The sequence below is a fragment of the Vicia villosa genome, linkage group LG4, assembly GCF_029867415.1.
Source record: "Vicia villosa cultivar HV-30 ecotype Madison, WI linkage group LG4, Vvil1.0, whole genome shotgun sequence".
In the NCBI taxonomy this organism is placed as follows: Eukaryota; Viridiplantae; Streptophyta; class Magnoliopsida; order Fabales; family Fabaceae; genus Vicia; species Vicia villosa.
In genome coordinates this window covers 196,961,610-197,033,698 of record NC_081183.1, presented here as the reverse complement: position 1 = coordinate 197,033,698, position 72,089 = coordinate 196,961,610, and the positions used below count along the sequence as shown (strand labels likewise).

General features: G+C 34.1%; 5 protein-coding genes and 1 long non-coding RNA gene across 18 annotated transcripts; 3 read left to right on the top strand and 3 right to left on the bottom strand.

Moving 5' to 3' along the window:
• Positions 1-15,351: 15,351 nt before the first annotated feature.
• LOC131594236 (probable alpha-amylase 2) lies at positions 15,352-18,755 on the bottom strand. Its single transcript, XM_058866315.1, has 12 exons — positions 18,365-18,755; positions 18,251-18,284; positions 18,067-18,134; positions 17,585-17,711; positions 17,262-17,488; positions 17,035-17,180; positions 16,818-16,930; positions 16,578-16,666; positions 16,370-16,492; positions 16,138-16,173; positions 15,915-16,013; positions 15,352-15,833 (listed from the first exon to the last, which is right to left on the bottom strand). The coding sequence occupies exons 1-12, from the start codon at positions 18,380-18,382 to the stop codon at positions 15,642-15,644; spliced, it is 1,272 nt and encodes a 423-aa protein (XP_058722298.1). The 5' UTR covers positions 18,383-18,755; the 3' UTR covers positions 15,352-15,641.
• Positions 18,756-21,719: 2,964 nt separating this feature from the next.
• On the bottom strand, positions 21,720-24,619 carry LOC131594235 (uncharacterized). The gene is made up of 4 exons (XR_009281321.1): positions 23,838-24,619; positions 22,584-23,357; positions 22,332-22,436; positions 21,720-22,141 (listed from the first exon to the last, which is right to left on the bottom strand). It is a non-coding gene; the product is annotated as an uncharacterized LOC131594235 (long non-coding RNA).
• A 7,979-nt stretch (positions 24,620-32,598) lies between these two features.
• Positions 32,599-40,175, top strand: LOC131596702 (serine/threonine-protein kinase STY46-like). 13 transcript variants are annotated; one of them, XM_058869433.1, is made up of 17 exons: positions 32,600-32,913; positions 33,008-33,122; positions 34,351-34,448; positions 34,990-35,044; positions 35,360-35,470; positions 35,756-35,806; positions 35,885-35,920; positions 36,262-36,312; positions 36,736-36,878; positions 36,952-37,059; positions 37,465-37,535; positions 37,702-37,877; positions 38,253-38,351; positions 38,465-38,545; positions 39,184-39,237; positions 39,545-39,679; positions 39,768-40,175. In XM_058869433.1, the coding sequence occupies exons 1-17, from the start codon at positions 32,729-32,731 to the stop codon at positions 39,807-39,809; spliced, it is 1,611 nt and encodes a 536-aa protein (XP_058725416.1). In that variant the 5' UTR covers positions 32,600-32,728; the 3' UTR covers positions 39,810-40,175. The 13 variants fall into 13 exon arrangements, with proteins under 13 accessions (XP_058725418.1, XP_058725417.1, XP_058725416.1 ...); XM_058869431.1 differs by having other exon boundaries at positions 32,601-32,913; positions 36,733-36,878; XM_058869432.1 differs by having other exon boundaries at positions 32,602-32,913; positions 36,733-36,878; positions 38,256-38,351.
• Positions 40,176-40,312: 137 nt separating this feature from the next.
• On the top strand, positions 40,313-41,722 carry LOC131596704 (glutathione S-transferase-like). Its single transcript, XM_058869444.1, has 3 exons — positions 40,313-40,755; positions 40,832-40,880; positions 40,971-41,722. The coding sequence occupies exons 1-3, from the start codon at positions 40,603-40,605 to the stop codon at positions 41,429-41,431; spliced, it is 663 nt and encodes a 220-aa protein (XP_058725427.1). The 5' UTR covers positions 40,313-40,602; the 3' UTR covers positions 41,432-41,722.
• Positions 41,723-47,276: 5,554 nt separating this feature from the next.
• Positions 47,277-48,389, top strand: LOC131596701 (thioredoxin-like protein CDSP32, chloroplastic). The gene has a single exon (XM_058869429.1). The coding sequence runs from the start codon at positions 47,341-47,343 to the stop codon at positions 48,232-48,234; it is 894 nt and encodes a 297-aa protein (XP_058725412.1). The 5' UTR covers positions 47,277-47,340; the 3' UTR covers positions 48,235-48,389.
• A 15,950-nt stretch (positions 48,390-64,339) lies between these two features.
• Positions 64,340-65,640, bottom strand: LOC131596700 (uncharacterized protein At1g76070-like). Its single transcript, XM_058869428.1, has one exon. The coding sequence runs from the start codon at positions 65,426-65,428 to the stop codon at positions 64,673-64,675; it is 756 nt and encodes a 251-aa protein (XP_058725411.1). The 5' UTR covers positions 65,429-65,640; the 3' UTR covers positions 64,340-64,672.
• Positions 65,641-72,089: the final 6,449 nt, after the last annotated feature.

The window sequence follows — 72,089 nt, the reverse complement described above, 5'->3', positions numbered from 1 at the left end:
TTTTAATATTATGCGATAAGTTATGACTTTTTAATCACTCAGTTATATAAATATTATTTCCAAGAAAGTATTTATGAAATTTTTACAATTGAATATCATATCACTTATATAAAATTACAAGGATAAAATTGTAAATTATTATTAAAATCCCTCCCCTCCCCTCCCCTCGTGAACAAAACATATTTTTAAACGAAATCCCTTCCCTCTCCTCCCCTCGTTTGAACCAAACATATATATAATTACAAAAAATCTCTCCCCTCCCCTCCCCTTCCCTTCCCTCCATTAAAATTCCTCCCCTCCCCTCCCCTCCCCTCATTTGAACCAAACAGACCCTACGCAAGAGGTTTTATATATACTTAATATGTGAAATTAATGAATGATTTCTTCAATTTTTAAAGTTAGAATATTAATATATGACTTTTATAGTCGGGTCTTAAAAATGATTTTATTTTACTTTCCCAATCGAGTACAAGGGAGTAGGGGAGATCGATTCTTCCTCCATTATTGGGGAGATAATTTCTTTCTTTATTGTTGAGACTCAAACAAGCTTTTCTTATATACCTCATAAATCACATGTGATAAAATATATGGGTGTGAGTATAGGTTCGGATTTGACGACCTGAGTCTGAGAGCGACCTAGCTAAGAGCGCACATGTCCGATAATTTTGTAATTACCTTTTGGCCGCTTTAGCCATGAGTTGTTGTTTACATGCCTAAAAGGACTATCCCTAGTCCACAGTCACTAAAGCACGAAGTCTGTGAAAAGTTAAGTGATTAACTTAGATGCACAACGATATTTTTGAAGCATATGTCAACGAATCCCTCAAGTTTGGTTTAGGGTGTGTCCCTCAAGCGTTACTTGGGGAAGTATGTACAACATCTAATGCTTATGCATGATGATTCTTGTCTTAAGAAGGCGCAATCAATGTGAATTATTGATTGTATGCATGCAAATACCAAGCCATAGATGTTTCTGCTCTTCAACCGGTGGCACATGCCTATTGTACTAGAATAATTTTATTTGGCCATAAAAGAATACCCATGGTTAAATCGAGTTAAGTGTAGCAAAGCTGGACTCAGCCACTCGATTGAGACCGATTGGGCTTGGCCACCCAATTGGCCTATGTTGCCCAAAGTTAGGCCTTGACACCTAGTCTACTATCAATTATCCATTTCACTTGTTAAACATGGACTATAAGGTTTCCATAATTTGTGGGGGAATAAGTCTTTCGTTACTCCCATGATTCAGATCATGTAATGAGGGAAACCACCTTTAAACTTTCTAGCTCAAACCCAAGGGGTCTCCTATAAATATCTCAATCCCATAATTTATAAAATATACACAAGTTCTTCTTGGATTTTTCCCAAGCTCGAATGCATCTTCCATCCTTCCTCGTCTTAAGTTCAGGTATTTAGTTTTTCTTTTTCCCTTCATTTTTCTTTTTCCAGTAATGGCTATTCTTAGATATTTAAACGAAAGTGATGATGTAGTTAAGCCCTCTACTGATAGGGAGTTTATAAAGATATGGGAGTATTCTATGAAAATTCTAGCAACCTAACATGAGTTGTGAAGAAGATGTTTATCATCTATCTTAACTTAGTTTTCATGAAGACAAAAGCTTCTCAATGAAGGAAGATCAAGAAGAGAAAGATTGAAATCAAGTATCAAGATTGCATAAGCTTTAGAAATCAAAGGATTGAATCATGAAGATTAAGGTATTAATGACAAGTCATTTGAGTATATATGTTAGGTGCTCAAGTATTTTCATCCAAACCATTCATAACAACTTTTGTATCAACCATTGTCAAGTTGCATCTTTAACTTAGCATGAATTCAAGTTTTTTTGGAATGGAAATCAATTGACCTATTGCACCAATGACCAATCGATAGATCAAGTTCTTTGTAAAGCAAAATTTGAAAAACTAACATGTGACAATTGATTGGCATATAATTGATTGACATGTTTTGACAATTGATTGAAATAGTGCAATTTTTAATATTTTTGAACATTAAACTTGTGACAATCAATTGACATGTTGTGACAATCGATTAACACATGAAACTCTTTGAAAAATCAGAATCAATGTCACACCTCTTATTTGCATATGTTCATGAAACTTTTCTAAATCATTGTAGTTAATCATGGATATTTTTAAAGCATTACTACTGATTTCAGGAGGCATCTTATTATGTATTTAAAACAAGAATTTTCAAATTTCAAATCACCTCTTCCCATCTTATTTTTCAAATAATTCATCTACTATTTCTATATGTTCATAATTTTTTGACAAAAACTTTTTGTGCATAAATTTCATACATCAGATAAAAGTTTCTTAAAACGTATTGAGCACTTTATATATATATATATATATATATATATATATATATATATATATATATATATATATATATATATATTCTTGAATTGTTTTCAAGGGAAATAGAAGATCAAAATTGTTAAATCTTGGAACCCAAACCAAGTTGAAAGATTATTCATAGTTGTATTGATGATTTATATTGTTTACCAAGTGTATGGTGACATTGTCTGTAAGAAAAATGGTTATACTTTCTACAAGTGTTTATAAATAGGAAATGGTGTTCTTTTTGTTTGTTGAAAAATATCCTTTGAATTAGTTTGTTTAAAAGTCTACCATAGATTTGGTTTCATATTAGAAGATTATAGGAGAAGTCTTTGTATAAGGCTTGTACATAGATCTAACATAGTAAAATATCTCACACGGTGTGAGTAGACTAGACTACCCTTGTTTGGAAAAGGGAACCGATATATCCTTGTGTCATTTATTCTTTACTGCACTTTATTTTTCCTGCTTTATCATTCATCTGATTATCATATCTTCTAGAAAAATAAAAATAAATACAACATCGTCTAAAAACGATAACAAGTCTTAAAACCTAATTCACCCCCTCTTAGGTTGCATTTTGTACTTACATTTAGCATCAAAGCGGGTTAAGGTAACTTCCTCATCAATCTGGAAATTATGGCTTCCGTTAATACTATTTTTACAAACCTCCAAGTTTCGTCGATGAATATTATGACTTTTGGAAAATGCGCATGCAAGAATACTTAGAAGCACGAGGAGAAGAAATATGGAATGCTATTGAAAATGGTCCATATGTTCCTAAGACGATCATCAATAACGTAGAACAAGAAAAAGTAAAAGGCTCTTGAAACGAAGATCACAAGAAGAAAATGCTATTTGATAAAAAGGAAAAGAATATTCTTCAATCAACCATAGGTATGGATAAATTCTTTCGTATATCTCATTGTAAAATAACAAAAGAGATTTGGGATACTTTAGAAGTGACTCATGAAAGTAAAATTGAAGTAAAAAGATCAAAACTAAACAATATATCACAAGAATATAAAATGTTTAAAATGCAGCCTGGAGAAATAATTCTTGATTTGAAAAAGAGATTCTCTACTTAAGAAATCATTTGATGACTCTTGGAAAAAGTTGACAAATGATGATTTGAATCTCAAAGTCCTTAAATCATTGGCAAGAACATGGCAACTAAAGGTGACGACAATATCGAAAAAGAAAAGTCTCCAAAATGTCTTTGGCCACATTGTTCGATAAACTTCAAGAACATGAGATATGACTTGAAAGACTAGAAAAGCATGAAAATCCAAAAAGAAACTTGTTGTGAAAAACGATACCAATAACAAAGTATAATAGGGAATTAGGGAAGAAAATAAGAACACAAGAATTGGTTATAACTGCTATTATTTCACTTTCTCTTCAAACAAGATTACAAGTTTACAAGAATAACAAATAACCTCTCTCACCCTAAATTAGGATTTGCAGCTTAGCAATGATGAGAGACTAGTATGCTATTTATAATAAAACCTAACATACTAACTAATGGGCTTTTTCAGCAAGGCCCATTACACAAGCCAACTTAATAAACAAGCTAACTTAACAAATTATGGTTTAAACACTAAAACCTAATTTAACATGCTAACAACCCTAGCATCTTCGACATCTGCATGCTAGACCCATCTTCGACTACAGCATGCACACTTCGACACCAGCATGTGAACAATCCTTCGACTTCATGCTTAACTCTGTCGAACTGTCGAACCAAGAAGCTACCCTTCGACAATACCAGAGTTTGATCCAATATCTCACAAATCTCCACCTTGGACCTAACTCTACAACGTCAAGGAACAAACTAGCTTTCTTCATGCAGCTTTATCAACTGCATACAGTGGAAAAACTTGCAACTCGGCAATGTCTTGGTGATCATATCAGCAGCATTGTCTTCAGTCGAAACCTTCAGCACTTGGACTTCTCCACGCTCGATTACTCCTCTGACGAAATGCAGCCTCACATCAATGTGCTTAGTTCGCTCATGATAGGCTGAATTCTTCGACAGGTGTATTGCACTTTGACTATCACATTTAACAGTGATACCTCGACCTTGAAGTTTCAGCTCCTTCGCAAAACCTTCAAGCCACAATGCTTCTTTCACAGCTTCAGTTAGGGCAATATACTCCGCTTCAGTGGTTGATAGAGCAACAACCTTCTGAAGTGTTGCTTTCCAACTAATTGCAGTGCCAAACATAGTGAAAACATATCCAGAAATATATTTTCTAGAATCCATACAACCTGCATAATCAGAGTCGACATATCCTTCTATTACTGCTTTACTATCTTCACCCAAGGCTCCACCATAAATTAGGACTCTATTCAGAGACCCATTTATGTACCTTAAAATCCACTTCAATGCTTGCCAGTGAGCCTTTCCAGGACTCGCCATGTACCTGCTTACAAGACTTACTGCGTAAGCTATGTCGGGTCTAGTACAGACCATAGCATACATCAAAGAGCCGACTATATTAGCATATGGGATGCTATTCATATAGGCTCTTTCGACATCAGTACTGGGACACTGATCAATACTCAGCTTGAATTGAGGGTTTGTTGGAGTCACAACTGGCTTCGAATTCGACATACCATACTTTTCAAGAATCTTCCGTAGATATGCCTCTTGAGATAAGCATATCTTCGACTTCTTTCTATCTCTCCGAATGTCAATTCCAAGAATCCTGGAAGCAGCTCCCAGATCCTTCATATCGAACTCCTTATTGAGTTCAGCCTTCACCCTCATCACATCTTCAACACTGTTACTTGCTATGAGAATATCATCCACATAAAGCAACAAAATAACAAATGAATTACCAGGTCGAAATCTGAAGTAAACGCAGTGGTCGAACTGACTTCTAATGAAACTTATGCGTGCCATGAACTTGTCGAATCTCCTATTCCACTGTCGAGGAGATTGTTTCAGCCCATACAAAGATCTCTTTAACTTGCACACATAATCTTCCTTCCCCTTTTCGACATACCCTTCAGGTTGCCTCATCAGGATCGTTTCATCTAGATCACCATACAAGAACGCAGACTTCACATCCATCTGTTCCAGTTCAAGATCGAACTGTGCCACCATGGCAAGCAACATTCGAATGGACCTATGCTTCACAACAGGAGAAAACACATCATTGAAGTCGACACCTTCTTTCTGAGTGAAACCCCTTGCAACTAACCTTGCCTTGTATCTTTTCGACGTCACTCCTTCAATTCCTTCCTTAACTTTGAAAATCCATTTACAGCTGACTAACCTTGCCCCATCAGGTTTCTTGATCAGTTCCCAAGTATGATTATCATGAAGAGATTTCATCTCATCATCCATGGCCTTCAGCCATTCAGTCTTATTTCGACTCCTCATAACTTCCTTATAGTCTCTAGGTTCTTCGTCTAGAACCTCACTTGCAGAGATTAAGGCATAAGCTATAAGATCTGCATATCCAAGTCTTTGAGGTGGCTTGATGACTCTTCTCGACCTATCTCTCGACAATAGGTAGTCATCGTCAGTTTCCTCAACTTCAGCATCTTCTGCTTCTTCTTCGACTTCATCTGGGATATGCAATTCAGCATCAACATGCTCCACCTCAACAGGAATCTCTACCTGTTCCAGCTCTTCGTCAGATGTTTCTGTACTTCGACCAACATCATCAGTTTTCTTAAAAGCCATTTCAGCTTCATTGAAAACTACATCTCGACTGGTGATACACCTCCTGTGACCTGGTTCTAGGCACCATAGCCTATAAGCTTTGACTCCTTCAGGGTATCCCATGAACATGCATTTCAGAGCTCTAGGTTCGACCTTGTCTTGCCTAATGTGAGCATAGGCTACGCAGCCAAATACTCTCAGTTTGTCGAGATCTGGTGGATGTCCCGACCAAACTTCTTCAGGTGTCTTCATATCTAACGCTGTCGAAGGACATCTGTTTATCAGATATGTTGCTGTCGAAACAGCCTCAGCCCAGAACACCTTTGTTAACCCCGCACTAGTCAACATGCATCTGACTCTCTCCAAAATAGTTCGATTAAACCTTTCAGCCAAACCATTTTGCTGTGGAGTACCTGCAGTAGTTCTATGCCTTGCAATACCAGAGGCAGCACAAAAACTGTCGAATGCCTCATTGCAAAATTCAAGGCCATTGTCGGTTCTCAACCTCTTGACCTTTCTGCCAGTCTGATTTTCAACCAGAGTCTTCCAACTTTTGAAATTCTCAAAAGTTTCATCCTTAGTCTTCTGGATGAATACCCATAATTTTCTGGAATAATCATCTACTATGGATAGAAAATACCTTGCTCCTGAATGTGATGGACACCTTGCAGGCCCCCAAAGATCAGCATGGATGTAATCAAGGGATCCATGTGTTCTTTGTTTGCCTTTGTTGAACTTCACTCTGCAAGATTTTCCAAGTACACAGGGTTCACAAAACTTCAGCTTTTCGATTTTGTCTCCACCAAGCAGATTTTGTTTCCCTAATTCGACCAGACCCCTTTCACTGACATGGCCCAATCTCATGTGCCAGATTTCTGTTTTCGACAAAGGTTTCGTGGATGCAACATTTGTCGAACCACTTACAACTTCAGCCTCAAGGGTATACAAGCCTTGTTTTTTCACGCCTCTCAAGACTTCCTTCGAACCCTTCATGACTCTTAGGATACTTTTCTCTCCTTGGAAAACATATCCTTTCTTGTCGAATTCACCAAGAGAAAGCAGATTTCTCTTCAAATCAGGAACATACCTGACTTCAGTCAACAACCTTATTGACTCATCATGGAGCTTGAATCTCACAGATCCAACACCTGCAATCTTGCAAGCCTTGTTGTTTCCCAGCAATACTGATCCACCATCTTGATCACATAATTCCTCGAACAAGTCTTTGTTTGGAGTCATGTGCAAAGTGCAACCTGAATCCATAATCCACTCCTTCTTAGAGTCACTGCTTGAAACCACAAGAACATCAGATGATTCGAAATCATCTTGAACAATGGCAGCGTTGCCATTATCCTTACCTCCATGATATTTCAAGCGTTCAGGGCACACCTTTCTTGTGTGACCCTCCTTCTTACAATGGTAGCATCGAATGCCAGATGCTTCGCCACTGTAAGTCTTCGATTGGCTTTTGCCTTTCTTCTTGTCGAACTTACCATCCTTTCGTAAGAGTTTTCCTTTAACGGCCAAACCTTCGCCAACAGTCGAAGGTTTATGCTCCTTTCGTTCATTCAAGTCCTTAGAGTACAAGGCTGATTGAACTTCTTCAAACGTCAGGGACTCCCTTCCATACAAGAGAGTTTCTTTGAAGTGAGCATGTGATCGAGGCAAAGAACACAATAGTAACAGCGCTTGATCTTCATCATCGATCTTCACATCAATATTTTCAAGATCAAGAATCAGCTTGTTGAACATATCCAACTGCTCAGCCAATACTTTGTCTTCAATCATCTTGAATGAATACAAAGCTTGCTTCAGGTAGAGTCGATTTACCAGCGATTTGGTCATATACAAACTTTCAAGTTTCACCCATAACCCTGATGCCGTCGTCTCCTTTGATACCTGCCGGAGAACCTTATCACCAAGGCTCAACAAAATTGCGCTGTGTGCTTTCTCGATCATATTCGTCTTCTCCGCTGCCGTCAATTCTGCATTCATGGCTGCCTCTCCCTTCAACGCTTCCAAACAACCCTGCTGAACCAGTAGGGCTTTCATCTTCAAGCGCCATAGACCGAAATCATTCACTCCGGTGAACTTTTCAATCTCATACTTTGTAGAAGGCATCTTCTCCATGCTCACCGCACCAATTTGTTGTGAAAAACGATACCAATAACAAAGTATAATAGGGAATTAGGGAAGAAAATAAGAACACAAGAATTGGTTATAACTGCTATTCTTTCACTTTCTCTTCAAACAAGATTACAAGTTTACAAGAATAACAAATAACCTCTCTCACCCTAAATTAGGATTTGCAGCTTAGCAATGATGAGAGACTAGTATGCTATTTATAATAAAACCTAACATACTAACTAATGGGCTTTTTCAGCAAGGCCCATTACACAAGCCAACTTAATAAACAAGCTAACTTAACAAATTAGGGTTTAAACACTAAAACCTAATTTAACATGCTAACAACCCTAGCATCTTCGACATCTGCATGCTAGACCCATCTTCGACTACAACATGCACACTTCGACACCAGCATGTGAACAATCCTTCGACTTCATGCTTAACTCTGTCGAACTGTCGAACCAAGAAGCTACCCTTCGACAATACCAGAGTTTGATCCAATATCTCACAAAACTCAAAAGTCTTGCCTTAAAAACTAGAGTCAAAGACCATAATAGTAATCAAGAGGAGAAATCTCAATCCACTGGTGATGAAGATGATGCTTTGGTCAAGAAATTTGAAAAGTTCATAAAGAAGAAAAATACAAAAGAAATGATTCAGAAAGAAGCAGAAAGAAGGAATGTTACTTGCTTTGAATGTGGAAAATGAGGACATGTCAAAAATGAATGCCCTACATTTTAAAGAAGAATAAATTTAAGGGTTAAATATGTTTGACGTCCCTATAAATATAGCGAAATTCGATTTTAGTCCCTCTAAAATTTTCCTCCAAACAATGATCCTCTTAACTTTTTCCGTCCTTAAATTTGGTCCCTCCCGTTAGTTTTCACTAACGGAGGCTCACGTGGCACGCCACGTGGAGGATAGCTTGGAAAAAAATTTAAAAACGATTGAGATTGAGGGGGGTTTTAACCTCCTCTAAATAGACCCAGAAAAAAGAAAAAAAATATTGATTGTGAACTTTTGTCGAACACTTTGCGAACAAGGTGCAAACTGAACTATATCATCTTCTTTCTGCTGCATCTATTTAGTTTCTTTTATCTCTCTATTCCTAATCTAGATATTTAATCATACATCGGTAGAACTTGATGCCCTTAAGACAAAGTACACCCAACCCCAAGATCGCCCACCTGATACCCTCTAATTCAGAAATTAATGTAGCTAAAGATTCAAACACCTGCAGAAGGAAAATTCTTCAAGCTAGAGCAGATGAAACAAATAAATAACCAATTCAAAGATCATCCTTACAAGTGTGTTTTAAAAAAAATCAAATCTAACCTAATCAAAACAATTAAGAAAATCTTTAATTTGCCTGATTTTCTTACCAAGAGAGATCAATGGGTTGGAACCTTTGAAGGTATTGTTAAAACCAGGAAAGAACCCATGACTGATTGCCCAGATTAGTTCCTCATTCTCTTTGACAAATATATAATACATTGATCGTATATTCATGTATATTAAATAAAATTTCCGAGCATGTTTTGCACTTTGTTGATTCTTTTTATTATTATTTTAATGTAGTGGAACTTCCAGCACCAGTAAAGTTAAGGAAAGGAGAGGATAATGAAGATGCGAAACTGAGTGAATTTGAACAGGAGTTGATCTAACTAGCAGCAGTTCTTAAAGGAGACAATATTTTCACTAGTTATCCAAGTACAATAGGGAAAGACGTGACTGTTATGCAATGAAATAATTACATGGATGAAGTTGTTAAAAGGTTCTTTCAAGCCGATCGTTATGCAATTTCAATTACAACAACAATAACAATTTCAATTTCGATAGCGACAATTGTAATGGAAGGTATTGTTGTGAGACCTCATTGCCTGCAATGCTTGAGTGAGAGATTTAGAGTGATATGCTAATTAATTAGACATTTCAACTACATCCAATGTCTTCCTTTTTATGCTAAAGTATATCATAATGTTTTATCATTCTCAGGAACAATGTCACAGACTTAGTTACTTCTCTAAGAAATCATTGACAAATTTCCTAGGTACATATTTATTACTACAAAAAGTAAAACATTTGTTTTTTAACATAATATTACTGCTGAACTATACATATTTTATAAAGTTTATTGAATATTTGGTTCCATGCCCCATTTATAATTCATTTGACTTCAAGAAAATATATATGAGTTTTAAATTAAAGGCTAACTTCGCTCTTTTGTTTCAGAAATTCCAGGATTTTTTATAAGAATAATTGGGCGAAGAAGTGGGCTATTGTAGTTTGCAGGTATGTACGAATTTCATGAATTTAAGAATAATAATTTTGTTGCTTCTCATCGAACTTGTCATATGTTAAGCTTAGTGCTTGGTAAACACACACTCTATATTTGATTAAGAAAAAGAAATCTACAAGTAACAACTCTCAATTACTTTCATCACCTATTTATAATCACCTAATATATGATGACAAATATGTAGGAATTTCATCAAGTCTTTAGTCTACTAGCATACAACTCTGTGATTGAGAATAATATTGCAATTTTGAACAATGCATCTAAGGTGTTTGATGAAATGCCTATGATAACTTTGTTTTGTTGTAATAAAATGTGTTGGGTTTGTTTATAGGAGGTTTTTAACGCCCGCAATCATAGGAATTTTTCAAATTTTGTACAAAATTTTTTCCACTTGGCATGACACGTTAGCTTCCGATAATGAGAGTTGACAGCAGGGACCAAAATTGTGGATGAAAAAATTTATGAGGACCATTGTTTGAAGAAAAAATTTAGAGGGACTAAAAGTGAATTTTGGTATATTTATAGGGACCAAAAACATATTTTGTAAGTACGAAGTGTGCGCCTAAGAGGGGGGGGGGGTTGAATTAGGACCTTGAAATTTTATCCGGTTTTAGAAACAAGTTGTTCTTATTTTTCTGGTTTGGTGCAAGAGTTTGGAAATGTGTTACTTTCTTTTCTGGTTATGATTTGTGAAATCGGTAAATGCAGAAAAATAAAGAACACAATGATGTATACTGGTTCCCCTCACAGTCTGAGAGTACTTCAGTCCCCTTTCAACATGAAAGAGATTTTACTATTGTTTGTGACTTACACATGACAAACCAAACACCAAGAACAATCCTCTTGGATTTTCACTAAGTGCACTAAGAGAACAATTCTCCCTTAATGACTCACTTGTTTCCAACAATCCTGGACAACAAGATTTCAACGACCAAGAACAATCCTCTTGGATTTTCTAAATTGATTATGAGAACAATCCTCTCACTAATAAAAAATCCTTGCTTCCAACAATCCTGGATAGCAAGTCAATAATAACCAAATATATTTGAGAAGTAATGTTGATGAACATATATCAATCACTAGGATTGATCTTCTCTTCAAACAAGCAATTTATGATGAAAATATAGTGCTCAAGTGTTTATGAGAATGATATGAATTTTCTAGAATGTTATGAACATACATGTAGAAATTCTTTATGAAATATTAAGAACAAAATAACTTGTTTGAAAATTTGAGTGAAAAAAATATGATGTTAAATTGCAATGGAAGAGGTGATTTTTAATTTGAAATTTCATGTATTTATAAGTGCATAACACCTCTATGAAACATAGTAAATTTTGAGACATTTTCATGAAGGTTTGCAATAGTTTAAAATAACAATGATTCATGAAAAAACATAATTTTAAATTCTGTACAGCACTTCTTAAGTCAGTTAAAACGGTCACTTGACTTAACAAGTTTGCAGTGTTTTTCAAATTTCAAATTTAAAAATACTGTTTCAAAACGTTGTAAATTGTGGCGGTTTTTGTGCTGTTACAACGGCTAAAAATGTCATAATTTACCAAAAACTGCATGTTTGAAAAAATTAAAATATTTAAATAATTGTCTAAATATTTGAACCAACCTAATGCAACATCTATTGATTTATTCGAGTCAATATATTATATTTGAAAGTGATTTAATATGGTTCAAATATAATAAAAAATTATATTTAAAAGAGATTTAACATGGTTCAAATATTATTGAAAAAAATATATATTTGAAAGTGATTTTGAATACAAATGACCAATGCATGCAAGTGATTTTTTTGGAGAATAATTTGAGCACTAAAATTATCAATATAGTTGCATGCTTGTACCTCAATAAATCAAGATCAATGCTATTCTTCAAAATATAATTTCTTTGATGCTAGCTTTCACACATTTGATTTGATTAAATGCACTTGAGACTTTTTCCATACTTTTTTCATGATCATTTGATTATTACTTTGTCTTCATAAAAAAAAATAGATGGAGTGTCTTGACTTCACATATTTAACCCTAAATTTAAAATCAAGAAGGACAAAAGGCCAAAGAAAGCATATGTGGCATGGGATGACAATGAGGTAAGTTCATTTTCAAACGAAGAAGCAAACATGGCATTACAGGCTTCACACCATTACGATGATAATGAAAATGAGGTTAGTGCTTCCGAAATTAATGATATACCTTCAAAGCAAGTAACAATGTTGAAAAACTTAATAAGATGAACCAACAAATTACCCTAGGTAGTTTAAAATTAGGTTGACTTGTCGTTTCTTGCTGCCAACATTCATTTGGGTATAGCCAATATCTTCAACAATCCCAATAACATCTGAAATGAAGATGGTGTTAGATACAATAAATGAAATTGTAAAATAGGTATAAATGCATTATATGAGTGTTGTATTGGTAACATATAACCTATTAAAAAGTATTTCTTCCGTTTTCTAGAGAAAATGTTAGCAAAAGGTTTGAAATTTGGTTTTTTTCCAGGAATTTCATGTTTGTTTATATCAGACACGGACGTTTCACCAGTAAATTTGATGATAAACTCATGTTCATTAGTTTTGAACATGAGATCATTTGCTTGAGGGAGAAAGTTTATAAAAGTATATGTTTTATTTATGGATAAAACTGAATCAAAAGTTTTCTTCAATGTTTGAGGTATTACAACATGAATATTAGTCCCCTACAAAAATATTACTTACATTAGTTAAGGCAGGTTTAAGTAAACAATGATCTGGTTCAAAAATATTACAACTATTTCAAAGGCATTAGAAACAGGAAAACCAAGACTTACATTTGCATCAACAAATTTCAGTTCCAAGTGCTCCTTGTTGTTTGTTATAACGATCCATTGGTGGTGAGCTCTAACGGAGGCTTTTCATAGCTCTTTCCGGTCACTAATATCGGAGATCTTCTCAAACGACCTTGCCATTGCACAGTTCCTACGAAAGTGTGTAAGACAAAATCAATACTACATAAGCACATATATAAATAGATTCTGAAACACAAACAACAATATTCAAACTCAATCATAGATAGACAAAAACACAAAGATGCAGACAAACGTCAAAAGAAAAACGACCAGAACAAAAACACAAAAACCAACTCAAACTCATACATAACAATTGAAAATTTCATCGGTTATACCAATAAGCATAGCTTGATAGCCTCAAAATCAATAACCCAGAAAATAAACAAAAACATGCAAAAGGAAGAAGATGGAAAACATTTTTTGTAAGGACATTTACAAACTTCTATGTGTTGTACCACGAAGTTGAGCTTCTTATTATCTACATGAAAATGAAAATAAACAAAAAGAGGATGAAGGGGAAGAACAAATAAGATCGAAAATATGTCAGTCTGAAGGTATAAAACATCACCTTCAAATTGCATAAACATTGGGTGATAAAAAGATAGAGATATTGCAAAATGAGAGGATGGAGCCGAAGAGAGAAAGGAGTTGGATATTTGGGAGATAAAGGACAAATGAAATCTTTTGAGGAATTTTCGAAAGTACAAAATTCACTTTGGTAGAAGAGAAAAAGTTGTAGAATTTGAAAAGCATTGTTTCTTATTAACAAATAAATGCAAACCGATTGGCTTCATAGCAAAAAGTGGAACAAAACATAACAATTTTAGTAACCAATTTGATTCAATATGATAGTTTAGTTAGAAAAAATAAAATTTTGACACAAAATACCTTCAAATCGATGACATGACAAAATTATACATAACGGCATAATTGTATCTTTCAAAAAAAAAACAAATCAATGAATTGACAAAATTATAAATAAAGGCATAATTGTATTTTCCCAAAAAAAAAAAAAACTATCATATATTTCCTTCATGGTAATTCGAGGGGTCAACACGACAAAATATTTTTACTTTGGAGCATTTCTTTTCTGAATAATATACTTTTGTGTGAGACACACCATATACTCACTCAAAATTTTAAGTGATAAGTGTGTGGATTCTCTCATTTTAATGTTGAGTTTCCGCATTTCTAACCAATGTGTGACTTTTTCACACTTGTAATTCTTTTCCATCACAATGGAATAAGAAAAATATTTATCATCTCTATTTAACTAGGATTAAAAGGTGATTTTTTAGCAGTTGTTTCCTGCAGAATCGTGATATTGCTTATACTTAGAGGAAATACTGAACATTCAAGGTTCGGTATTCCTATAACGATGATATTGCTTATACTTAAAGGGAGGTACTGAACATTCAAGGTTCGGTATTCCTATAACGATTGTGCAATGTGTCCCATTAAAATCAAATGTTCTTTTAGCCTTTTTGATAGCAAAAGCAAGCTTAATCGTATTGCTCACAGCACCAATAGTGCATAAAATAATGCATAAACATTGTTTAGAAGCTATTGAACGAACTTTTTCAAACCTTCTTTGCTAATTGATGAACATAATTTGAATTTTGTGTGGAAAAGTTATAAATTTGCCAATCATATAATCAATAACTATATGGGAAGGATTGAATTTATTGATAATGAATAAAGATAGAGAAAATACTAACATGACTACAAATACTGTATATAGAGAAGTTTTTCAAAATTTGTAACTTAAGCAACATTGACAATTTAAATGATTTTACATCATCAAATAATAGGATGATGTAAAATCATTTAAATTGCTTAATTACTTAGATATCATCGATTATAGGAATTTTCTTGCCATCTCCTTGGTATTGATCTTTATAGATCATCAAATTATATATCATGTCATTTAAACCATATCATTTCAGAATTTTTTAGCGCAAAAAAAATAAAAAATGAAATAGGAACCAGAACTATGATTTTAAAATGAATGGATCAATTACATAAAGAAATAACAGTAAAGAGACTAAAATTATAATTTAACCTATTACGATAATTTAATTTCTTTATCATTAATAGTTGATAGTTTATTTGTAATATAAAATAGTACATCAGACCAGTGCGATAAACCCGTGCATCGCACTGGTCAAGAATCTAGTGATAAATTACTATACACCGACTTCCACAAAGCCTGCTGGAAGAGGGGGGAAAAGAAGAGCTGCAGTTCCATCATGTATTAGGAATAAAAGCATATAAGAAGCACATAACTCCCTCCATTTAAGTCCACACCCAGTGGAGAGGAAGGGTCAAGCTACAGGAATACTACTTGTGCCATACAGCATAGTTATGGCCACTGGTAGATAGAGTCCATTCCTTCCCAGATGGGCTCCATGAACCATCTCCAATCTTCATGCAGAGCTTTTCCCCGATGATTGCAGCGTATACATTGTGCTTGGCTTCCAGAATCCTAATAGGTGATCTGCTATGAATACCTTGACGCTTGCGAGTGTCAATCTGCAGTTAAATGTAAGTTGGTTTATTAGATTCTTTTTGTCAAACGAAAATGCATTAGTGTGATACTAGTCTGTTACATACCAACTTCACAATCTGATCATGAACTGATTGGTTCCAGTCATAAAAGTGGTCATAGAAAATTGTAGGTATCCCAGGATGAGTCAATATGTAAGCATATCCCTGCAGTAACCAAATGTTTATTCACATACACGTTCTTGGTATCAAATGTTAGTATGTAACTACTTCCCTCTAGACTCAAAAGCATTATTATTTAAAAAGCCCCTAATGGCCAAAAAATACGTACCTCCATAACATGATCAGAAGGAAAGGGCCAATGAGCCTGCACAGAGAGGACAATGTGTTATTGCCAAAAAAAAAGTAGAAGTAAAATGATATAGAAGGAAATGACATATTTGTATTGGTGTCAGAGTTCTACACCCCCCACTTCAGCATGAGTTTCATGAAACAAGAATGGTAATCCCCAACAGTTCAAGAAGCACAACAGTGTATTATTTTGACAAATAAAAGATCAGCACCTGAGTTGAGCCAGTATCATGATTATCTATAAATGTAGCTGATCTTGAAGGCCACCACCCAATCACTCCAGGCGGCTTTCCTTGAGCATCACACAGTCGCCAATATTCTCTCTTGACAGCTTCCTACAAATAGTAGCAGCATGAGAAAAGGAGTTTGTAGTGAAAAATGTAATTTTGTCGCATGAATTCAATACAAAATGTTTGGTACCTGGAGAATTCCCTTTGTTGTGAAGTCAAATGCAGTTGAGAGCTGTCCAGTGCCATCAATCCAATTAACTATTCGTTGCCTATGGCTATCTGCACAGAGAGAAAAATAAGTGAGCTATAGGCTAAATATTGAAAGTGCAAAATACAAAGGAAATATTGAAAGGCTAAAGTAATCATATATTTTATAACCATTAAGTATTCCTATATTTGATGACTGGGGATATATATTTAAGCACTATACCTTGGTTATAGTCCAAACTAGAACCGTTGTAGTTGCAAGTATCCCAATACTCCCCAACAGAGAACACTGGCTTTGCTCCTTCAATATATTCTTTCACATATTTTGGTGAATAGCTACAATGACAGAATTGAAAGGTATAAAACTTATAACTCATGAATACCTAAAGTATAAATCCAAAGGAAAATCCTTAATATTCAAAAGGCATAACACATCTTACCCTTTTGCAAAATCAAAACGAAAATCCTGAAAGCCTACTTTATGGCGTAGAAACTGAAGCCATCCTATGATATCCTTTCTCACAAAGTCTTGAGTATGATCGATATTGGGAAACCCGTGGAAAATGGCCCCTGTGTTTTGTTTACCCTGAAATAAACAACATAAAGATACAACAAGATTAGAATCAATGAAAATATATTGGTATTTGGGATGTAGTGTAGATATTACCAGTCCACCAGTAGAAGATGTTACAGCACGTTCATCCCACGGTAATGAAATTCCATCAAAGCGATTGTAGATCCCTCCGCGTCCTCGGGTGGTGCCAACGCGATGATTGATAACTATGTCAGCCATTGCTCTGACTTTGTGTTGCTTCATCTTGTGAAGTAAGGCTTTTAATTGATGCTCAGAACCATATTTAGTATTAAGAGAGTAAAGGTCCTGAGGAGTATAACCTGCGAAACAGAGAAAAGACAAGAATCTATCACACAGTCATCCTGGGAATTGACGAAAAAGATAATTTTATGCCTAATCTTTGAAAAGATGTTAACCTTCAGGCGCGAAGGAATGAGTTGGTGGTGGCAACCATGCTGAAGTGATTCCAGCTTTAGCTATGTCCGGAATTTTGGTTTCTAAAGTTTCCCACCAATTGTATTTGTGAGACTCCCAGTTAAATGCCTACAGAGCAATTGTATTTGCAAGAACATCACATATATGCAAATAGCATCAAAACATACATTAAAATTCTTCAAGAAAAGTGAAAAGGGTAGGTCAGCAGTAACAGCAGTGGCAGTAGTATTTGGATTATAACCGTTAAACAACCTTAGCTTAAAGAGTCTTGTTCTATTACGGAGGTAACATAAAAACGATAAGCCAACAGTAGAGGCATTGGATTGGACCTATTTGGATTGACTCATTTGAGCTTATCTAATAAGCTAAGTTTTGTATAAATTTAAATCCATATTATCTTTTGTTATAAAAATAGTTTATACACAAGCGCTTATTTTAATGAAGAATTTCCTTAAAATATTACCTGAAAAAGAATTTCCTTTCCATCTCGCAAAACTGCGCCCGGCGTTGGGTTTGAAGAAGGATTGATGACTTCAAAAAAAGAAAAAGAAAAAAAAAGTATCAATGATCGGAACAGTACAGAGTAATTGCAGTATGATCTAACTTAAACCTACAACAGTTAAGGTTGATTGGAGAGAAAATCATACCGAGATCAGTTAGTTGATTGGGTTGATCAGTTTCCTGCAACAACAGAAAAATAAGAACGGAAGTATTTGAAAGAAAAAGAGAGAGAGGTGAGAGCAATAGTTGCATAGACGTACACTGGTAGAGTTACCCATGTGTCGAGAGAAAGATTAGAAGTGTTCTAAACTCCAATGTAGTAGAGAGAGAGAGAGAAGTGTATCGAATTGAGTTGTTGAGAATGGAATGGTGTTGGAGGGAATGGTATAAATAGTGAAAAAATAGTATAAAAAAAAAGAAGTGAATTAGAATGAGATAGACATGAGCGACGTAAAAGAGGGAATAGAGAATTGAAATAGATTCAAATTCTTGAGTTAGATTGAAAGTTGAAATTCTGGTTCTTCTAGCGGCATCTCTTGATCGATCGCTGTTAGGTTTGGAATAAAAAAAAGGAGTTGAATAGTAAGGTATCAGTGCCCATTCCGTTCACATTGTGAATCACCACCTCCCATTACTGACTCTTGTTGTTTGCTTGTCAAACTGTTCAACTTCCATCATCTCCAATCCAATTAGTTTCTTTTTGTCTCTTTATAAAAACCATGTCCCTACCTACTGCCATTTGGATCAATCACTTTTCTTACAACAAACCATAGATTAGATTCAAATAATAAAAACAAACCCATAGTCGACTTCTTTTATCCAACAACTCTGGATAATTTTGAGTAATAGATAAAACTCTTGTGGATAATTCATTTAATAATCAATCAAATTTAAATATTTTATTTCATTCTATTTTTTTATTTTGAAAAATATATTTACTAAAATCTAATCTAGGCAGTTTTCACATAAAAAATAAAATATTTAAAATATACTTTATTTTATATGATTTCAAGTTTTTTATGGACTGATTTTTTATTTCAATTATGATCAATTTGAATATAAATTCCTACATATTACTGGCACAAAATGTCGAGAGCCCGTTTGTTGCACAGGATAAAAGACAGAATATGAAATATATATCATATTTTATTTCAATTCAGTGTTTGCTGACACAACATGATATGATAAGTTAATCCTGAAACTTATCATATCATGCCGCCTAAAACTTATCATATCATGCGTCATTAGTTCAAAATATTATTCTGAATATGAGCTGAGTTAGAATTCGACAGGATAGGATAAGAAAATAATTTACTAATTTATCCCTATAAATTATAATTTAAAATAAAAAATTAATTATGACAAAATATAAATAAAAATTAATTTAATATTAAATTAAAAGGCTAAATTACAGTTTTGGTCCCCCTGTTTTAGGTTTTTCACGATTTCGGTCCCCCTATTTTCTTTTTAAACAGTTTTGGTCCCCCATTCCAATCTTGTCCATGAACAGTGCATGAACAGTACATGTCCGTACATGAACAGTACATGTCCGTACATGAACAGTTGCATCAAAATTGGGATGGGGGACCAAAACTGTTTAAAAAGAAAATAGGGGGACCAAAATCGTGGAAAACCCAAAACAGAGGGACCAAAACTGTAATTTAGCCAAATTAAAAATATTAATAAAATAAAAAAGTTAAAATATTTTAAAATAAAATAATTATTAAAATTTTAAGAATATGTATACTAATTTTATTTTTTTTATCATATTAAACTAGTAGAAGACCCGTGCGTCCGCACGGGTAATTCATGTCTTAATGTGAATAATATAGTACAAACGAAAGGAGCACATATACCTTAATGGTTCTTAGGAATATACTTAGAAATGTTAATGTGAAACATCATCCTTGGAAGTGAAATATTACAAATATCACTAACTATAAATATGGACAAATATTTTGTTGAATAAAATAAAAAAGGTATTGTGGTGATAGTGACCCGTAAAAATAATGAGTTTTAGTAATAAAATTCACAGGAGTTAGTAAAATTTACATCGGGTCTAGTACCTAAGGATTTGTTACAAAATTTATAAATTTATAAATACATAATTGATAAAAACTTAAAACTTAAAACTCTAGTACCTTTTATTGAGTTAAAGGTTAAAAAGGTATTGTGGTAATAGTGACCCATGAAAGTAATGAGTTTCAGTAAAAGATAGTGAGTGTCAGTGAAAAGAGTGAGTTTCAATAAAATATCTACGAAGAAATTAATATCATCACCTAGAACAATAATGCATGCATCAATTAATATTCCGTGCATCCGCAAAAACCAAATAATTAAAATTATATAGATAATTATTTGTCTATAATATATTTATAAAAATCAATTTGTTAGTAAATTTGAAATAAAAAATACTTCAAATATTTAAAATTACTAACTACTCCATCTTGTTAAGTATTTTATTAACCAAATTATGTGATATATTTTTATAAATAGAATATACAATTCAGAAAATTTGTATAGTAGAATACAATATAGTTGGTAACTGCAATATAGTGAGTAATTAGAGATATTGAGATCAATTAACAATTTAAATTTAAATTATTTTAAACACTCCATGAACTTATGGTGTATTATTACTCTTCTTCATCTAATCAATATAGCTTATCCAATTTTATATATTCACGTGAAGGTTAATATCAATGCTTTAGTGATGAATCATCATGGTAAATTCTCATATCTAAATCTTTATCAACATTGCAAAATTCATGAAAATTTCAAGGCTATTTATTCAATATATAAAGTTAAAACTAAACCTTGAAAAATTCGAATTAAAACATGAGAGGAACCGTCTATCTATGTCCCAAGCTAGATTGTATAAACCACTTCCTAGTTGAAATAAAATCTAATCAAAACTCAGGAGTTGATTCATCTATTTAACATCATTGTTGTCAATATATACATAGTTACACTTTTGACAGAACTTGATAATCATTTTCCATGAAAGTTACCGGCTGCTCTCCATTGTATTCACTATTTCCAATTTGATCCCATCCTTCATTTCCCTCGGAACAATCTCCAGAGGAAGAACTGGTTGCTTTTTCCCCAAAACATTCTCTTGAGGACTAAGATCATATGCATTCCTAGGAGCTGCATCACCTCATTGAGTTGGATTATGAGTTCCTAGCTTTACTTTTTCTTTTCTTAGTTGCTTGGAGCATAACAAAGTTATTCCATTTACAAATTTTAAGAACAAAAAGTATAGAATCAATATCCTCATTTGTAAGTAAAAAATTTAATAAAAGTTAATACATAACTAAGTAGGCCAGGGAATGGAGCATCAATTCTTGCTTCATAAGAGTATAAAGTATTTTTTTTCTAGTATGACATTTATATCAGTCAACCAAGGAGAAAAAGTAATGTACACAAAATTAATTTAGGTAGAGAAATTCATTAAAAGAATAAGATATTGAAGACTATGTTAAAATCAAGCACAATATGTCAGAGCTAAAGATATACAAATATTTTCCAACATCATGTTTCCAAAGGGAACGAAACTTGAAAATAATATTGTCAAGTGGGGATGATAGGAAATAACGGGTTGTTCAAATTCCACAACGTTATACCGGTATAGCAACTCTTCGACAACAGTTTGTACCAAACCGCATATAGTGGAACAACGGCAGGTTTTTAAAATTCCACTACACTATAGCTAACTGTTACTTGACAACAATGTGTTTAAAAGTAAGAATATAAACAATAATGAGATTTTTAACCTTGAAGAATTGTGCCACATCCACCACACTGTGCACATATAAATTTGGAGCCTTTTGAAGGTACTACCAGAATTCAGGACAAAGCACAGATAGAGGTTTGGGAACTGACTCAGTAGACATTCTTACTCCAGTTTTGTAACTAATGATAGTTTAAAGACTGAATTTCCATTGAAAGCTCTCTAACTGAAATTCACATTAGCATTCACAAAATCTTCTAGCTGGAAAAGAAAAAGAAACAAATCTCTCCAGAGCTTTCATTTCCTGCATAAGATAAGACTGAAGTTTTAACTTAAAATCATGAAAACAATTATCTTTACTAAAAAGAGTATAATCTTCAAGGAAAACAATTATCAATATTATATAGCCATAAAAAATTAGCAGCACAATAGCTTATTCATAGTAGAAAAATCATCTAAATAGAAACACTTAAATAACAATCAAAATATTGTACCTTCTTGGGGTTAAGCAAGTAATCATACATTGTTTTCTCTTCCCAACAGCAATACAAAGCAATACAAAGAAATTTACTGGTGAAGAATTGTTGGGTATGTACCTCCTGTCGAATCATATGCCAACTGATCAAAACTCCCAATAGCAATAAACAACAATGCAGCAATAGAGTAAGATAATTAAGGAATACCAACAGTAATAGACCAGTAGTAAATAACACGTATATATAAGAAGTGTTCATTGGATAACTCACATGATGACATGTTCGGGCATCCGTGCTAAAAGACTGTCGAAAACCTGTACACCTCCCACAATAAAGCTCTAAATTACATCAGCAGCTACTCCAACCAACAAATGCATAATCATTATCACAACCTACAAATGCTGGCATGATATAATCGTCGAACACCTGATCTTGAGTGATAAGACCGCCACAGCTTAATCGAGCCACGTAAAAAGATATGAACTCAACCAGGCTATACAATAACAATAGACAAGGATTGTGACTCACCACATCTGAACAAACTCTTTCTGATTACAAACCAAAGAGGCTGTCAAAACAGATAGACAAAACACATCCAAGATTGCCAACAGAAGTAAGAACATCAAATTGGATATCACGCAACCCTCCCAAATGCTAAAAGCACCGACGCAAGCAAGATCTTCTCAATAAACTGAGCATGAATCCTTATTGGTGTCAAACCCAAATCCTAGCTCTGAACCAATACAAAACATATTAGTTCAATAGCAATACAATAATTGCTAAACAGTATCATATTGACAAAAACATTATCCTCTAATGTTCAATAACCAATATAGATATAACTTCAAAGAGTCACCAAACCCTGTTGCAATTTCAAAAAATGGTTCGCTCATACCAGCATTTGCATACACCAATTACTTCCACTGAGTGTGATGTTCGTAAAAGCGATCAATCAATTTCTACAAATGTACTTTTCAATAAGGCACCCCTTTCAGACTCGACATGAGAGAGCTCTTCCAAAAATAGTTTAATACCTAGAAAGCCCTGCAAATGCCAGATGAAAAAAATGAGACAAATTCCCTTATGTTTACAGCCATAATTGTTGACTATAATCTATGAATGGCCAACCAACATCTTCACATAGATTGCTTTTTAGTCACTAACATTAGACATAAAAGAAATATAGAAATAAATGAATCAACATTAGTATATACATAAATGACATATTAGTATATACGGTTAGGAGACAAACTTGTTAAGAAGAAACTACATAGACATAAAAGAAAGCAGCAGTGATATGACAACATCGGTGAAAGTGTCAGTCGGAGTCACAACACTCAATTCCTCAGAAGTTCTACAAGTACAAACACGATAAAGCTCAGTATATGTGTTCAATCTCTTCAAGAACTTGGTCAACTGATACTTCAATATAAGTAATGAGAGATGTGCCACCACTAAGGCACTAACTATGCAATTGAAAAAATTGAAATCCAAGGCATAAATGAATTACATAAAGTACAATACCTATTTCACCTAATTAGCTCTAATCACAGGAGTCACCATTTCTTTCTTGACATTCAACTTCCCATTAGTTTCTTTCACTATTGTCATCGGCTTCCTCGAAGGAGCTTTACCAACAATATCTTTAAGATCAACAATCTCCAACTACTTTTGTCAAAGAGTGGCTTGATGGCTTGAAAGATGCTGTCTACAATGCTGAAGATCTGCTCAACCAAATTAACTATGATTCCCTTCGATGCAAGACGGAGAACACGCAACCTGCAAGCAAAACTAAACAGGTCTGGAATTTCTTTTTTTCTCCTACAAATAACTATACAAAGATCAATTTCCAAACGAAAAAATGTGCTTAAACCGGAAACATTTTGTGGAAAATAAAGATATCATTAGTTTCAAAGCTAAAAGTGACCGAGTTTCTCATAGAACACCTTCAAGTCCTATGTTCAATGAATTTGTTATGGTTGGTAGGGAAGATGACAAAGAGAAAATAATGAACATGTTACTATCAGAAAGAAGTACTAACCATAACAATATGGGCGTAGTTGCAACTTTAGGCATGGAAGGTGTCAGAAAAACAACACTTGCCCAACTTGCTCACAAAGATGAAAAAGTTGAAGATCACTTTTTGGTGATGCTTCTCAATTACCATGATGTCCAGCCAACTAATGGAGTTTACTGTCAGATTTGTTAGTAGTGTATTGGTCCTTCTAACCAAAACATTCCCACCCAACTTCTCAAACACAACCAACAAATTTTCTATCAGCAAAAAAGAGAAACTTGGTACCTGAAATTATCGGTTAGGAGTAAACAAATTTATGCTTTATATAAATCTAGAAATTAATAAATATTTAAAGCTAGTTAATCTTTCCTCTTCATCCTCATTACAACTCTTTGTCAACTTGATCAACAATTGACATACAAAATAAAATAATAATAGCAAAAAACTTAAATGCATTTTGAAACTCAAACTAAATTTATTTATCTGAAACTAAAAATAAGAGGAAAAAGACCACAGAAGCCATAAATCAAAATGGTGAACCATTTCATATCGAATCCCCTATTTTATTTTAGTTCTCCACCAAACTACATAGTACATACCTCAGTGTTTGATCTTGTGACAGTGTTTGATCTTGTATTCTCGTGTAATCTTCCTCAGCGAGTTTGGTACTTCAAGAATGAAAGGAGAGGAAGGTGATGGAAATATCCATAAGAGATATGAAGATTCAGTGAAAACAAAAGATAAAAACTATAACAAAGGGTGAAGAAATAAGGTGTGAGAAGAAACTGAACTTGGGTAGGTGGAGGCGGCTTAGACGGAAACTGAGCTGGCTTAGTCGTCTGAGCACATTTCACCTGGTCCTTCTCGAAAACTGTCTTAGCCGGAGCCTCCACCGCTTTAAGTTGTTCGGTTATGATAAGCTGGGTAGGATCCTCAATGTCATCGCCAAGCAAATCAAATGGATTCATAGTTGTCATCTTGACAACAACAACAAAAACAGAAGACAAGACTCAGATTCACTTCACACGATAACTGTAACACTATGTTTACAATGTTTTCGTAGTTCAAACTGAGGGTTTAGATCGGAGAGACAAGAAGAAGACAAGGGTTTGAATCTGAAAACCCTAGCCGCAAAAGAGAGAAAGAGAAGATAATGTGTGTTGAAGTGAGAGAGAAGTGATTATCAGAATTATTTTTGGTCCCCTGTTTTAGGTTTTTCACGATTTCGGTCCCCCTATTTTCTTTTTAAACAGTTTTGGTCCCCCATTCCAATTTTGTCCATGAACAGTGCATGAACAGTACATGTCCGTACATGAACAGTACATGTCCGTACATGAACAGTTGCATCAAAATTGGGATGGGGGACCAAAACTGTTTAAAAAGAAAATAGGGGGACCAAAATCGTGGAAAACCCAAAACAGAGGGACCAAAACTGTAATTTAGCCAAATTAAAAATATTAATAAAATAAAAAAGTTAAAATATTTTAAAATAAAATAATTATTAAAATTTTAAGAATATGTATACTAATTTTATTTTTTTTATCATATTAAATATATGTTTTTGCAAGGATAATTTTGTCATTTACATAAATTTTATATATATATATATATATATATATATATATATATATATATATATATATATATATATATATATATATATATATATATATATATATATATAAACTATCAACTATCTTATCTATTAACTATTATTTTTATCAAACATACTTCATCTGTTTCAAAATGAGTGTCGTTTAAAATTTTTGCATACAAATTAAGAAATGTAATAATATTGTCATAAAATATTATATTTTTAGTGCATGTTTGGTTTGGCTTTTGGAAGAGACAAAAGCACTTTTACAGATGTATAATTGATTTTGAGTGACTTTAAAATGTTTGCTTAGGCAAAAGTAGAATTGATTCTGTCTCCAGAATTGATTCTACTTGAAGCTAGAATTTGTAGCTTCTGCCTCCAGAATTGATTCTGGATGTTTTTTAGACTGAAATTTATTGTTCAACTCACTTTTACATAATTGTATCCAAACATAAATCAATTCTGCTAAATTCAATTCTGATAGAATCAATTCTACCAAACTCAATTATGCTAGAATCAATTCAGTCCACCGCCAATCCAAACACACCCTTACTAAATTAACCTTATTAATGTATTGGAAGTAGTGTACATATTAATACTTAAAGGACTAAATTAGAAAAATAACAATCATTACATTGAAAAGGGAGAATGACACTCATTTTAAAACAATTTTTTTCTCTTAAACGACACTCATTTTGAAATGAATGGAGTAGTTTAATTAAATTCAGCTAAGAGTCCCACATCAGATAATATATGACTTAAACATGTACTTATAAGTGGGGTCATTCCTCACCCTACGAGCCGATTTAAGGATGAGTTAGACCCAACCACATTCTTTAACATGGTATCAAGACCTCGTTGTCTAATCCTAAGCGTGAGAGGATGTATTAAAAGTCTCATATAAACAATATATAACCTAAACATGTACCTATAAGTGTGAGCAATTCGTCATCTTATTAATGTAAAAAAAAAAAAAAAAATCTTATACGTGTACCATTTCTAGAATGAAGGCTATTTCACATGACTAATGTAATCCAACTTTTTTATAAGGGTACTGAACTTTCCATCGTGTTATTTGCATACATGGAGTCGTTAGCCACCGTCCCCATACTATTAAAATGATTAAGTTATGAGAATTGTTACGTGCACTTCAAAAATGATGTCCGTGTGTGACTATATAGGATTTAGATAAGGTTTTTCTTATATATGTATATTTTTTAATATTTCCTTTATTTTCTGTGACATCAAGTATGACATGTTGTGTATTTTTATAACGTGCCATATACGTTTTTAATGTTTTCTAAATGATAGTTTTATATTATTGAGAAAAAATGGCACAAATAAATTAAAATTGTAATTGTAGAGATGCCGGTTCGAATTCACAATATTTCACCTATTCATATTTCATTTTTAAAGGGTGAAGTTTTGATCATTGTTATGTAGAATATTTGGTGTCGATATCTTCCGTGGCCTCTAGAAAGATTGTGTTATGAGTTTGATCTTCGTAAATATTTTGTGTGTGAATTGTTTGAACGATATCTCAGACTGTAATATGAATTGATTGATATTTTTGTTTTGTAAATAGGATTACTCCTAAGATTAATAGAAAAAAAATTGGTCTCGATTGTCAGTTTTGCTAAGATGTATATGAGAAGAATGTTACTAGAAATTTGAAGAGTGAGATGAAAGAGGATGAAATATTTGTTTGAGATTTCTAAGATGAGTGATTTCTATTCATAGTTTGTATAAAACGTCACTAGTTGGTACATCCGATTAAATGGTCTAATTTAGAAGGACTAAAATTATATGATGCAAAATATAAGTTTGATTCGTTGAGTTATCTAATACTGAGAAAAAGGTGGAGGACCTAACTGTTGAAAAATCAAAAGTTTTAATATTATGAAGTCCAAAACTGAAAAGGAGCTAAAAATAAAAGAAGTAGAGGATTGGTGCAAAGAAATTGAAGGTTAAGGCGGAAAGGACGGTGAAAAAGGAGATAAGTTTCTACATAAAGTTTTAAGAGTTGAAAGTTTCCTTTGTAGGACTTCAAAAAGAGGTAAAGAACTAGCACTACGGCAAATAATATATTTTATGACGGAGCTTTCACCTCATCCAAAAAAGAAAGAAAGAGGTATTATTCTAAGGAGCGTCATGTTTTATTTTTTATAAAAATAAAAATAACATATTCTCTCGATTTTTAATAAAACCGAAGAGAAAAATTCATGGCACGTTTCGAATTCCATCTATTGCCGTTTTGTTTATAAGTGAATACAAAATGATTTATCCCTCTGGTTTCCTTAAAAACCGAGGGATAACATAATTAGATTTTGTTTTCAACTAACATTTTTCAAACCTACACAATTCACTCACCCTTGTGTATAAAGTCACATGTCAAACAAGTGGTATCCGAGCTTAACTTTTGTTTAAAGACTAATCATCTCAGGAGAATGATGACTTGAAACATTTCTTCTAATGAAAGGACTTTCCTAAACACACATCCACTGTTTTATGGTGATAGGTTTGATATATGGAAATCTATATTTACAATGTTGACTGAAAGTTTTAATATTGAATTATGGAAAACGATAATCAATGGTTTGTATATACCTACTCACTATATTAATTGTGAAGTGGTAGATAAACATGATTTCATTTAGACCTAAAAAGACAAGAGAAAGTTTAAATTTGATTTCAAAGAAAGAAGGATAAAAAGTCAAAGAAAGCATATGTAGCATGGGAAGATAATGAAGTAAGTTCCTATTCCTATTCCAAAAGCAAAGAATGTGAAAATCTAGCATTGATGGCTTCACACCATTTTGATGATGAAGATAGTAAGGTTAGTAATGAATTTTCCCTTTATGATGATGATGCACAAGATGCTATAGATGAACTCTTAAATGAATGCAAAACTCTGTACAAAACTATATTATCTCAAAAGAAACAGATTTCATCTCTAGAAGAAAAAATTGAGATAATGGAAAAAGATTACAAAGATGAAAAACAAAAGATGATTAGTGGTAAGAAAAATAATTTTGTAAACAATAATTGTGAGTTACTTTCTTTCCAAATTGTCCAATTAGAGAGAGTACTTGAAAGGTATCAAAAAGGACAAATTAGGTTGGAGGGTGTCCTTAGTCAACAAAGATGTTTCAATGATAAAAATACGCTTGATTATTCAAAATTTTCAAAACCAAATTCTAACAAAACTATTTTTGTTAAGACTAGTGACCAAAGATGCCAAGAGAAAGTGAACAAGCCTAAAGTGGTTCATCATCATCCTAAGAAAATATTTCCTAAAAAAAAACTTATATTCTTAGATATAGAAGTAACTTTGTTCCTACATGTTTTATTGTAATATAAGTGGTCATACACTTAATACTTGCTATGTTAGAAACTTTAGTGTAGCAAGTGGGCATTATGTCTGGGTAAATAAAGAAACTAACTATGAAGGACCCAAAGCACATTGGGTACCATACAAAACTTTTTTTTTTTGTAGGTTTGCTTGAGGACCACTTAAAATTTATGATGTTTTGATATGTGGTGGTTCTAAGTATTTGACGGGAGACATAAACTAACTTTCAAATCTAGTTCTAAAGTCTAAGGGTTATCTCACATATGGGGAATACCTTAAAGGAATAATTCTTGACATTGGAAAAGTTGGAGCACTAAATTTCACATTCATTGAAGACTTATTTTATATTGAAAGACTAAAGCAAAATCTCATAAGCAAAAATCAACTTTGTGACAAAGGCTTCAAATTCATCAAGGATGAATGTTTGATGAAGTCACTCATGAGGTAAAACTCATTTGTAAAAAAATTATTTTTATGTTCATAATTTCGTTATGTATTTTAAGTCTTTTCCCATCCTTTTTGCTAATGATAAAGGGGAGAAGATATATATGTGTATGTGTCTACTTGTGTCTAACTATTGCAGCCCAAAGAAATATGTAAAAGTCTCTAAATCAAGGGAAAGCTTTGATCAAAGGGGAGTTATCAAAGATAGGGGGAACATTCACATAAGAGATTATCATGTGTTCTAAAAAGATTCAACATTCTCAAATTTTCATGGTTGTCATCATCCAAAAAAGGGAGAATGTGAAAACAAACTTCCAATATGTTTTGATGAAGACAAGCACAACAACGGCATTATCAAAGAAGGAAAAAGAAAAGTAGTTGATGACATAATTTCATTTGCAAGAGTTGCTCAATCAAGTTTCAAGTGTCTTAGCAAGGATGATTCAAGATTTAATCAACCTATGAGTTTTAGATAAGGGAAATGATACTTTTACATCCAAGGATGACACTTACACCGTATATGTATACGGTTTTGTTTTTTTTAATATTTAATAATTAATTTTTCTTTTTTTTCTTACACTCACCAACATATGCCCATGCTATTTTCTATACGGTGTAGATGTAAAACACTAAATTTCTGGTGTAAAGATAGCACCTCTCTTTAGATAATTAGTCAAGACTCAAGACTAAGCTAAGGTACAATATGCATTAATGAAATAACCTTAGATGCTCAAAGAAAATTTTTAGAAAAACTTTTTTATGCATTATTTCATCCTTTTTCAATATTAGCATGAAGTGGCTCTTTCAAAATTGTGAAAATATCTAAGTCCACTAAAAGGCTAATCAATTAACCATGCTACTGTGAAAAGAAACTATTAGCCTTTTTTTTCAAATGACTAGGATAATCGATTAAATTATATTTTCTCTAAGGTTAATCTATTAACCTACCAATTAACCTTTCATAAATGAACCAAAAATAAATCGGTTAACATGCATTTTTTTCACATAATGATATCGATTATCCTCCTTCAAAAGGGGAAGGAATAATCAATTAGCAATATTTTTTCACATTTTTTTAATTATTTTTTTACGTTGTTTTTTTTTTTAATTTTTACTAAAACATTACATTTTTTCTGTCACCTCTTTTCATAACCAATATTTTCTTAACCATGGAAATTGTTCATGATATTTTTTCAATAATTGCTTTTTGAAAATCAAGAGGCGTGTCATCATTATAAATAGTATAATTTTCAAAATCTAAAATTACCTCTTTTTCTGATAAATTTCAAAAGTGTTCAAACTTTGATAAAACAAGAAACTTGTTTCTCTACATAAATTTTCATATTAGTAAAAAGTTTCCTTTGAACACTTTGCATATTGTATAATTATTATTGTTACAGAAAAAGGAAAGAACCACTGTTGGGATTTATTTCATCCTACTGCTTGAAACTTTCATTTATAAAAAATTCATATTTGCTTTTGTATACCTTGTTGTACAGGATTATTGGAAACAAGAGAGTAGAAAGGAAAGAATTGTTTTCTTATTCTACTTGTTTGGTTTATTCCTTGCTGTCTGAATTGTTGGAAGCAAGAGAGTTGGGTTTGAGAGGATTGTTCTCATTTCAACTTGTCTGATCACGAGAGGATTGTTCTTTGTGATTGTGTTGGTCTTGTATAAGTCCTAACAATAGTAAAATCTCTTTCATATTGAAAGAGGACTGGAGTACTCTAAGATTGTGAGGGGAACCATGATACATCCTTGTGTTCTTTATCTTTTCTTGCACTTTATCATTTTCATAAGCACCTTCAAACCATAAAAATAAAGTAACATACCACTAAAATAAAAAATTGACCATAGTACCTATTTCACCCCCTCATCGGTGCACTCTTAAACTTACAAACTTAAAGGTTCACATGGGGAGCTCTGAATAATGAAAACAAAATAAATCACTTAAAGTTGAGTTTGTCTGAAGAACTCAACTTAAAGTCTCGTATGAGAAACTCAACTTAAAGTCTCACTTGAAGGACTAAACTTAAAATCTCGTTTGAGAGAATCAACTCAAAGGTTCACATGAGGAGCTCTACTTAAGGAAAACAAAATAAATCACTTCGCCTTTCATAAAGACCTCGTGCTTGAATGAATGTGTATCGGTAGGAGCGAAAAACCCCCTCACCTAAGAAGAGGCGCCATAATTCTCTCAGGATAGGCGATGTAGCATGTCACCATTTTGAGAGACTCCCTACCCGCCCATTCATTGTGATGAGCGTCCATTGATTATGTCGCCTGTTTCCTGGATCACTCGTTCGTTCGTTAGAATTTGAAGGTTATGTGTCTTAGTCTTCAACGATACAGAAAAGGGAGTCAAAAGGAGGAAGAACACATTTTCATGAATAGTTGGGAAGTTAACTACCCACTACCCATGCTCTTGAGAAGAAATTATTATTCTCTTAGAGCCTAAGATCCATGCTCAAGAATTTCTTATAAATATTTTAACGATTGAGGAAGATTGCTATGAACATAATATTTAAAATAAAAATAAAAAAGTAGATAAAAGAACAAGATAACAAGGAAAAAAGGTTGCATCACATGATGATAAGCGGTTAAATAAAAAAAAAGAAAATCCCATAAGTTATGTTCCAAGTCATGAAGTATAATAAGCGGCAAACAGTGAGCGTTGATAGAATAGTATTAATATATTAATGAGTTAAATAATAACATTAGAATTATGCATAGAATAGAATCAACGCAAACAATGGACGCCCACGGGTTGTTGTTGTATTGTCCTTTGAAATAATGAAAAAGGATTAATAGTTGGTTAATTGATGATTAGTATTAATAATAAAGTAAACATGCATTGTTGTCTTTGTCTAGTTAAATTAAAACCCACGTAGACACTGATGGGTAGAATAGTAGGGGTGCACACTGCGCTCACTCATAGATTGATTTAAATGCCATGAGGTTTTGATTTTGGTTGAGTTAGTTAGTTATATACTCTACTCTACATATGGGAGATACAGAGAGTTGCAACAATAGAGGTTTGAATATCAATTACCATGGTCCAATTCAGAGTCTGAAAATTGAAGTTTACAAGGACATTCTCACTCGACTCATGGAATTGAATGCTCCTGAGGTCACTCTTCCTCATTTTCAAGACGAACTCTGGGTTCACTTCAATACTCTTCCAACTAGGTATTTCATCTCAATGCGTAATTTAACCTAACTTCTTCATTCTCCTCATCTATTTTGCTTAATTTACACAAGAATAAACATGTGTTGTTAACAGGTATGCGCTGGAAATGAATGTTGAAAAGGCGCAAGATGTTCTTATGCATAAAAGATTGCAGAATATGGCAAGAACTATTGCTACTAGACCTGCAATTGAAGTCCGTCTTCTCCAGGTAATTTATTCATGCCTCCACCAATTATGCTAATATTAACAATATCAGATAGAGTTTTGATTTAAACTCTAACATTATTCATTATATATGTATTAAGAATTTGATTACTCAACAGATTTTATCCATATTACTTCATGATTTCATCAATCACCACTATATTCCTTTTTCCTTTTATTAGGATTTAGGATAGAGATGGAAACACCTTTTATTTTTCATGTCTATTATATTTAACGTTTATTAGACATTTCATGCTCCATTTTAGGGAAAATTTCTATGATTTTATTTCAATTGTGCTATGCAACACAAACATCTCTATTCAACACTTGTATAACACTTGTTAGAAAACTCAAACAAGTGCCCACAAAAATTGTTTTCTTTTGATTCAATAGTCTTTGAATCGGTGTCCGACACCCGTACGACACTCAAATGACAAGTGACGGACAATTCTGACAAGCTTCCCAAAATACTTGTTCTTTTCTTTGTTTTGACAAGCCTCCTACATTCCTTGGTCAAACCTCAAACACATTTAATAGTGTTAAAGACGCATTCAAGCAATGTTAATCAATAGAAGGTTGAAGATATTAAATTTGATTAGAACATTTTTAACTTTTTAGTTGTAGCAGAGATGATGATGTTGTGTTGGGTGTGTGGTAAGACTAAACATAATAGAATAAAAAATGAAAGTATTAAAGAGAATGTTGGGGTAGTGCGAGTGCCTATAGTAACGAAGATGGTGAAAAATAGACTTATGTGGTTTGAGCATGTAAGAGAACATAGTAGATTCTGTGGTAAGGAGAGTGATCATATGGGGATAAGTCAAACAACTAGAGGAAGAGAAAGACCTAGAAAGACTATAAGAGAAATTATTAAGAACATATTAACGATTTGGATATAAGCATGGTTCTGGATAGAACATTATGGCGCAAGTTGATTCATGTAGCTGACTCTACTTAGTGGGATAAGGTTTGGTTGTTGTTGTTGTTGTTGTTGTTTACTTGTAGATGGATAAGTAAAGGTCAAATACTATTATACATGTAGCGGTGTCAGTGTATTATGTTTTTAATATTAGCGGCATCGACATGTCCGTGTCATGTTAGGTATTCGTATTGGAGTCCGTGATTCATAGCAAATATATGTAGAAAATTGTTTTCTTTGTTTAACAGGATATGAGAACTTTATGGTACCTACTACCTATTAGCCAAATGATCATGGTGTATCTGTCATGCAGGTTCGCTCTCCTTCTGGTGTGCATTCTAACAAATCCCTTCATTCCAACATACAAACACAAATCAGTTGCCAAGTCTCTGATTTTCCATGCAACATGAGGCACGATTATGTGAAAATTGACATGTCCTTTTCCTCTATAATATAATATTATCCACTCTTCATTCTCCTTGTAATGTCTTAAATATGGTTTTATCAACCTTTACCAACTGCTGTCTTTTCTCTTATTATGCTCCTCAGTATCCATCCTTGGCCTTTGATTAATTATTTAACTTGAACTTGATCTTGGTGCAAGCCGGTTACAAGTTCAAGATAGGGATAAAGGTTTGACTTTTTATTACTTTTAATTTGATAATCATTGTCCTGTTGTTCCTTAGTTTGCATTTTTTCCCCTATAGTTTAACCTCTTATTTATTTAATTATTTATTTATTTACACCCCCTTCTTCATCCTTGCCTCTGGTGTCATGTGGGCTATGACCGGTTAATAGATTCCTTGTTGAACTAGAAAAACGCATCTTCTCATTTTCAATTTTCATAGTCTACTTTACTTCCTGCTGAAGTAGCCTCTTAAAAAAATAAAAATGCTGGTTGACACTTTTATTTCTGTTTATATATCACACTCTTCTACTTATAAAATCGCAGACCAATGCATGAAATCACAATTTCAACCAGCGATAAGCCAAAACTTTTCAGTCAGGTATCAAATCCTATTTATTCTTGTACAAATATTTCTCGCTACGATGAAAAACAATGTTTTTACAATATTTTTCCTATGTGGGCATGACAGTTATAGGGTTTAAGTAGGATGGCAGAAAGTTAGACTTTTATTATAAACAAAAATGATTTCTTTGTATTTCATTGCATAATAATTAGAGTAATAACACATAATGCATAAATCTTTTAGAACCAGGTATACTATATAGGCTATATGGTACACCTGGTTCTAAAAGATTTTTGTTAATAAATAGAAAGATAGTTTTTAAATATGAGATGTTTGGTATTGCGATTGCAGTTGACTACCTTACTCTCTGAGATTGGGCTGAACATTCAAGAAGCACACGCATTTTCCACATTGGATGGATATTCATTGGATGTTTTTGTTGTAGATGGTTGGGCAGGCCAGGTATTTTTCTTTTCATACTTAATCTTAACACAGTAGCTTATTTAATTGAAAACAGATTGAGAAGGAATTGGAGCTGAATTGAAAATTTTGTTCACTTTTAATTAGTCAACTTAGAGCTTCTTTTGAAACCAATTGTATATAAGTTTGACAACCTGATTGCATTAAACGGATGTACTACACAAATTCTTTTTGACAGAGTAGGATTTCCTATATTGAACTCTATTTTTGTCTTGAATTACTTCCTAATAAGTTACTTGATTACTCTCCATGCATGAACTTTAATAGGATACTGAGAGGCTCAAGCATGAAGTGATAAAGAAAATGCAGAAACTCGAGGTATGCCCCATTTGCATGTCACTTGATACATCTCTGCTTACTGAATATGTTCTAAGATATACTTTTAATTGTTATCAGAAAAATCAATGGTTTCCCTTGTCTCCTTTTCCCAAGGTATACCTCTATATTGCTCCCATAATCTCACCTATATAATTCATGCTTTGAAGGTAGTTCAATTCTCTTGTTACTAATTTAATTTTTTTTAATATAAGTTGGAATGAAAAGTTCATTAACTTGCCATTATTTTAGCAACTAAATAACTTTTCTCAAATCAATTGCATGTTATTTTGGTAACCTGCTAGCTTTAGAAGTTAGACCTCAATATGATGTACTAGGGAATATGAACTCATTTTTCGGTTAAATTAAAGGGAGGAACCAGAGAAGTACTATTTAACTCCACTTTGGTCTCTAATTTCTTTGGTTCAACATAATTAATGTTCATTGTGAATTTACAGGAGACCGAGATATCAAAACATATTCCAAAAAAGAAAATTAAGAAACTCGAGGTAGTTATTTTTATGTTACTTGTTACATCTATAGTGCATTGAATTTGATTTCATATTTACTTTTACTCTTAATAAAAAATATCCATGTCCCTCTCCAAAAAACATCAATCTCTGAGTGTACACATGTTATTTCGACACATTGTTTAGAGTAGTTGTCACCATTGTCAGTAACATAAAATAAGCATATTTTGAAGTGTTAGTATTTAGAAGATCGTTCATATATTTATACAGAAAGCGATAAAAGAGTTTGTTTTTAGATTATGGACTAACAAACATCTACAAGAAGTTCACAATGTTGTAGAATAATATAATCTTTTTGTAAATAATATGAAGTTAGAATTAAGCTCTGTTGCTCTTAAGGCGTTCGGTTATCTTTTAGTGGAGCATTATTTGTAACTCTTGTTTTGAATTGAAACCTAGAAGCAACCCTGGTGCAGTCTTCCTAAGGAGAAACTAGAGAAAATTGGAATGAACTATAAGCCCATCAGTAGAAATTATGTATGGGAAATTGATGCAAGCTGTTTAAGATATGAGAGGAAAATGGCCTCTGGATCAGTCAGTGATTTGTGAGTATTATCATTTAATCTCTTTGATATTTTTTGAATCAATACATGTTGAATTACTGCTTGATTGACACAGGTACAAAGGCACTTATATTAATCAAGATGTGGCTATCAAAGTCTTTAAGAATGGTAGTCTGAATGGAAATACACAGAGGGAGTTTTCTCAGGAAATCTTTATTCTGAGGTTTGTTCTATCACAATGTCCATTCATTACCCTCCTTTTCCATTTCAACTCATCCATTGTACATGAATTAATGTATCATTTATAGAAATGTGACCTGACAATTTTATTGGATATAAAGACTAGCTCTTTCACTCGATTCACCGAATATATAGTAAAAATGAAATATACCATAGACTCATGGGTTCTTATCCTAAAGTTAAATCTACATGAAAATGTTTATGCTACACTTTAGTGGTATTATATAAATAGGTCAATGATTCCATCCAAGGTTAGAGACAAATGAAATGAAACACAAAGTAGAGAGGTTGCTTTCAATGGCCTCCCTTTACTTATGGCGGATTTTCCACTTAAAAACATTCTATGATCAGTAATTATTCATTGATTTTTCGAATTGAATTATTTCAGTAATGTTCAGCACAAGAATGTTATCAAATTTATTGGTGCGGCTACGAAACCAAACTTTCATTTTGTCACAGGTAACAGTTATTTTAATATATATATATATATATATATATATATATATATATATATATATATATATATATATATATATATATATATATATATATATATATATATATTGTCTACTGAGAGGAGTATTGGAAACTATATTGTCAATTTATGTAATCTAATTTTTCTCAGAATATATGTCTGGCGGAAATATGTATGACTTTCTGCATATACAGAAGACCATACTTACTCTTCCTTCTTTGCTCAAAGTAGCAATTGATGTATCCCAAGGAGTGAAATATTTGCATCAGAACAACATTATACATCGAGACCTCAAAACTGCCAATCTTTTGATGGATGAGAAGGGGGTAAGTGATTATTACTGACTTTCTTTTGATTTTACAGTTTGTTGTTTCTTAGTTAATGCTTTCAAATCATACAATAACAGTTTGTAGTATATTATTGCATGCCATCTTTTTGTGCATGAAATTTCAAGTTGACTGGTTATGCATATCATTAGAAGGGCAAAACAGTTTTATATCAGTCGAAATGAAAAAAAAAAAAAAAAAGTTTCATAGTTGTAAGGAAATAGGAATAGTTCATTGTGAATAAAAGGTCACCTTGATAAAAATCAGGAATTAAAAACGGTCTGATTTGTTTTCTCGCTCCATTTGGTGTTGCAAAAATTTACATAGCACAACATAACTCATTCCAATGTGACCTTTGTTAAAAAATTTATCCAGCAGGTAGTTAAAGTTGCTGATTTTGGTGTAGCCAGATTGCAAGACAAATCTGGCATCATGACTGCAGAAACTGGAACATACCGGTGGATGGCTCCAGAGGTATCTGTATTATGATATGTATATAGTGTTTGTTACTTCATTTTAAATTTATGAAGATCCCATGGCCATATATTGGACTCATTATAACTTGTGATTCCCTTGAAATTTAAAAGGTTATTCAACATAAGCCATATAATCACAAAGCTGATGTTTTCAGCTTTGGGATTATTCTTTGGGAGCTTCTCACAAGAAAGGTAATGATCCCTGCATTTTTACTTTTTCAAAAGGAAATTCTCACTAACATCCGAGATCCAAGGCCGAAGAGGCAATCCTTTCCCTTCACCTTTCCAGCAGAAAATTGATTTGATCATTTTGCTCTAAATTCCAAATCTAAATTGTAACTACAATACACTTTTGAAAGACACCACTTTTGTTTCTTTCAATGGAAAAGCCCTTAATACACATTGTTGAAAATATCATTTCGTTGCAATACATTTATTTTATATATTACATGGCATTAGCTATAGCTTAATTCCTGAAACTGAATACTGTACTAAGCCGAAATCAAACATAGATTCCATCAAATCCATATCTAACATGTTCAAAGTCTATATTCCAATTGTATATAGTTGGAGTTATCAAAAGTCTTAGTAGACAATAGGACACGAGAGAGAGAGGAGGGCTAATAGATAAAAAACATAGTCACATCCTTTGGCGTGGAGAAAAGTAAATAGTTATAATTTCAGTTTGTTTAAAATAAGTATACACATTTAACTTGGAAATAAAAATAACAAAAGCTATATTGATTTCAAAGATTTGATTCACATGGTTTTCATTCAATTAAGGTTGCTTTGATTTCAACCTATGTCTATTTTTTGTGATTGAATCACAGCTTCCTTATGAAGATTTGTCCCCATTGCAAGCAGCAGTTGGAGTAGTGCATAAGGTATTCACTTAACAATTATACATTAATCCTTTTACCTATTGCCTTCTAGGAAGGGTGGGATCGGACAAACTTATAATCTATTAGTAGTTATATTTTAGAATTATCTGTTACCAAGAAATTGCCAGTGTCATTGAAATGACACTAGTGTTTTGAATGAAGGGTATCCTATCGTATCAATAAAGAGAATTCAAGGATGACAAACCGCTGTCACTCACTGGATTTGCAAGATAAGAAAATGTTATTAATTCGTAATCTGCACAAAATAATTCAGTAAAAAATAATTAGATTCGAGGCACTTAAAATGCAGGATTTGAGGCCTGAAATTCCAAGGGATGCACATCCAAAGTTAGTGGAATTGCTTCACTGGTGCTGGCATAAAGATCCGTCTTTAAGGCCCGATTTCTCAGAAATTCTTAAGTTTCTACAGCACATGAACAACATGGTATGGGAAGAAATATAACTAGATTGACCTCTTATCATTGTCTTGTTTAACCTTCTAAAATGCTTTTTCCCCTTATATATTTAAACAGATTGCAGGGAAAAAGAAGGTAAAGGTTAAAGGGAAGATGTGAACATGACAAGATATAGTCATTGGCCAACGGCACGTTATTTGAGAAAAGCTTGAAGACACATGTACATATGTGGGAAAAAGAACACTATCTGTGTTCATAATTCCAGTGGGGTTGAATTTGTGATGTATCATGAGTACTAGAATAAAAAATAATCAATTAAAACCTGAAGATTGTATTTTGTATATTTATGTTGAGAAAAAAAATTATGCTAGGTTGATGTGGGTGCATTTTCTTTTGCAAAAGGTAGCAATAGAATCTGTATGCAATGAAGAAAAAAAGTGTGATGTTAGACTGGTAATTAAGGATAGTTCTATTTTGCTTTTTGTATGAAGTGATAAATAAGAAAACAAGACCAACTTTGCAAAAGGTGTTTTGTAATGACTATAATGGTATTCTTTTCAAGGAGACTTTTTTTAGATCCAACTATGACAACTAAAAAAAATTAAGTTGAAGCTTTGTCCTTGAGCCTCAATTTTCTTGTAATCTTTGAATGAAAAGGGGAGGTATCGGTCTGTTTAATGAGAGTTTAAGGGAAATTAGTGGATATTTTAAAACTATAGATACTGTTTTTAGAGAATTTATACAAATGACCAACTTTAGGGGAAGAATAAATTTTTTTGGTTAAAGTAAAGGCAAATTCAATTGGGCATGCATATATAGACACTGACTGCATTATGAAGTGGTCCCCACGAACCTAATCTACAGCAAGTTTTCCTTTATTTCCTTCAAGAGAGCAAGCAAAGAGGTATTGTATTGCATTTGAGTGAAAGTGTAGAACAAGAGAAGGCCAGAAATGGCAACTCCAGTGAAAGTGTACGGACCAGCCTTTTCTCCCACGGTCTCCAGAGTGTTGACATGTCTGAACGAGAAAGACATTCAATTCCAACTGGTTCCTGTCAACATGTCCAAAGGAGAACACCGAAGCCCTAATTTCCTCAAAATCCATGTAAGCTATCACTTCACCTCAACCCTAACCTAACCTTACCTTGTTAATCATTTTCTCTTTCTCATTTTCCTTACAGCCTTTTGCCCAAGTACCTGCATTTCAGGATGACGACATTACCCTCTTCGGTAACTAATTAATTTATTAACTTACTGCTTCTTACTTAATTATTACTATTAATTACAGTAATTAACAAAACAAATACAACTGTTAATCAGAATCTAGAGCGATATGCCGGTATGTTTGTGAGAAACACATAGAGAAAGGAAACAGGGAACTGTACGGTACAAACCCACTGGCAAAAGCATCTATAGATCAATGGTTGGAAGCTGAAGGACAAAGCTTCAACCCACCCTCATCAACTCTGGTGTTTCAGCTTGCCTTCGCTCCTAGAATGAACGTGAAGCAAGACGAAGGAGTAATCAATCAGAGTAAAGAAAAGCTCAAGAGAGTGCTCGATGTGTACGATAGGAAGCTTGGGGAAACTCGATACTTGGCTGGTGATGAATTCACACTCGCAGATCTTTCTCATCTTCCTAATATTCATTACTTGGTGGGTACTGACGATGATACGGCTTCTCTGTTTACTTCGGAGAGAGAGAATGTGACGAGGTGGTGGACGGAGATATCCACGCGTGAGTCGTGGAAAAAGGTTGTGGATTTGTACCCAAAACCTTGATACATTCGCGTATGTCACATGCGCTAACAGACTTCAGATCAGCAGATTACTATAATATGCTTTCTTTACTTTATATTTTCCATTTCCAGTGTGATTGCTGACACACCTCCTTTAATTGTATGATGAAAATGTACTATTCTAGTGATATCTAGGATGCTAAATTATCAAACTTCCAATGTCTTAAAGCATGCCACTCCGAGTGAACAATCTAGGAAGCCAGCCAATAAATTGCTAAGTGCTTATGTAATTCTGCCATAATAAAAAGGACTTTACCAGCGTCGCCTACTATAACTTACTCCTCCCTCCCGTTACTGTTTTATATTCATTGTTCAGAGGGAGTATGGGAGTTGTTATGTGTACTTCAAAAATGATTTCTCTGTTTTCATATATGATTTAGGTGTTCTATTTCTATCAGTATGTTTATACAGGCTTTGATAAGTTCAGTTTTCTTATCAGCTAAAACGCTTCGTTCAAGTCTCGTGTTTGGGAGACTGTGTACCGATATGTTTATACCGATTTCTTTTATGTTTGGCTTCCTCATGAGCTAAAATAGTTCTCCTTTACCTACCTCATTCTTGGGAGAACGTGTACCAAGATGTTGATACTAACTTCTACTATTTTATTTGTGATGGCCGAGCTCTGAGATGCATAGATAGAAGCCAGAAAAGGCTGACAGAGGAAAGAACGAGATAGGCAAGAAACTGGTGGAGGGCAAGTTCGACCGATCTCGTGGTTGGTAGAAGGACATGATGGGGTACAAGCCTGATATTAGTGACATATCCATAGCAACAATTAGCAGTTACAACAATTATAGGAAGAGTTGATTAATTAATAGCCTTGATGAAGCACACGCAAGAGAGAGCAATGAATAGTCGTCTGAAATGTTATAGGGGTTACAATCAGAATAAAAGGGCAATAACATTGATTGGCTTTTGGGCAAAAAATGGTAGCTATAAAAAGGTGAAGAGGCGAGGAAGAAAGAACAAACACTTCTACACACATAATACTTAAATTGAGGCTTGATTGGTTATACGATCAACTTAGTTATAAAGGTCTACTTTTATTAGAAAATGGTAAATTCTTAGGTACCTGCTTGTTTCAATGGGTACCAATACCCAAGTGAGTGGACCAATTTCAATGGGTACCAATACCCAAGTGAAGTGGACCAATTAAAAAGGGCCATTTGCCTTATTTAATTGACATTTTATTTAATAATTTTTTTTTAAAAAAAATTGAAAAAGAAATTTATATTATTGCAGAGATAACTTTCGACGCTATATTAAGGTTTACGCTTCCCATTTTGATCAAACCAATTTCGGTTAAAGTGTGGCAATAGTGCCTTTCAATATCGGGTATTCGGTGAATGCCCAAGAAGTTGTATGTTGAAGGTGTACTTTTTCATTTAATTGTTTTGGAGTCCAACTAAAAGTTTTCACAGCAGAGTGTAATTTTTGTTTCATCCGCAACTGGAACCGGTACTGCTGTTAAAAAGTGGCACAAATATCATTCAAGGAAAGAAACTATTATTTAAAAAACGAGGCAGTGGGTTTTCATTACTTTTTGGGATTTGAGGGTATTTTGTATCCACACTGTTTTTATTTCTGTCACAAATTATTCATTATTATAGATAGATTAAACTGAATCATTATTTTAAATTAATTAGTGTTAATTAGAGAGTTTTATTGTACTACAACTTTGAATTAATTTTACTGATCCTTTATTAATAATACCGGTGGATGAATATTATATAATTAAGCTTAATAATTGGACTATTGAATATTTGAAGTAAATAAGTTATTCACCGAAATTTATTAAATTGATGAACGGATGAAAATGGAGGAACATGAAAGTCAGATGAAGAAGTAAATTTCTGTAAAAATGGAGATGAACGGCGGGAGGAAGAAGAAGGAAGAGATATTGGGTTTGCGAAAAGAAAATAAGCAAAAGAGAAGAAAAAAAGATAAAATGGAGTTGATGGGTTAATTGAATGGTTTAATCATTATTAATATAATAATTTTTTATAAATAAAATTAATATTAATAATTTAAATTTAAATTAGATAAGTGGACCTATTAGAATTGGACATGTCACACGGGGTACCGGTATCCAATATAATATGATGGGTACTGGTAGGGGTGTTCATGGGTTGGGTAAACCCAATAAACCCAGTAAAATCCACCCAAACCGATCCAAAAAAGTGGGTTGGGTCGGGTTATTAGGTGAATATGGTTTTCGAAAATGAAAACTGTTAGAACAAGATTTGTTCTTATCAATTATCTTAGTTTTGATGATAACAATAATATGAATTTTGCTTAAGATAATATGGTACTCTAATCCAATGCAATTTCCTTTTCAGGAAATATATAAAGAGTATGCATAATTCAGCGCTCAGAAGCTTTGTCTCAAAGGGTTCAGCATGCAACATCAGAACATGGTCTGGCAAGACATCAGAAGATGGTCGAAGCAGAATCAGAACATGGGTCTATGGAAGCATCAGAAGAACATGAGATCAGAAGCACTGAAGTTCTGATGGTATCACGCTCAGAAGCACTTCAAGGTCAGAAGATCAGAAGATGCTTTGCACCAAGCTGTTTGACTCTGATGATATTCAAACGTTGTATTCACAAACATCAGATCAGAAGGAAGTACATGTGGCAGGCTACGCTGACTGACAAAAGGAACGTTAGAAGCTATTAAAGGCAACGTCAGTAGACACAGCGTGAACAAGGCTCGAGGTAGTTGACAAAAGCGTATACCATTAAATGCGATGCTGTACGGAACACGCAAAGCATTAAATGCACTCAACGGTCATCTTCTCCAACGCCTATAAATATGAAGTTCTGATGAGAAGCAAGGTTAACGATTCTGAACAAAACAACTCATATTAACTTGCTGAAACTCTGTTCTATTCAAAGCTCAGAATCTTCATCTTCATCAAAGCTCACTACATTGCTGTTGTAATATATTAGTGAGATTAAGCTTAAACGTTAAGAGAAATATCACAGTTTGTGATTATAGCTTTTAAGAAGCAATTGTAATACTCTTAGAATTGATTACATTAAGTTGTAAGTAACTAGAGTGATCGTGTGGATCAGAATACTCTAGGAAGTCTTAGAGGTTATCTAAGCAGGTTGTAACTAGAGTGATCGTGTGGATCAGAATACTCTAGAAAGTCTTAGAGGGTATCTAAGCAGTTGTTCCTGGAGTGATCAGTGTGTGATCAGAAGACTCTGGAAGACTTAGTTGCTGACTAAGTGGAGAACCATTGTAATCCGTGCGATTAGTGGATTAAATCCTCAGTTGAGGTAAATCATCTCTGCGGGGGTGGACTGGAGTAGTTTAGTTAACAACGAACCAGGATAAAAATAACTGTGCAATTTATTTTTATCGGTCAAGTTTTTAAAGCTACACTTATTCAAACCCCCCCTTTCTAAGTGTTTTTCTATCCTTCAAAAACCCATTCAAAATAATTGGGTTATGGGTAAACCCACACCCAACCCATAAAACCCATGGGTTATTGAGTGACTATATTTTTTCTCTTTTTTTGTAATTTGACAAGTGATGACTTTGATGTTTTTAATTTTGCTTGCTTCAATTTCAACTTTTTGAACATCTTTTATTTAGTAAATAATGATTTTAACTTATTTAGGATGTCACATTTTGATTATTTTGATGTCAATTCTAATAAATTGCAAGTATTTTATGCAATTCTAGGTTTTACTGTAATGTAACTTTGCTTTTTACAAATATATGTTTATGATAAATTTCATTATACATTTTGACATTTGATGTTTAAAAAAACAACAGTAATATATTAAACTATTTATTAAGAAAAAATGTAACATATCATTAATATCTATATAAGGAAAAATAATATTGGGTAACCCATTACCCAACCCAATCCAACCCACAAATTTGTGGTTTTACCCAACCCAACCCAATGATATTGTGGGTGGTTATTTTTCCTCACCCAAACCAGTGTACCATGTACGGGTTGGGTTATGGTTTTGGCTAAATTCAACCCAAACCGACCCATGAACACCCCTAGGTACTGGAGTGTTCACCTTAGAAAATTTGACACCCATCCGTGGACCTGTGATAAAATTAACTTGTGCCACATCGTTTAAAACTCATAACAAGAGCTTTTTAAAACTCATAACAAGAGCTTTACAATTTAATGGTAGGAAACATCACAAGTAATAACAACAATGATCAGTTAATTGATTAGATGATGCAATTATACGATTGTAAATCCGCAAAATGAAAAGTTGAGATATTTAGTCGTTGCATAGAATCAAGGCCCATTCAAACTAGCTTGGGTCTTAAGTTTATGCAATTCTAATTTATTACATTATATATGTTCTACCCGATTAGAAAAGTTAAAATTTTGCCCATGACTTATCTAAGTGTTCCCAATTTATCTGATACAATTTCTAGATGTTTTTCAAAATATTTTCTTTAGGCAAATCATTTTGAAAAAGGTTTTGGTGCGTGCGTATGTGTGTTTTACCCCCTTTTCTTTTACATATGTTCACTCACTTACTAAAATAGGAGATTACACATTTTCTACAAACTTTTCTCAGATACTCTTCTTTATGTTGACATTGCTTGAAATCTCTTGATATTAGGCTTTAGATTATTTTCATTTAACTTGTCCTCTTTGAATAGTCAAGCTTATCAAACCATAATACTTAAGTTTGCATCTTTAGTTGCTGAATTGTTCATTCTTGACTTATCATAGTTGTCATCATGGTGGTTGTCATCATCAAAAATAGATGTCATCTTACTTTCAAAACAAGATTCCATAATATATAAGTAGATTTCGATTTTGTAACGAGGGTTCGCATTTCATTCTCTTATTTGTAAAATTCGCACATTCGAGTCACAAAGATAAAGAATTTGTGAGAAATATATGAACTTGCGTTCCACTTTTAATTCAAGCATTTCTATCCAACCGCTTAATTATTAGAGATTTATTTATTTGTTTTATCCATTTAAATATTTCTGTATTTACTTCTTTGAATCTTTACGTTGGAAAACCTTTTAGCACTAATACATTTTCTTAAACGTTTAACACAAAGCGTCCTTTAAGATTTTTATAGTTAGATCCTACAAGTGAATTAAAACTCGTGATTGTTTACTAAAAACATCAGTAAACAGTGTCATTTTGTTTTACGAATCCAAAAAATATTTAAACTGTGTGACTTGAGGGATGATATGGTCTCCAACTTTTACCTCTAGGTTAGAAATGTCTCTAATTTTGTTGTACTTACATTTTGTATACTCTGTCTTACTTCTGCTTAGGAGAAAATCATGTATTTTTAAAACTCGTCTCTAAGTCTTCAACCTATCATTTAAATCCTCCTTCAACTTTCTAGTTAAGATTATATCATCTGCAAAAATCATCCATCTCGGTGCTAACTCTTGAATGTGTTTTGTGAGTACATCCAAACTTAAGGTAAAAAGGTAGGAGCTTAAGGTTGAACCTTGACGCAAATCTATTGTAATGGGAAAATCGTCAGTCTATCCACTATGTGTTTACACAAAAGTCGATACCCCTCCATATATATTTTGAATAGCTAGAATAAAACAACATTATAATTTATTACCTGAAAATGGACTATTTTTAAAAAAATTATTTGTAAATTAAAAGAATAGTAAGATGCATTATTTATTATGAATTATGAGAAGGCGACTAGTGATTTTTTTGAAGGAATTGTGATGCAGATTATTTTACATAGTACATTATTAGCAGAGTCCTATAATGAAGTCAAATTTGAAAAATCAAAAGACACTTGTAATTAACATATCCACACGTCTTTCAATGGATATGCTTTTTTATCATTCCCATTCTTCTTCTTCCTCCTACTCACTTCTCTCTTCTTTCCCTATCTTTACCTCTCTCATCCATGGCTTCAATCACCCACTGCAGCAATTTCATATGCAAGCCCTCAATCCCTTCTTCAATCACATCCCTCCCTAAGTTCCCTACCCTTCACTCCCTTCGTTCTTCTTTACCAAATTTTCATCCTCCATCGCTACTCTCTCACACAAAGACTCGTGTTGTTATCACAAAAGCCACGGCAGCTCCTGGTGCAAAGAAAAAAGATGAACGAGTTCAAAAAGTCCACAGCATAGAAGAATTCGACCAAGCACTTCAATCCGCAAAAGACAAACTCGTAGTAGTCGAATACGCCACCAAAGAGAATCCAGAAAGCACCGAGATATACCCTTTCTTAGTCGACCTCAGTCGAACCTGCAACGACGTTGAGTTCATCCTCGTCATGGGAGACGAATCCGAGAAAACCAAAGAACTCTGCAAAAGAGAAAAAGTAGACAAAGTACCTCACTTCACTTTCTACAAAAGCAACGTAAAAATCCACGAAGAAGAAGCTATTGGACCTGACATGCTTGTCGGAGACGTGCTCTACTACGGTGACAGCCATTCAGCGGTGGTGCAACTTCACAACAGAGAAGATGTTGAGAAACTTATCGAAGATCATAAGGTTGATCATAAGCTTATCGTGCTTGATGTTGGATTGAAACATTGTGGTCCTTGTGTTAAGGTTTATCCGACAGTGATAAAGCTGTCGAGACAAATGAATGATACGGTTATTTTTGCGAGGATGAATGGTGATGAGAATGAAAGCTGTATGCAGTTTTTGGGGGACATGAAAGTGATTCAAGTTCCAACGTTTTTGTTCATAAGAGATGGGAAGATTTGTGGAAGGTATGTTGGTTCAGGGAAAGGGGAGCTTATTGGTGAAATCCTTAGGTACCAAGGGGTGCGTGTTACTTATTAAGTGTTTCATTGTTCAATTGGTGAGATGGGAATATATATAGTTAAGGATTGTCTCACTGGTTTCTTTTTTTCGAAAGATATATCCTTAATTGTATTGTATCCTTATGTACTATCTTTTTATTGATTTCAGTGGATTGCATAGTTGTAATTTGATAATATATTTTGTTGATAACAAAATCAATTAAACTGTTACAAACAACATTGGTTGTTTGGGATTAATCAGGTAGTCAAGAAAATTAAACATGTAAAATGAAAAACAAACCTTGTTTTGTTAGATAATATGTAGTAGTGGAACTCTATTATAATTGGTGCAAACATATGTTTATCCGACAGTCATCAAATAAAAACAACATGTCTTTTAGACTTATCAGAACCGCCTAGTTTTCCCCATGCCACATGCCAAGCACTAATGTTTATTATATTTGGAATACTTAAGCACTAATTTTGCAATGAAAAAAAAAATAGCTTACCTCAACTTCCTTCTAGCTAAATCCATGAGAAGCACAAAAAGAAATATAGCAGCGAAAACATAGCTACCTTCATGCACTTTCTATCAAAGTATATTTATCATCTTAAAACCAAGCACCGGTAAGGCATAGTAGTAGAAAAATGGTTGTTTCCCCCTGTCGTCAAATGTTTCTGTTTATTAAGTCATCTATTACCTTTTGGCTACTATGTTGGCCTTTCTTTCTTGATTTCAAACATCTTTAAATTCTATTTCATATGTGTTTTGTCATAGTTGGAGAGGGTCTTGTTTAGTGCATTGTAACCATATAGTGTTAGCAGATCAAAGACATAAACATTTACACAAAATTGTTCATTCCAATAACAGGGCATCAATGGTGTTTACAAGTTTGAGGTAAAAGATTAAGGCTAATCATTTTCTTTTTAACTAAAGGCTAAACTATTCCTTACATTAACTAAAATTCTTGTAGTTTCCTAGGAATAACTTCTAGATTACTAAATAAAGCCAACATATACTGCATCTTGAGAAGAAAAAAAGCAATCGGTTGGATTTTTAAAGTGATATCTTTTGTTTTCTTTCATGTAACAAGTGTTTTTTGTAGTTGTTTCTGTTAAATGTATAATTCTTCGTGTCAAGCATAAATATAAACTCGACAGAGTCGAAATTGTATATAATTGATAGTCAAATATAGCAAGTAGCAATCGAAGTTGTGTGAATTCGATAGGTAGTCAAAATGTATATTGTACTCAGTCTAATAGAGTTAGTTAAGAGGGATTGCTTGATGTACAACCAATCTCGCTTATAAATAGGGAGACACACTTAGTTGTAAGATACAACAATTTAGTTAGAATTCAATAAGACTCACATCTCTAAAATCCTAATTTTCATCTTATCTCTTTTCTATCTCAAATTATCTCCTCTCTTCAAATCATTCTGCAGTGGAATCATCTTGCAATCAAGAAGTGGTTGAATCACTTGAGTGAAAAGTGAAGAACGCGACTCTTGAATCAATCGAGAAAACAATTGAATCTTGTTTTATTAAGATCGGTTCCAACATCTGATATCAAAGCACTAACTGCAATTCCGAGGAAGCATAGAACAATGAATTCTCATCCAAACGGAAACTTTCCAAAAAATCTTTATGTTCCTGTAAAACTTGGATAACCCTCCCGAAATGAATCAGGTAGGGCTGCAGCTGTTAGGAGTATTGTTAATGTGTATGATAGTTTTTTGATGCAATGTAAGCTTATCCTTCCCCTCCGAGGAAGGTTCCTTTTATCCTGCTATCCTTTATAACCTGCCTTCTTTATGAGATGAATCTTCCTCTCCCCTCATAAATGTCCAAGGATAAACCCCGTCTCTGTAATCATTAAGCATAACATCTTTATTTGCTTCTGATAACGTTTATGAGTCCTTCTGACTATCGTAATCTTCTATGTCAGTCAGTTTCCCGAAACATATGATCTGGTGAATCTAGGAGATTCTTCGAGTACTCTACTCGTCCCTTTTGGGAAAGTGGTTTTCTTCGCATCTGTTTTGGTGTCTCGGCTACATAGGGGATATCAGCTTCCTCCGTAATCCGATTTGCTTTATGTCTGATGATAATGTCGTCTTTGATATTTTTGAGATGTACGTAAGCTCCCCGATCACGAGACCCCCTAGGATGAAGTGTTCGGCAAAGGAATCCAAAAATTATCCAAACGACTTATATAGTCGACAAGTCTCAATCTGACAGACAAACAACAAATGATGTGCATCAGTGAGTTTACAAGTGTCATGATGAGCATGCATCCCACCACACCTTTTCATATTACTTTGCAATGATGATCTTTATGGGGAACATGTTTCTATTATAGCACGTTGCCTTAGCTACCCCTCATAGGCTTGGTATTAAAAGTGCATAATCTCACCACCCATTGATATTCTCATTAAAAGTTTCCATTCAAAGTCCAATGCTCCTCTTTATCTACACGTCGCCTCCCCTTTTCATGTAAACACCTATTCTTAATTTGGTTTTAATTTTGAAATTCTATGGTACAGTGTCAGTTACAACATGTTAATACTGATGTTCCAACATCAAAACATGATATCAAGACAGATGTTATGAAATTTGATCCTGATACATAATCATTACATTCATCTGTAACTTTTGCACGCAGATAAATCACAGAGTGACAACCAGCACAACTCATAAGTTGAGATGGGTGTCTCAACTAAAACAACAATGTCAGGACAGATGTCTTGACATCATCGGCTGACAACACACATATTTACCACACAGAAAAATATGTAGAGAACAATAACAGAATGGTAAATAACACAGAGGAATTGTTAACCCAATTCATTGCAAACAACACCTAATCTAGGGGCTACCAAGCCAAGAAGTCAACTATCAAAAGTATTAGTTCAAAGCTAAATACCCCTAGTTTACAACTTATCTCCTAATCACTATCTACCGCTACTTCTGCCTAGAAGTCGCCATCTATACCTGAGAAATCGCCATCCAACTTCTAATCACCACTCTGATTAAACAGTCACACACTCTGTGACCAAGGGAACCCAAGTAGAAATATCACACTTTCCAATCAAAGAACTTATTTAAGCACCTTAACTAAGAACAATACTTGATCTTGCTTGAAATCTTTGATCAAAAATAGAACTCATCTCATGCTTAAAAGCTTAAAGAGTGAGAACGAAAACTTAACTCATTATTTAAAGGCTTTTGAGTAAGAACACATAGCTTCACTAACAGTCAAGCAACATACAGTCTGCCACACAGTATCAAAAGATACGTGGGAGACTTGCAACACAAGAGACTCTCAAAACAACAGACCTAAGACTTACCCTAATTTGTAATTCTTCAGATGTATTTCTAATAGGTTAGGGTTCTCTTTAAATTGTATTTTGACAGTCTATGGGCTTCGTAACCTTTGGCCTAAACTTTACTTAATCCATACGCTATAGACTACGCCAAATCCGTAGAGCCCTATTTTTGAATCTTGGAACAAATCTTTAAGTTTCCTAAATTATTCAATCAACCAATATTAGAAACTTTAATTCTGATGTGATTTGATTCTAAAGTTCCAGAATTAAATCTTCTTCACCTGTGAATATTATTGAGATTTATCTTGAAAGAAATATCAAAAAATCAAATAAAATTTGTCAAGATTTTATACAACCTGTACTGATGTTTTGGTTCAGAATGTCACAAAATCTATTAGAACATATGTCTTCAATATAAGTCGAAACTCTGTTGTATCAATATGGTCAAGATGTTACGACATCTTTCTCAACATATGTCAAGAACCGTGTTTTAGCAAAATTGTTGCCAACCACAAAACCATGGAACTAAAAATCTCCTCCTTTGGCAAATTTTGACTAAAACAACCAAAGCACAATTAAACCTGGAGATAGGAATAAAACCACAATCAAGACAACCCAAGCTTTCATGATAAACATGTAAACTTTATAAATTTTATAATCAAATAATTACATTAACACAACTTAATAGCTTGTACAATCAAATATTTTCTTTAACATAAATACTCCTCATGTCTTTTAGGACCACTTCTTGTCACAAAGAATTAATTTTCTCCTTAATCGGAAGAAGAAACTTTTCTCGAGGCTTGAGAAAACCAACCTGAACTCTGGCTTGAACTATCCAAGTTTACCATATTAGAAGAACATACAGCAAAAGCCACATTCATAATTCAGAGCATAGTAGCCAAGGTTCTTCATAGACCTCAACAAGCAACAAAAACTATCCGTAGCAGCATCACCATCACTAGTGCTTCCCCCAAATGGTTGCATTCAACAAGCAACAAAAACTAGACCCTTCTAAAAACTTTACCACTACTACTCCTATTACATAAAAATACTACTACTCCTATAATAAAAGACTACTACCATTCTTATACTCCCTCTTTTTACCACTACTACTCCTATTACATAAAAATACTACTACTCCTATAATAAAAGACTACTACCAATCTTATACTCCCTCTTTTTAGCCAAAAATTGACAAAACAAAGTGAGGGTGCAAATACACCTACAAAAGAAGAAAACAAGAAACAACAGTTTTTTAATATGAAATAAACAAAAACAAAACTAAAACTACCCAATTATTCCACCTGAGTCCTTGTAGATGACCTAATATTCATCAGCTTATAAGTCTGAATTTTTAACAAATTTTTCTTGAATGATTTCATTCGACACATATTTCATTCATATTACTGATGCTCCAGTATATGTTCCAGCATTGGACACAACACTCTCATCCTTCTTGGCTTTTAGCAAAAAATCATTTTTATCCTCGACATTTTAGTTTGATGTGTTCATGTATAAACATAGCATAAGAGAAGGAGCAGTAAGTACAAAGTTTAAATGCAAAGAGAGTTAAAATACAAAGTTTAAAACGAGCATCTGACCACAAGCTAAGTACAACCGACAATCCAAGTACTTGGGAACAGAGGGGATAGAATCGTCCCAACCATTCTTTTTCATCCGAAAAGTTTTTTATGAAATTTGTGAGGTGAAACAAGGCTCGCTTATTTAATGTATTTTGAAGCATGGAAGACAAGCATTAAGCCAAAAGCTAGGCCCGACCAACAACCCAAATACTCGAGAACTGAGGGGATATAAACATCTCAACCATCTTTTTCAGGTTTATTGAGATTTTTCTTTTGAAAAGAAGACTTGACGTTGGATCAAGTATTTGATTATGAAAGCATTTGAATAATAGAGAAAGAAGACTCGATGTTGGATCAAGTTTCGCGTTGATTTGAAAAAGGGACTCGACGTTGGATCGAGTGTTGTTTTTGTTCTTTTTGAAAATGTTTGTTATTAACATTTATCTTGAATCTTGGTTAACAAGCATACAAAACAATAAACAAAAATAAACAAAAAATACAATAAAATTATTACAATGCCATGAGAACGAAGATACACTTTGTTGAATTGAGATATGATAAAGCGATTAACATACAAATCCATTATACGACTAAGCAAGAGACTGTAATCATTTAACATATTTAATTAAGCTTGGTTAAATCAATTAACTAGGCTAATAAAAATCAATTAGCAAGATTAATCATTTTAATGAGGATGGTTTCCCAACCTTATAATTGAAATATTTGGACCAGTGTTTTGAAACTCGACCATACTCGGTTGGCCATACTAATCAAACTGTGAATTGGAGGGTTTGGCAGAATACAAAGATCAAAGGATCAAATATGCAATTGATGCCATGAAAATTGATGTGATTTGGCCAATTCAACGGTCATACTAACGAACACGTGTGTTTGAATCGGTGAGTTACACTTTATTTTGCTAACACATTTTACAATGAGTGGAAAAGGTTCAAAATTAAAACAACATCACTTTCTGTTGTATCTCAACATAAAATTTAAAAATTTTAGAATCCTAAGAATCTACCTCTTATTTATTGATCCACTTCAAACTCTTCACACTCATATTCAACCTCCTTTTTACTCATATTCAATCTCCTTTCTTATTATATGATTAATTTTTGTTATTTAATTTAGTTATTATTGTTGAATTATTTTTAGTATCGATATTCAATTTTAATGTTACATTTTTCTTTATATTTATCATTTGTCATTTGTTTTTGTTTGTTCGTTAAAACTTGTGCTTAATATGGTTGATAACTATATAGTAATAATTTTGAATTACAGTTTATTATAAAAGATTTTATATTTACTTTGGAGAAAAGGGGATGTGCACTGACAGTGTAAATTATTTTAACACTGTCAACCAATGACAACCATGTATCTTATTGAAGAGTAATTCATATTCAGAAGATGAGAATCATAAGTTTTGAGCATCAGAAGTTCTGATGTGGGTTGATCTTCTGATGGTTACTCAGAAGATAATGTTGACCAGAAGTTCTAGCTTCTGGGTCCAGATAACGTAACTGTTTATTTAAAGGGTACTTTAATATTTGTTAGTTTTGTACTATTTGTACCTTTAGACTTGTTCACTAAGTTTACTCTTTTAGGGCTTATGTGGCAAGATTTTCTTTTTGTATAAATAGCCTTGTAGTAGCTATCATTTAACAACACAAGTAGTAGAATATACAACATTTATTCTCTCATTCTTTTGCGCTGTTATTCTTTTGTTATTCTCTTTGTTATCATCTTTTTATTCTTGTGCACCAACAATTGGTATCTAGAGCTCCAGTTCCAAACACAGGGAAACACGAGTGAACGTGAGTTTGTGTGACTGTGTGATTGATTTTGTTTCTGGGAAACAAAGTTGTGTTGAATCACATTTTTCTTGGTTGTTTGTGGGTTAGGAAACACTGTGTGAGTGTGAGTGAAATCTGTTTTTTCTGCACAAGTTTAAAGATGAGTGGAAGCAACTTGACTACCAAATTTCCAGTTCTTGATGGTAAAAACTGGAATAGATGGATGATTCAAATGCGTGTATTATTTGGTGCTCAAGATGTTCTAGATCTTGTCACTGAAGGATATGCTCCGGTTGCAGCGAATGCAATGGAAGTACAAAGAGAAGCGCAAAGAGAAACGGACAAGAGAGATGAGAAGGCGTTGTTCTTCATCCATCAGTGTGTGGATGTGAATGTGTTTGAGAAGATTTCTGATGCTATGACGTCAAAGGAGGCATGGGATATACTGGTCAGGTGTTACGGTGGTGACGTATCAGTGAAGAAGGTGAAGCTTCAATCCCTGAGAAAGCAATATGAGTATCTCAACATGAAGAACAATGAGAAAGTTTCTGAGTATATCTCTAGAGTGATTGTGATCACTAATGAGATGAAGGCTTGTGGAGAAATCCGTTCTAAACAAGTAATCATAGAAAAGGTATTGAGGTCACTTACTCCTCAATTTGATTATATTGTTGTATCTATTGAACATTCTAAAGATCTGGAAACCATGAGAATAGAAGAGTTGCATAGCAGTTTAGAAGCACAAGAGTTGCGTCTGACTGAGAGAACTTCTGAGAGAGAAGTTGAGCAAGCTCTGAAGGCTTCTTTTGTCAAGAAGGACCAAAAGCATATACGTGGTGATAGATTCCAGAAGGAAGCCTCAACTTCTGATGAGAAGAGATATCAGAAGGGAAAGGTTAAGAAGAAAGTTCAATGTTACTGTTGCAAACAGTTTGGCCATTTTGCTAGAGACTGTTTGGCAAACAAAGGAAGGAAATCATAAGAAGCAAACATAGCCAAAGGTGATTCAGATGATGAACCTGTGCTATTGATGGCTTCAGAGTCTAACGGGAGATGTTTGTCAAAGTGGTGGTATATGGACACTGGGTGTTCAAATCACTTGATTGGAAACAAACAATGGCTGATAGATTTTGACTCTAAAAGGAGGACAAAGATCATATGTGCTGATGACAAGTACCTTTATGCAGAAGGTATTAGAAATGTCAAAGTTAAAGTGAAGAATGGAAAGGTTGTTATGATCAAGGATGTTTCGTATGTTCCTGGAATCAGAAGCAATTTGATGAGTGTAGGTCAGCTCATTGAGAAAGGTTTCTCAATTGTTATAAAGAACAACCTCTTGAAGTTGTATGATTCCAATCAGAAGTTGATTATGCAATCTGAATAGGGAAGCAACAGAACATTCAAGGTGAATGTAGAAACAACTGAAACAGAGTGTCTGAGAGCTGAAGGCTCAGAAGGGGATAGTAAGCTGTGGCACAAGAGGTTGGGGCACTTGAACTATAGAAGCCTGGGGCATCTAAGTTCTAAGAAGCTTGTACATGGCATTCCAAATATTGTGAAGCCTGAGAAGTCATGTGAGGTATGCATGAAAGGCAAACAACCCAGATTACCATTTGTATCATAAGTTTCTCCAAGAGCAAAGCATGCTCTAGGATTAGTGCACTCTGATGTGTGTGGACCATTTCCAGAACCTCCACTTGAAGGAAATAGGTATTTTGTGTCTTTTGTGGATGAGTTCACAAGAATGACGTGGGTAACACTTATCAAGTTTAAGACTGAGGTGTTCATAGAATTCCAGAAGTTCAAGGTGAAGGTTGAGAAGCAGAGTGGTCAGAAGATAAAGATTCTCAGAATGGATGGTGGAGGTGAGTATAACTCTACAGAATTCCAAAATTTTTGTGATGATAATGGAATTGAGCATGAGGTTACTGCTCCTTATACTCCTCAACACAATGGTCTGGCTGAACGTAGAAATTGTACTTTGCTTGATATGACGAGAAGTATGCTAAAAGAGAAGAAGCTTCCTCACAACCTTTGGGGAGAAGCTGTTTCTACTGCAACATATGTGCTCAACAGGTGTCCAACGAAGAGGCTGAAGGAAATTGTTCCTTTAGAGAAGTGGACTAAAGAGAAGCAAAGTGTTAGTCATCTGAAGGTTTTTGGTTCTGTGTGTTACAAACACGTTCCAGAAGCTAGAAGGAAGAAGCTGGATGATAGGAGCAAAGTGATGATATTGGTGGGGTACCAATGTACATGTGCATACAAGCTCTATTGTCCAGAAACTAATAGAGTTGAAGTCAATAGAGACGTCATTGTGAAGGAATCAGAATGTTGGGATTGGAGAGAGTCTCAACCAACTTCTGATGTAGAGATAACTTTTGAAGAAGAGTTAGAGTCAGAAGATGAATAATCTTCTGAAAATGAGTCAGATGGTGAATCTGATTCTGAATATGGAGTCTATGTGCAACATTCTGGAAGCAATATGATTCTGTTGTGCCTTTATGTTGATGACATATTGCTTACAGGGAGTTGTCCAGAAGATCTGATGAAGTTCAAGAAGGTGCTGATGAATGAGTTTGAGATTACAGACCTTGGGAAAATGTCATATTTTCTAGGGATGGAGATTCTGTACTCGGAAGATGTTATCATTCTGCATCAGCTGAAGTATGAGTTAGAACTTTTGAACAAATTCAAGCTGGAGAATTGTAAAGCTGTTGTTACACCGTCAGAAACGAATCAGAAATTGGACTCTGACTCTGAAGGTGAAGATGTTGATGCTACGATCTTCAAACAGCTGGTTGGTTCTCTAAGGTATTTGTGTAATACCAGACCTGATATATGCTATGCAGTTGGATTGGTTAGTAGGTTCGTGAGTAAACCTAAGTGGTCCCATTACCAAGCTGCTGTCAAAGTCTTGAGATATGTCAATGGAACTCTAAAGTTTGGCATATTGTTTCCTTCTGGGAGAAAGGAAGAATCAGAATTATTGAGTTACTCTGACTCTGATTGGTGTGGAGACAGAGTTGATAGAAGGATTACCTCTGGATATTTGTTTATGTTTCTGAGAGGTCCTATTTCTTGGAGTTCCAAGAAGCAAGTTATTGTTGCTCTATCAACCTGTGAAGCTGAGTACATTGCAGGCGCTGTAGCTGCATGTCAAGCTGTGTGGCTTCTGAATTTATTAGAAGATCTGAAGATTAAAGTGAAGAAGCCTCTGAAGCTGATGATTGATAACAAGTCTGCAATCAATCTTGCCAAGAATCCTGTGTTACACGGAAGAAGCAAGCATATTGAGACTAAGTATCATTTCTTGAGAAGTCAAGTCCAGAATGGAACATTAGAGGTTGTGCACTGTAGCACCCAGAAGTAGATGGCAGATATTCTGACAAAGGCAATCAAGACGGATCAATTTATGCTCTTAAGGGATGGAATTAGCGTTATCAGCTTTGATTGAAGAATATGAATTAAGGGACGGTATTGAAGAGTAATTCATATTCAGAAGATGAGCATCAGAAGTTCTGATGTGGGTTGATCTTCTGATGTAGTATTTGTTAGTTTTGTACTATTTGTATCTTTAGACTTGTTCACTAAGTTTACTCTTTTAGGGCTTATGTGGCAAAATTTTCTTTTTGTATAAATAGCCTTGTAGTAGCTATCATTTAACAACACAAGTAGTAGAATATGCAACATTTATTCTCTCATTCTTTTGCGCTGTTATTCTTTTGTTATTCTCTTTGTTATCATCTTTTGATTCTTGTGCACCAACATATCTTACCAAGTCAGCTTTTAAATTTTAAAATACTGAAATGAATTTACACTTTAAAATCATTTGATTGAATGTCTGTGTAATCATTTTTTACACTGACAGTGCACTACTATTAAACTCTTTACTTTATATGAATTTGATTTTGAATTTAGATTTTATAAAAGAAATTAAATTTTTTTATAAATTAAGATTTTTTATATATATTGAATTAACAACCATGCAATTGATTAATGACACGTGTGAGATTTTGGATCGAACTCTAGTATGGCCGAAGGGTAGCTTCTTGGTTCGACAGGGTTAAGCATGAAGTCGAAGGTTGTTCACATGTTTGTGTCGAAGATGCTAGGGTTGTTAGCATGTTAAATTAGGTTTTAGTGTTTAAACCCTAATTTGTTAAGTTAGCTTGTTTATTAAGTTGGCTTGTGTAATGGGCCTTGCTGAAAAAGCCCATTAGTTAGTATGTTAGGTTTTATTATAAATAGCATACTAGTCTCTCATCATTGCTAAGCTGCAAATCCTAATTTAGGGTGAGAGAGGTTATTTGTTATTCTTGTAAACTTGTAATCTTGTTCTAAGAGAAAGTGAAAGAATAGCAGTTATAACCAATTCTTGTGTTCTTCTTATCCTCTCTAATTCCCTATTATACTTTGTTATTGGTATCGTTTTTCACAACAAATTGGTGCGGTGAGCGTGGAGAAGATGCCTTCAACAAAGTATGAGATTGAAAAGTTCACCGGAGTGAATGATTTCGGTCTGTGGCGCTTGAAGATGAAAGCTCTACTGGTTCAGCAGGGTTGTTTGGAAGCGTTGAAGGGAGAGGCAGCCATGAATGTAGAATTGACGGCAGCGGAGAAGACGAATATGATCGAGAAAGCACACAGCGCAATTTTGCTGAGCCTTGGTGATAAGGTTCTCCGGCAGGTATCAAAGGAGACGATGGCATCAGGGTTATGGGTGAAACTTGAAAGTTTGTATATGACCAAATCGCTGGTAAATCGACTCTACCTGAAGCAAGCTTTGTATTCATTCAAGATGATTGAAGACAAAGTATTGGCTGAGCAGTTGGATATGTTCAACAAGCTGATTCTTGATCTTGAAAATATTGATGTGAAGATCGATGATGAAGATCAAGCGCTGTTACTATTGTGTTCTTTGCCTCGATCACATGCTCACTTCAAAGAAACTCTCTTGTATGGAAGGGAGTCCCTGACGTTTGAAGAGGTTCAATCAGCCTTGTACTCTAAGGACTTGAATGAACGAAAGGAGCATAAACCTTCGACTGTTGGCGAAGGTTTGGCCGTTAAAGGAAAACTCTTACGAAAGGATGGTAAGTTCGACAAGAAGAAAGGCAAAAGCCAGTCGAAGACTTACAGTGGCGAAGCATCTGGCATTCGATGCTACCATTGTAAGAAGGAGGGTCACACAAGAAAGGTGTGCCCTGAACGCTTGAAATATCATGGAGGTAAGGATAATGGCAACGCTGCCATTGTTCAAGATGATTTCGAATCATCTGATGTTCTTGTGGTTTCAAGCAGTGACTCTAAGAAGGAGTGGATTATGGATTCAGGTTGCACTTGGCACATGACTCCAAACAAAGACTTGTTCGAGGAATTATGTGATCAAGATGGTGGATCAGTATTGCTGGGAAACAACAAGGCTTGCAAGATTGCAGGTGTTGGATCTGTGAGATTCAAGCTCCATGATGAGTCAATAAGGTTGTTGACTGAAGTCAGGTATGTTCCTGATTTGAAGAGAAATTTGCTTTCTCTTGGTGAATTCGACAAGAAAGGATATGTTTTCCAAGGAGAGAAAAGTATCCTAAGAGTCATGAAGGGGTCGAAGGAAGTCTTGAGAGGCGTGAAGAAACAAGGCTTGTATACCCTTGAGGCTGAAGTTGTAAGTGGTTCGACAAATGTTGTATCCACGAAACCGTTGTCGAAGACAGAAATCTGGCACATGAGATTGGGCCATGTCAGTGAAAGGGGTCTGGTCGAATTAGGGAAACAAAATCTTCTTGGTGGAGACAAAGTCGAAAAGCTGAAGTTTTGTGAACCCTGTGTACTTGGAAAATCTTGCAGAGTGAAGTTCAACAAAGGCAAACAAAGAACACATGGATCCCTTGATTACATCCATGCTGATCTTTGGGGGCCTGCAAAGTGTGCATCACATTCAGGAGCAAGGTATTTTCTATCCATAGTAGATGATTATTCCAGAAAATTATGGGTATTCATCCAGAAGACTAAGGATGAAACTTTTGAGAATTTCAAAAGTTGGAAGACTCTGGTTGAAAATCAGACTGGCAGGAAGGTCAAGAGGTTGAGAACCGACAATGGCCTTGAATTTTGCAATGAAGCATTCGACAGTTTTTGTGCTGCCTTTGGTATTGCAAGGCACAGAACTACTGCAGGTACTCCACAACAAAATGGTTTGGCTGAAAGGTTTAATCGAACTATTTTGGAGAGAGTTAGATGTATGTTGACTAGTGCGGGGTTAACAAAGGTGTTCTGGGCTGAGGCTGTTTCGACAGCAACATATCTGATAAACAGATGTCCTTCGACAGCGTTAGATATGAAGACACCTGAAGAAGTTTGGTCGGGACATCCACCAGATCTCGACAAACTGAGAGTATTTGGCTGCGTAGCCTATGCTCACATTAGGCAAGACAAGGTCGAACCTAGAGCTCTGAAATGCATGTTCATGGGATACCCTAAAGGAGTCAAAGCTTATAGGCTATGGTGCCTAGAGCCAGGTCACAGGAGGTGTATCACCAGTCGAGATGTAGTTTTCAATGAAGCTGAAATGGCTTTTAAGAAAACTGATGATGTTGGTCGAAGTACAGAAACATCTGACGAAGAGCTGGAACAGGTAGAGATTCCTGTTGAGGTGGAGCATGTTGATGCTGAATTGCATATCCCAGATGAAGTCGAAGAAGAAGCAGAAGATGCTGAAGTTGAGGAAACTGACGATGACTACCTATTATCGAGAGATAGGTCGAGAAGAGTCATCAAGCCACCTCAGAGACTTGGATATGCAGATCTTATAGCTTATGCCTTAATCTCTGCAAGTGAGGTTCTAGACGAAGAACCTAGAGACTATAAGGAAGTTATGAGGAGTCAAAATAAGACTGAATGGCTGAAGGCCATGGATGATGAGATGAAATCTCTTCATGATAATCATACTTGGGAACTGATCAAGAAACCTGTTGGGGCAAGGTTAGTCAGCTGTAAATGGATTTTCAAAGTTAAGGAAGGAATTGAAGGAGTGACGTCGAAAAGATACAAGGCAAGGTTAGTTGCAAGGGGTCTCACTCAGAAAGAAGGTGTCGACTTCAATGATGTGTTTTCTCCTGTTGTGAAGCATAGGTCCATTCGAATGTTGCTTGCCATGGTGGCACAGTTCGATCTTGAACTGGAACAGATGGATGTGAAGACTGCGTTCTTGTATGGTGATCTAAATGAAACGATCCTGATGAGGCAACCTGAAGGGTATGTCGAAAAGGGGAAAGAAGATTATGTGTGCAAGTTAAAGAGATCTTTGTATGGGCTGAAACAATCTCCTCGACAGTGGAATAGGAGATTCGACAAGTTCATGGCACGCATAAGTTTCATTAGAAGTCAGTTCGACCACTGCGTTTACTTCAGATTTCGACCTGGTAATTCATTTGTTATTTTGTTGCTTTATGTGGATGATATTCTCATAGCAAGCAACAGTGTCGAAGATGTGATGAGGGTGAAGGCTGAACTCAATAAGGAGTTCGATATGAAGGATCTGGGAGCTGCTTCCAGGATTCTTGGAATTGACATTCGAAGAGATAGAAAAAAGTCGAAGTTATGCCTATCTCAAGAGGCATATCTACGGAAGATTCTTGAAAAGTTTGGTATGTCGAATTCGAAGCCAGTTGTGACTCCAACAAACCCTTAATTCAAGCTGAGTATTGATCAGTGTCCCAGTACTGATGTCGAAAGAGCCTATATGAATAGCATCCCATATGCTAATATAGTTGGTTCTTTGATGTATGTTATGGTCTGTACTAGACCCGACATAGCATACGCAGTAAGTCTTGTAAGCAGGTACATGGCGAATCCTGGAAAGGCTCACTGGCAAGCATTGAAGTGGATTTTAAGGTACATAAATGGATCTCTGAACAGAGTTCTAATTTATGGTGGAGCCTTGGGTGAAGATAGTAAAGCAGTAATAGAAGGATATGTCGATCTGATTATGCAGGTTGTATGGATTCCAGAAAATCTATTTCTGGATATGTTTTCACTATGTTTGGCACTGCAATTAGTTGGAAAGCAACACTTCAGAAGGTTGTTGCTCTATCAACCACTGAAGCGGAGTATATTGCCCTAACTGAAGCTGTGAAAGAAGCATTGTGGCTTGAAGGTTTTGCGAATGAGCTGAAACTTCAAGGTCGAGGTATCACTGTTAAATGTGATAGTCAAAGTGCAATACACCTGTCGAAGAATTCAGCCTATCATGAGCGAACTAAGCACATTGATGTGAGGCTGCATTTCGTCAGAGGAGTAATCGAGCGTGGAGAAGTCCAAGTGCTGAAGGTTTCGACTGAAGACAATGCTGCTGATATGATCACCAAGACATTGTCGAGTTGCAAGTTTTTCCACTGTATGCAGTTGATAAAGCTGCATGAAGAAAGCTAGTTTGTTCCCTTGATGTTGTAGAGTTAGATCCAAGGTGGAGATTTGTGAGATTTTGGATCGAACTCTAGTATGGCCGAAGGGTAGCTTCTTGGTTCGACAGGGTTAAGCATGAAGTCGAAGGTTGTTCACATGTTTGTGTCGAAGATGCTAGGGTTGTTAGCATGTTAAATTAGGTTTTAGTGTTTAAACCCTAATTTGTTAAGTTAGCTTGTTTATTAAGTTGGCTTGTGTAATGGGCCTTGCTGAAAAAGCCCATTAGTTAGTATGTTAGGTTTTATTATAAATAGCATACTAGTCTCTCATCATTGCTAAGCTGCAAATCCTAATTTAGGGTGAGAGAGGTTATTTATTATTCTTGTAAACTTGTAATCTTGTTCTAAGAGAAAGTGAAAGAATAGCAGTTATAACCAATTCTTGTGTTCTTATCATCCTCTCTAATTCCCTATTATACTTTGTTATTGGTATCGTTTTTCACAACAACACGTCTATCTAACTAATGACCTAATATCTTAACCAAATTAATCATTGATCTGAATTTGAAAGATATTTTCTAAAACAATGTAGGAGACTGATAACGAATATCCATCTATTCAAGAAGTGTGTAGTGTTCACTTCACTCACTGTTCAAATACGTTGAATTAGTGTTACGCTGATGACTTAAAGAAAATTGAATTGTGTGAATGGAAACAACAAGGAAATTCATTACTAGAAAATACAATGGCAGAGACGTGTATAAAAAAATGACGAAAAGCAGCCTCACCCACCAACCAGTTACTATTTCGTTATTACGTTCACATGCGTTCATCAATTATTTCATTACTACTATATGCTCCATTATTTCTCATCAACACCACACTTTTTTAAAACAAATAATGTTGATGGCTACAACAAAACACTACGCAATTATTAATCACTCATAATTCAGTTTATGTTAAACTTCAATTAAGCTTCAAGCTTTACAAACATAATAATTCTTTATTTTACTTATATTCTTACATCCTTGTTTTGAAAATTTCCCGAGAAATGACAATCACTAAAATTATTAGGAAAATTAAATATTTCTTTCCTTATCTTATTCTTTTCAATATTTTTTCTTTGACTCGGACAATACATCACTAGTAACTAATATACCATGATTTGACTCATCCACAAATCACCTGGGTTTAATTAAAAAAAAAAAAAAAAGAAGCTAATATTTCTATACAGATATTTAATCAAAAAGCTAAGAAGAAGAAATCAATCTGAGGCATCAAAATGATAAACAAAAAATATTATATTATATCAAAAGAAGAAGAAATCTACAATTTGAACAAGTAAGTAATTATGAAAAAAATAAATAATTTACTTAGCCTTAAGCACAGGATTCAACTGAAGAGGCCTTGGCGGTGCCATTGTTCTTCTTTTCCAAAGATTAATTTCATTCCGTGGCTTAAACTTCAAACAAGGTCTTGCATCATCACCATCATTCCCTCCACCAACCAAAATTGGTGCAGAAAATGGAATCAAGATCTCATCATCTTCCGCATCAGTAAAACATTCCCTGCCATCAATCTCCTCCGGCTCAATCACAGCTTTCCAATTGAAACTCGAAAAAGCTTCCCGCCCGCTCGCAAATCTCTTCATATCACCCATCGGCGGCGCTTTGCTCCCTCCGCCAACAGATCCAGACTCATCGAATTTCCTTTCCACAAACTTTGATTTCGATCTCTGTGAAAACATTCTCTGAAACTTCGATTTCGGTTTCTTCACATCTTCATCCTTTGCAGTAGTGGATACATCAGTAGTTTTACCTGTCGGAATATCTTTCTTCTTGTGATGCTTGATCTGTCCCATACATGAAATCTTCGGTGAAGTTGGTTCTTGTGTTACACTAACACCAGTACCATCTCTAGGTTTTCTTCTCGCTTCGTAAGGAATCATGGTAACCATAGGTCCAGAGAATCCTTTTCCACTGTTCGTTTTTGCACCCCATCTGTTTGTGTTATTGTCTGATCTAAATTTATGGTCCCTCCCAGGACTGAAAGGTGCGTTCTGAAATGTAACTGTTATTGCCTTCAAGAACCTGTTCCTCACCTTACTCTGTTTCTCTTTCTCCATAACAATTCAATTGTTGAATGATGCCTTTATGTGTTTGTGTTGTTTGTGTCTATATATATGCGATGTTGTGTATATGGTAAATTCTAGTATTACTGTGTGTGATTACGTTAACATGTAGTACAGTATTTGGTAGTATTTGACTGTGTCAATAAAGGTGTGAGAGGAGATTGTGTTGTGAAAAGGGTTACATTGGTCAAACAAATCGCTGAGAATAACGCACTTTCCTTAACTCAATAAACAGACATAATTGTAAATTAACTCGCATTAAAAAACATGCGGCTTTATTATAAAATAAAAACAAAGGTTGCGGTTGATGCAGCCTACGGTCTTGTTAAGATATTTCTTTATCCACAAATTGTCGTTTTCTGCTTTGAATTTTGGATGCTGTACAAGCATACCTTTTTGGAATTCTTTGAATGTGAATATTTTTTTTAACACGAATACATATTTTGTATTTTATGCTCATGTATGTATTTGCTTCCAATTTCGTCACTTCATAGACTTGTATGGTTTTCAAATATGACACGTGCTTCCAAAGAAATTAGGCTAACCACAAAATTCTTTTTTGTCTGAAAAATATTCAGTTTAATATTTAAAGTATCATTTTCTCACCTTTGAATTGTTTAAATTAATTCAAAATTTATTTTCAATTATTCAGTCATAAATAATTAACATGTTTAATATGATCCTCTTGACCAAAAAAACATGTTTAATAGGACTAAATATATTAATTATTTTACAAATTTAAAATTAACTTTATTTTATAATAGAAATTCAAAATATATAAACAACTTTTATGTCAAAATTCAAATATTGATTTAGCATATAGGAAAGAACGATCTCTTTTTAAAAAATCAATCTAATTTTTTTTATGTTCTATCTCTGTTTTTTATAATAAATCATTTTGATATAACATTGTTATACGTATTAAAGAAAATTATTATTGTATGAAAAAATTATAAAGATTTTACCAAATTTTCATTATTAATTATATGGTAAATATAAATCTAAAAGATTGAAAGAAGAAATGTAATAAATATTTGAAATTGAAATAGAAAAAATAATACTAATAATTCGTTAAAATTATACTATTATTTATAATTTAAAACAATATTTTTCCTAAATATAATAAAAATGATTTTTTAAATAACAAAAACCAAAAATAAAAATGATTTTTTTAAATAACCAAAACCAAAAAATATATAGGTTACTTTTATATCAAAATTTAAATTGTATAAAAATCAAAATTTTGATTTCGCACCTATAAAACAACCATCTCTTTTTCCATGATCAACGTGCTTTATTTTCTTATGATAATTCTCATTTATTAGAAGATTTTAACAAAATCATACACATGCAGGTTTCACATATTTGGAACAGACCTCATCCAAGTCCTAAAATCCCTTAAATTGACCAGGACAGCCAAGGTACGAACCTCCATATTTAGGCTTCTTTTGACATCAACAACAAAAATAGAAATAAAATCATTAAAGAGAGAAAGATAGTCTTGGATCAGTAAATCTAATTCAATAGAAAATATTGTGTTTTAGATCACTTTCAAGTTTTCAACTTGGCAATTTTGGGCATATATCTATTAGTGTGTCAGACACTATATATACAATATATACAAAGCTCAAAACTACGAAAACTATTGCGATGCAATTCAAACCATCCCCGGCAACAGCGCCATTTTGTTGAATGCAGTATAGGGCAAACAACAAAAAAAGATTTGCAAATATTGATCCGGGATTTATCGTCCTCAGAGATGGAGAGATGTCATTCAACAGTTTCTACGGTTTCAAGCTTGGGTTTGAATGAGCAAAAAGTAAACAAAGATATAGACAGGAAAAGAATAAACACATTCTTAGAAGAGAAATAACTTATCAGGAATGTAAATATATTCACTCTTCACAAACATACACTTACCAACCCGTTATACTCAACCTACGATACTCATCTATGTCATCACGTATCTCTCACATAAGCGTCCATCTCTGGAGCACAAACGAGATCATCTCACAACTAAGGTTATCTCTAACGCGAAGTCACGAGAACATCCGTATTCTCGCGTCGGCGATCTCTCGCGCGCCGCTCAAACACGAAAGCATTAAGAACAGATACAAACAGTGAATGCTAGCTCTAAATCTATCTCTAGAGTTCAGAACCAACAGATGATCATCCTAGATAAGGATTCAAGCAGTTTATCTCTAAAGCAACCTAAATCCATAGCATAAAGCAAAAATCCAGGATAACATCAACACTGATTTGTAAAGCAAGTTAAACATGACATTATAATCGGTAAATATACATAAGATTCGAGTAACTATACAAACAAACCCAACACAAAGAAATACACAGAGAATAGAGAAGATAAACCAAACATCTCGCGGGTTGTCAGCTCCGGTTGATGAGAAATCCACCTCCGATCTTCCAAGTGCATGACCCAGTGTTGTTTTCTAAGCTAATCCTACTCTAAGAATGAAAATGATGGAGTTGGAACTAAAAACTCTCCAAAACCATAACCCTAAAATGGTTCAAATGAAGAAATATAAACACATTTTCTGCTACGGCCGCTTAGCGGCCAAATCTCGCTTAGCGGACTACACGTATTACAAAAATATCAAGAACAGTAAACAGGCCTCCGCTTAGCGGCCAGACCCGCCGCTTAGCGGCCAGAAAAATTTGGCTCGCCCCTGGAAAGCGCGCTTACACGCCGCTCAGCGGCGCTCTCTGCACAAAACTTGCTTATTTGATCCAAAATCGCGCAATCGGAGCCGTGCCTTCGACACTTTATTCCTCGAGGCTCCAATAAGCATGAATACCTATAAAAACAAAGGAAAAACTATTAAACGGTATATAAAACATATAAAAACTAAATAATGTGAATATATACACAAAAGTGGGGATTTTATTACAAAATCAGAATGAATAGAATCGATAAGTGCCACAATTATATACTCAAAATAACAACATTTTGGCACTTATCAAACTCTCCCCAACTTAAAACTTTGTTTGTCCTCAAACAATGTCAAATAAATCAAAGAATCAAAAGTAATAAACCAAAGAATCATGAATCAACAAGTTTTGAAAACCAAAAACAAATGTATGGCTTAATACAAAAACGTATAAACAAAGTAAATACTTACCACTATACTACAACGACAACATGTAAATGAAACTAATCCTAAATACAAAAAGCATACAAAACATTCTAAACCAATACATGCTATCTCATGAATCACACCTAGCAAAATTTCATCAATGGATGAAGAACACACAAAGTGAAGGACTTTTAACACTCATCCAACAATCTTGCAAACAAAAGATTAAATTATGCATTCATCCAAAAATCACATTGAAGATATAAAAGCAAGAACCACAAGGGATTTTCAAGGTTGTAATGTGGCTTGGTTAACAAACAAGGGATATTTCTTAAGGCTAATCGAAACAAAAACTTGCCTAAACCTAAGGGAATGATCAATCCACCAAAGATTCAAACAACAAAACCTCGATTAAACTTCTTCCTTAACCACAAGTTTCTCAAACCAATCACAATACTTATTAGCACAATTATTCACTTCTCTTTTCTTTTTGTTTTTCAAAACTTTTTCACATTTTTTTCTTTCTTTTTTTTTTCTTTTCACTTTTTTTTTCTTTTTTTTTTCTTTCTTTTTAACCTCATAGCAACAACCACATAAGTAGCAACCATTTCTCTCCCCAACTTGAATTCAACCACACCATCATATGAATACTCCCTACTTTCTAAGGCAAGGTAAAAATTCATACCAAAAATTATGGTTGAGGGTTCAAGAAAACAAAGAATCAATCATCCATGCCAAAATGACAACTAAACACTCAAAGATAAGCATTTAGCAAAAAAAAACATGGACATTGACAAAAAGGCTCAAAAGGGTTAACAAATGATCACACACTCACAAGGTGAATTGACTATTTGGTTATGATGGTTGTGCTCAAAATGAAACAAAATGCCTTGATCCTTTTCATGCTTTCATAAAATCAACATAAACAAAAGATTAAGCATAATAAAATCCAGTTAAAACAAAGATTGTGGCCTCCAGCATATGTGAACAATGGAAAGCTTCCTCACATTTATGGTTTGGGAACTAAAGTGATTCAATCAACAAGCAAGTAATGCATAAGAATGAATGGTATGGTAATTGTACAAATGAAAAGTTTCCTAAACATGTTATGCTATAGAAAGCAATAAATGAGTACCTTGAATGATACAACTTCAAAAACAATATCCTACCATACATCCGCAAGTTGAAACACTCAAGCTTTGGAAAATCACCTCAAAAATCTTTGAATTACCGAACAAAATTTGAATACAAACAACCACAAAAGAATTAGAAAAACAAAACTAATATAAACAACTAATTAGCCTTGGTGAGAGTGGGAAAAAGGAGTGAACCAAGTGGAATGGGAACCCCACTGATACAGAGCAGAAAAACAAAATTTTACTATGCTCGCTTAGCGGAGCTGAGCTCGCTAAGTGATGACAGTAAAATACAGAAAAACCAGAGCAGAATCTGGTGTTCCAGCTCTATCCACTTCACCTAAACACCTCAAACACTGAAATATAAACAAAAATTTACAACCGTTGGGGTGCCTCCCAACAAGCGCTTGTTTTACGTCGTTAGCTCGACGCCTTTATTGTTTCGGTGTTTGGAAAGTAGCCTCCTCTCGTCATGCCATGGTGACGTCTCACCGCACAAGCCTAAAGAAAGTGTCCTAACCAAAACACTCAACAAACGTTACGGGTACAAATATATACAACAATTATACGAACATGAAAGAAAACACAAATATACAAATATGTACAAGAGCAAACACATATATGCAAACATGAAACACATATAAATATTAACATACACAAAGAGAAAAATTGGTGAATGTTGGATTCACAAGTTGAAAAGTGAAGATTTGTTATTAAAGAACTCATCCGAGATCAACATGTTTCACCAACATTCACCAATAAAAGTATACTTATATGTAACATATACAAGTAAACTTATATGGTGAACATAAACAAGTAAACATGTACAAGTAAATATATACACGTGAAACTATACAATATATACAATATATACAAAGCTCAAAACTACGAAAACTATTGCGATGCAATTCAAACCATCCCCGGCAACGGCGCCATTTTGTTGAATGCAGTATAGGGCAAGCAACAAAAAAAGATTTGGAAATATTGATCTGAGATTTATCGTCCTCAGAGATGGAGAGATGCCATTCAACAGTTTCTACGGTTTCAAGCTTGGGTTTGAATGAGAAAAAAGTAAACAAAGATATAGACAGGAAAAGAATAAACACATTCTTAGAAGAGAAATAACTTATCAGGAATGTAAATATATTCACTCTTCACAAACATACACTTACCAACCCGTTATACTCAACCTACGATACTCATCTATGTCATCACGTATCTCTCACATAAGCGTCCATCTCTGGAGCACAAACGAGATCATCTCACAACTAAGGTTATCTCTAACGCGAAGTCACGAGAACATCCGTATTCTCGCGTCGGCGATCTCTCGCGCGCCGCTCAAACACGAAAGCATTAAGAACAGATACAAACAGTGAATGCTAGCTCTAAATCTATCTCTAGAGTTCATAACCAACAGATGATCATCCTAGATAAGGATTCAAGCAGTTTATCTCTAAAGCAACCTAAATCCATAGCATAAAGCAAAAATCCAGGATAACATCAACACTGATTTGTAAAGCAAGTTAAACATGACATTATAATCGGTAAATATACATAAGATTCGAGTAACTATACAAACAAACCCAACACAAAGAAATACACAGAGAATAGAGAAGATAAACCAAACATCTCGCGGGTTGTCAGCTCCGGTTGATGAGAAATCCACCTCCGATCTTCCAAGTGCATGACCCAGTGTTGTTTTCTAAGCTAATCCTACTCTAAGAATGAAAATGATGGAGTTGGAACTAAAAACTCTCCAAAACCATAACCCTAAAATGGTTCAAATGAAGAAATATAAACACATTTTCTGCTACGGCCGCTTAGCGGCCAAATCTCGCTTAGCGGACTACACGTATTACAAAAATATCAAGAACAGTAAACAGGCCTCCGCTTAGCGGCCAGACCCGCCGCTTAGCGGCCAGAAAAATTTGGCTCGCCCCTGGAAAGCGCGCTTACACGCCGCTCAGCGGCGCTCTCTGCACAAAACTTGCTTATTTGATCCAAAATCGCGCAATCGGAGCCGTGCCTTCGACACTTTATTCCTCGAGGCTCCAATAAGCATGAATACCTATAAAAACAAAGGAAAAACTATTAAACGGTATATAAAACATATAAAAACTAAATAATGTGAATATATACACAAAAGTGGGGATTTTATTACAAAATCAGAATGAATAGAATCGATAAGTGCCACAATTATATACTCAAAATAACAACATTTTGGCACTTATCAAACTCTCCCCAACTTAAAACTTTGTTTGTCCTCAAACAATGTCAAATAAATCAAAGAATCAAAAGTAATAAACCAAAGAATCATGAATCAACAAGTTTTGAAAACCAAAAACAAATGTATGGCTTAATACAAAAACGTATAAACAAAGTAAATACTTACCACTATACTACAACGACAACATGTAAATGAAA

Coding starts and splice junctions, on each gene's coding strand:
- LOC131596702 (XM_058869431.1), top strand. CDS start 32,729: ATGGGAGATACAGAGAGTTGCAACAATAGAGGTTTGAATATCAATTAC. Junction 32,914..33,007: donor TTCAATACTCTTCCAACTAG/GTATTTCATCTC, acceptor TGTTGTTAACAG/GTATGCGCTGGAAATGAATG. Junction 35,807..35,884: donor AGAAAATGCAGAAACTCGAG/GTATGCCCCATT, acceptor AATTGTTATCAG/AAAAATCAATGGTTTCCCTT.
- LOC131596704 (XM_058869444.1), top strand. CDS start 40,603: ATGGCAACTCCAGTGAAAGTGTACGGACCAGCCTTTTCTCCCACGGTC. Junction 40,756..40,831: donor CTAATTTCCTCAAAATCCAT/GTAAGCTATCAC, acceptor TTTTCCTTACAG/CCTTTTGCCCAAGTACCTGC. Junction 40,881..40,970: donor TGACGACATTACCCTCTTCG/GTAACTAATTAA, acceptor ACTGTTAATCAG/AATCTAGAGCGATATGCCGG.
- LOC131596701 (XM_058869429.1), top strand. CDS start 47,341: ATGGCTTCAATCACCCACTGCAGCAATTTCATATGCAAGCCCTCAATC.
- LOC131596700 (XM_058869428.1), bottom strand. CDS start 65,428: ATGGAGAAAGAGAAACAGAGTAAGGTGAGGAACAGGTTCTTGAAGGCA.
- LOC131594236 (XM_058866315.1), bottom strand. Junction 17,489..17,584: donor TCATTCCTTCGCGCCTGAAG/GTTAACATCTTT, acceptor TCTGTTTCGCAG/GTTATACTCCTCAGGACCTT. Junction 16,667..16,817: donor TAGTTTGGACTATAACCAAG/GTATAGTGCTTA, acceptor CTCTCTGTGCAG/ATAGCCATAGGCAACGAATA.